Source organism: Eubalaena glacialis, chromosome 2, assembly GCF_028564815.1.
Source record: "Eubalaena glacialis isolate mEubGla1 chromosome 2, mEubGla1.1.hap2.+ XY, whole genome shotgun sequence".
Lineage (NCBI taxonomy): Eukaryota > Metazoa > Chordata > Mammalia > Artiodactyla > Balaenidae > Eubalaena > Eubalaena glacialis.
Window position 1 is genome coordinate 185,555,629 of NC_083717.1, and position 71,500 is coordinate 185,627,128.

Consider the following 71,500-nt stretch of genomic DNA (forward strand, 5'->3'; position numbering starts at 1 on the left):
GTGAGAATGAAAGCCTGAACTGTCTAGGTCTAAATATGGATCAAAATTAAGTTCCCCCCAGAGCCACAGCGCCAGGCTTCTCTTTGTCCAGTCTGCCACTTTGGGAGCAGCTGCGAGGTTTTCTAGAGTCCTGTGGGGCATCCTCTGGTCCTAGGGGCATTCACTCAGCTGCTTGATGGCCCAGTGGGGCCGCCCCCCTTCCCACTGCTCCAGCAACTCCCAGACCCTGTTGGCATCGCGTTGCCTTGGAGACGGGATTGAACGCACAGATGCCCAGGTCCACCCGGCCTGCTGAGTTGGCACCTTCAGTGCAGGGTCTGGAATCCGCGGGTGATCCTGTAGCGTCAGAATGAGTCTGTCTGGGTGACTCTGGCACGGTGGGGCCGGGCTAGCACGGACTGGAAGGAGCCCTGGCAGCTTATTTGAGGGGAGGCCTGCCGAGAATAAAAGAATTGGGTTCTAAGGTAAAGCAGGCGAGTTAAGAATCACCAGACTCAAGCCCAGTGAGTTGTACTGGGTTCCTCCACCCTCTCAGTTTTCAATTTCAGGGAATATCGACCCAGAGAGGGCTGCCATTGCCCGCCACTTTCCCCACCTCAATGCTGAGCCCGGGCTCTTGTCACTTGTTTCCTGAGGCCAAGACCTCCGGCCACCCCATCTGTTTCCCAGGCACCTGGCCGCCTGCTACTGGGCTGCCTTCTCGGGCTGCACTTACAGCCGGGGCCTCCGGGTCTCCACACACCAGGCTGTGAGGCCCCACGTGCTCCCTGGGGGGCCCTGAAGTTGCACGAGCTGCCTTGGATGAAGAATAACAGGCAGACACCCTCACTGGGCCCCAGCTGGCAAAGCACAGCCTCAGAGCCCCCGATCTCCTCTGACCCACTGAAAACCAGGGACTATTATCCCTGGGTACTGGAGGGGAAACAAGGCTCAGAGAAGCAAAAGGTTTCCCCAAGGCCATTGCAAAAATGTGACAGAAAGGGGCATCCTGGTATGTGTCACTGGTGTGGGAAGTGGGGGAGCTTCTCCATGGAGGGCAATTGGTCAAGGGTATCTGGAGTGGGGTGAATTGTATGTCCTTGTCCTAAGCCCTGGCCCCTGTGAAGCCGACTTTATTTGGAAAAAGAGGCTTTGTAGATATAATTAAGGATCTCAAGATGAAATCATCCTGGATTATCTAGGTGGCCCCAAATCCTGTGACAGGTGTCCTTATAAGAGGAAGGCAGGGTGACATGTGAGACGCAAAGAGACATATGGGAGAAACCACATGAAGACAGAGGCAGAGATTGCAGTGATGCAGCCACAGCCAAAGAACGCATGGCGCCTCCAGAGGCTGGAAGAGTCAAGGAAGGATCCTTCCCTAGAGCCTTTAGAGGGAACTTGGCCCTGTCCACACCTTTTCGGCTTTTTTTTTTTTTAAGGTTTTTATAACACTTTTATTTATTTATTTATTTGTTCATTTACTTATTTGTCTGAGTTTGACTATTTTATTTTATTTTAATTTTTACTGGAATATAGTTGACTTAAGATGTTGTGTTAGTTTCAGGTGTACAGCAAATGAATCAGTTCTACATATACCATGTATCCACTCTTTTTTAGATTCGAATGTGGAGTTATGTTTAACATTAGTTGCTGGTACCTGCAGGGACCACATGAAGGTTACCACCATGTTTCTCCACAGCTGGCTGAAAGCCAATGCCTAAAGAAGGAAAAAACTAAATTGATTACCTTCCTTACCTCGGGGCTGTCTTTTCTGTCTGAGTATCTGACTTCCTGCTTGAACTCACTTCTCCTTTCTTGCCCTTATATGTAGTGCTGTTTTTTGACAAAGGAAAGCTGGCTCTAAAATATCTGGATGTCTATGTTCTTATTCCACATTTTTATTTATTTATTATTATTTTTTTTTATTGAAGTATAATTGCCTTACAGTGTTGTGTTAGTTTCTGCTAATTGTATTTTTTGACAGTTTCAATGTGTATTTCACAAAATATTGGCTACATTCCCTGTGTTGTACAATATATTCTTGTAGCTTATTTTATACATGATAGTTTGTACTTCTTAATCCTCTACCCTTATTTTTCCCTTCCCTACTGGTAACCACTAGTTTGTTGTCTATATCTGTGAGTCTGCTGCTTTTTTGTTGGCCCCGTCCACACCTTGAATCTGGATTTTCTTGCCTTCAAAGCTGTGAGAGAATAATATTTCTGTTGGTTAAGCCACCTAGCTTATGGTGCTTTGTTAAGCAGCCCTTGGAGACCAATGTAGGATCACAGCCCAGATCCTGCTTCAAGGACTCGGTCCTAAGGAAGAGATAGGGAACGGACGTGCATTTAGGTCTAAGGATGTACACCCCCCATAATCTCCTAAGGCTCAAAAGGAATTCAGAAGTAACTGAAATGTCCAGCGGCAGGGGATTGCCTAAATAAATGATGGCAGATCCTGAAGAGGCGATATTTTGGATGTTTGGAAGAATGTTGTAATGTGGGGGATGACAGTCTAAGGCTGGGTGGGAAGTGCAGGACACTAAGCTCTGTGTGTCAGATTGAAGTATATGAATTGCTGGTGCTCGGCCATTTTTGACCTAAACATCCACAGTGATATGAAGGAGCATCTAGAAGGAACATCTCTGACTTGGCATTGGGGGCTGAGTGGGAGGATCAGGGAAAGGAGGGGCTCCTGATCAGCAGGAGCAGGAGACAGCATCCCAGGTGGGACAACAGCATGAGCTAAGGAAGCGAGCAAACCAACAGTGCATCTGCGGCTGTGCATCTGCGGCTGTGCATCTCAGGCTGATCCTTATCTGGACACACTGGGCTGGACCTGGAGCAATCTGAAGGCTCCCCTTTTATCATCCTCCCCCAGCCTGGACCTGAGACAGGCCTGAGCCCACACCTCCTCCTTCTCTCCCAGTGGACCCAAGGGAGGCAGCTCCTGAGCTCCTTGCTCTGGCCATCCTGACAGCCCTTCTCCTCCACATCCTAGGAAGAGGAAGGGGAGGGTGTGTAGCCAGAGAGAGCTGGAGACGTTCCCAAGGGAGAAGTTAGGGGTTGCTTTATGAAGAACCAGCTTCCTTGCCCACATAAGCAGTGAAAACCATGTAAGAGAACGTGACCCTTGTGACTTTGGTCTCTAGGAAGCTTAGCGGCAAATAGCCCTGTGAAAACTTCTAGCTCATAAATAGGCACTTTCTTTGACTTTCCAGCTGTGGCATTCTGTTTCTGTTAATTTACTGTGTCTTTGATAATATCTCAAAATCCGGTAGGGTAACCCCTCCAGGTTTGTTCTTTTTTATCACTGCTTTGATCAGCATTCCAACTTCATTTATATTTTTCCTGACGGTGTGTCTGATTTTTCAATTTTTAACTTTTAAGTTTAAATCTGGGGAGGTCCCCTAAGCCAGCCTCAAACCCTTTAACGAATCAAGTGTGACATAAACATTATTTTTTCCTCCCAAGAATGCAGAGCTGGAAAAGGCCTTGAAAATCTGCTAGCACCAAGGTTATTGCAAACTGGCAGCAAACAGTTTGAACCGGTAGAAGCCGTACTGTTTGAAATGGATGGATTTTAAAAAACTCCTTTAAATTAGGGGCCCACGTTTTAAAATTGGGATAGTTCACATTAAAAAAGAAATCCAGATTTCCAACTCCCTTGGGACAATCAGAAGGTCTCTTGGCGCCATCATTAGATCAGGCAGCAGGTCTATCTAGACCTTCAACGAATTTACTGAGCATCTACTACATGGCAGACGTGGCCCTGGCCACTGATGCCTTCCTGCGGTGCTCCTGTGACTTACCTCATTATCCTGTTAACAGCCTGGTCCCTGAGAAGGTCCAGTGTGCAGCCCTTACCGGTCCAGCCACTTCTATTTACAAATGGGGAAACTGAGGCCAGAGAGGGAAAGGGACCTGCTAAAGGCCACCCAGAGACCATTGACCATCAAGGAACTGGAATCAGGGCCTCCTGACTCCCATTCCCAGCTACCCGGCTGCCCTCGCTGCCTTCAGCTGGGGGAGCCTGTTACTTTCACACCTCCCTGCTCAAGTTCATGTTATCAGCACATTCTCGGCAGCACTGGGGGCTCGCAGGCATCTGACTAATCAGAACCCAGGAAGCCTGCCAATTGAGTGACTCTGCAGCCTCTTTCTAGGGTTGTATTTTTTTTTAACTTACTGTGATCCAACCATCACCAGGCACATGCAATCCAGCCATCCCTGAACTGAAAGCAGTCATTGCAACTGACACAGAGTTAATTGTCAGCTAACTGTCTCTGATGCATTTGACTTCTGCCCGTACACCTGTGGGACGTTGGTAGGTTGGTCCCCCTCACCGGTTTCTCCTCTCCCTGCTCCGGTTCCCTCTGGCGGGGTTTCTATGGTGATTGAGGAATGAGGAAGAGGGACTCCACTTTCTTTTTGAGAAGGTGTCTGTGGCACCGGGAGCTGTGGATTCAGAGCCCCCCTGGGGTCACTCAGATGCCCCGCCGACACCTGCCTCATCGGTGACAACCTGTTTGATTTGGGCATCGCACTTTCCCCTCGGCCTGGACTCCGGCTACACTTGTCTGCATGCTTGTCCTTGTCCCTTCTCTTCATGCAGGTCTTGGCTCAAGTGCCACCTCCTCAGGGTGGACTGCCCAGCCCCAGTTGTTACCGAGTCCAAGCTCGCTCTGCTCACCGCACAAAAGGCCGATGAATCGGAGATGAGATGTTGAGGCAAGGAATAAGACTTTATTCGGAAAGCCCGCAGACCAAGAAAATGGCAGACTAATATCTCTAAATAACCATCTTATCGGGGTTTGGATGCCAGTTTCTTTTATAGCACAGAGATGGGGAGGAGATGAGAAAGTAAAGTAAAAAGCCCATAAGTTTTGCAAATATCCCCTGGAATGGCCAGTCTCGGGGAGGGGATGTGTTAATTTCTTCTTTCTTGCAGCCATCCACAGGTGGACAGGGTCTGGGTGTTTCCCTGAACAAAGGCACTTTGGTTTAACATTCAGGCAGAGGGGCAGGGTTCCCCAAGGCAGGCCATTATGTATAGACAGTATCCTTTTAGTGAACAAAATCAATGGGAAGCAAAGGTTAAAGTAAAAGAAACAGATCCAACGTGTAGTCAGATTTGGCTCTTCCCTGTTGCACAATCAGTCTGTATCTCCTCTTCTCCCCATGTTCCTTTTGGCACTGATCTGAAATTCTATTATGTGTTTGTTTCCTGTCCATCACTTGGACTAGGATGTAAGTTCCATGAGGGCGGGGACTTTGTCCTCCCCAAGGCTCAACTCCCAGAACCTTGCACAGTGCCAGGCACATAGTAGGTTCTCAGTAAATGACTGATGACTCAGTGAATGGACTCGTGCCTCCTCTCAAGCCCCGGCCTTCCTCACCCTTGAGAACATCACCTGTCCCGTGTGGGGTCCTGCTACTTAGTGTCTGTCAGATGACCTGTGCTTCAGAATTATCGAAAAGAAAAAGGAAAAAGAACTGCTCTAGGAAAACCCTAAGTCTGGGACTGTCTGGAAGATTCATTGTTATGTAACAAACCACCCCAAACCTCAGTGGTTGAAAACAACAATCACTTTCTCACTTTTATCAGGGTTAGATGGGTGGGAAATTCAGGCAGGGTTTGGCCAAGTGGCTCTTCTGCTCTACAGGGTGCTGGCTGGGGTCATTTGCTTGGCTGTGTTCAGACTGTGGTTGGGCTGGGTAAAGAGGTCCCTGGGGGCTTCATCCACGTGTCTGCTGCCTCAATGCTCCTTCACGTGACACCTCCCCCCCTTTCTCTCTCTCTCTCCCAACACCACCCCCCCCCGCCCCTTTGGTTAGCTTGGGCTTCCTTACAGCATGGCAGCTCCAGGTCAGCCTCCTTACATGGCAGCTGGCTTCTAAGAAGGAACGTACCACCATGTGAAAGCAGAAGTTGCTGATCTCAAGGCTCAGCCTCAGGAGTTTATACAGCATCACTTCTGCCCCAAAGGATTAAGACAAGTCACAGGGGAAACCCTGACTCAAAGGGAAGGAGGGGAAATAGACTCCATCTCCTGATGGAAGGAGCAGCACAGACTGTGCAGCCATATTTAATCCATCACAGGGACTGATCCCTTCCCAGACCCTGTTTAAAGGACCTGGATAAAGGCATACTCCAGGGCACATGAGCTAGGGCCTCACCCAGTGCCACTAACTTGAGGATTGCAATTATTTACACCATGTCTAAGCCAAATGATGGGCTAATACAAAGGAAGGATATACTGCTCAGTAAACCCTGTGTAAACTCTTACTAAGGACAAAATTGAGGGAGAATATCAGCCCGACTTAAGACATCAGCATTTGTTATTCATTAAAATATGTTAACAATTGTACCAGTTATACTCCTTTTGCTTGCAAAGAGTCTTAGGACACTTTGGATTGCTTAGACAAATCAAAAATGAGAATTTAGTGGAAAGATGGTACGGCTATTGGAGAACTTCATGGAATCCAGCGGAATGTAGAGCAAGTGTACTACGGGAAGGACAACTCCAGGGCTCAGCCACATGGGTTTAGGCCTTTCTAGGCTCGGCCAAAACTGCAGCTCACAGTTATGCCACCAGCTCCAGATCGGGGGACAGAGGCAGAGGTCTGGCCATGGCCCTGGGGGCTGTCTACTGTTCTGGGGGCAAATCCTAGAGAGAGGAGTTTGTTGAGAACCAGAGGCAGGATGAAGCCTGTCTTAGTCGGCTCAGCTGCCATAACAAAGTGCCCAGACTAGATAGGTGGCTTAAACAACAGACATTTTTTTGTCTTGTGGTTCTGGAGGCTAAGAGTCTCAGATCAAGGTGTCAACAGGGTTGGTTCCTTCTGACGGCCATGAAGGATGATTGTGCTCAAGGCCTCCCTCCTGGGCTTATAGCCTGTGTCTTCACATGGTTTTCTGCCTCTGTACGTGTGTGTCCTAGCCTCATTTTCTTTCATTTATTTATTTATTTATTTATTTATTTATTTATTTATTTATTTATTTGGAGTATAGTTGCTTTACAGTGTTGTGTTAGTTTCTGACGTACAGTAAAGTGAATCAGTTATACGTATACATATATCCCCTTTTTTTAGATTTCCTTCCCATTTAGGTCACCACAGATCACTGAGTAGAGTTCCCTGTGCTATAGAGTAGGTTCTCTAATCCCTCTTCTTATAAGGACACCAGTCATATTGGATTAGGGCCCCACTCTCATGACCTCATATTAACTTAATTACCTCTTTAAGACCTCTATCTCCAAATATGGTCACATTCTGGGGCACTGGGGGTAGAACCTCAACATATGATTGGGGGGCACATAATTCAGCCCATAATAAACCGCCACCTAAAATTTGCTTTGAATGTCAAGACTGATGACACCACACGAGCACCCAGAGGGCATGGGGAGGTTTATTGTTCACATAATGAGACTATCTGGGGAGGACAAGGCAGGCTCCCAAGCTGGTCCAAAAATGGCCCGAGAAAGCAGGGATGGGAGGCAGGCTTGGGGTTTTTACAGTGGCTGGTGCGAGGGGCTGGGGTGAGGATTCCCGTGCAGTGCGTGGATTGAACTACCAGTGGGCTTTCTCATCAGCTCGCCCAGACATGGGGCAGAAGGGGCAGAAGGAGGTATGCAGCTTAGAAGCGGTCAGCCACCAGGTATCACAAAGTGGAGTGAGTCTCCATCACGAGAGCCTGCTGCAAATCCCTGTATCTGCACAATCTTTCATAAAGCCCCATCCTCCTTTACCTCACTATCCTTAACAGCCCTAAATGCTGAGACCCAGGTGGCTCTGAGCTGAGGGGTGCAGAGGGGCTCAAAGTCTAGATTGTGTGTTCTACCTGCCTTTGGTTAGACCTGCACAGAACCAGCAGTGCTCACAGAAGGGCCTGGTGGGGGCTGGAGCCATGGGAGGGAGGGAGACAGAGTTTGAAAGACTCAGCTGGCCCTTGAAGAGAAGAGATCCTCATCCCCTCCCTTCCCTCTTAGTTCAGAATGACTTTCACCTTCTGGAATCATCTGCTCAGGATCAGGTAGGAAATCCTCATGGCTAAGATGATACCTGCTCTGCACAGTCAGAGAGAGGGGTCTAATGCCCTTGAATCAGACCAAACCAGGATCAACCTAAATGCCCCCTCCTCCATGAAGCCTGCCCTGTCTCTCCCTTCCAATCCCTTGCTCTAAGGTGTATGGCCGTGCCTAGGGCTGCCTCATGCTGTTGCTGTTCTTGGTCACACCTTGTCTCCTGCCCCCTAAGGTCAAGGTGGTGTCTTGTGCACCTGTGTGTCCCGGATGCTGCCTCTCCCATCCTCTCCCACCCCCTGTCTTTCATGCCCTGACCCCCAGGCACACTGGGGTCTTTGCACCCATCATTATTCCATGATCATTCTTCTGCAGAACATTTTTTCATGTTGTTCTCCTATCGGGAACACTGTTTCCTGCTCCAACCCCTCTCCTTTAACTTGGGAACTCCTCATCCGTCTCAGCTCTGATGTCCTTTCCCCAGGACACCCTTCCTAACCCCCGTCCCCACCTGCAGCCAGAGTAATTCCCTGTACAGTCAATCCTAACACCTGAACTTACCCTTCACAACTATATCATACAGTGTGTGTATCCAGCCAATGAGAATGTAACAATGCTGTTCACCATAGCAGGAGCTCAGCAAGGAGCTGGATAATTGATTGAATGAATGAATGAAGGAAAGAAGGAATTCAGAGATCAGCTGACGTCTTCTCCTCCCTGAGCCATAGGGCCTGAGAATCAGCCAGACATCACCCCTACCTGCAGCCGTCACAGAATGATCCGAGGGTGCTGAGGCTCCCTGATGACTGGCGGGAGAGCAGCTTCAGCTCCATGATTAGAGAGGAAATGAGCAATTGGATTCCTGGACCAAGGAGGCATCTGTCCCCACCTTTGCTCCTGGGGTGCACCGTCCTTGCAGTCTATGCTGTGACGCCTTAGGGGGTTCCATCCCAGAGCCACGCAGCTGTAACGCTGGCAGGCTGCTCAGAAATCACGTAGTCCAGGACTGCACACTGGAAGCCCCGGGCAGGATCCAGCCCCTAGATGGGTCTTGTCTGGCCACAGAGAGCTGATCCCAGTTCCGCGTGCCCACTGTTTCCCACCACGTCACCCCGGAAGCTGCCTTCCCGAGTTCGTGAAGGCGCTGGAGTTCGCTGCCCCTGGTCTGGCCCAACTCTTTATTTGCAGGGGCAGGGATATGGTTGAAATGGTGGTGCGGGGCAACAGAAACCCAGAGAGGGGGATGGTTGTACTTAAGTTCACATGACAATTGAGGGTCAGAGTGGAGACCAGGCCCACTAAGGGGTTCCCTTGAGCCGCAGGAAAAGCAAGTATCAGGTGAACCTCAACACATAACACAAACAGGAAGGGGTGAACTCTCTTGGGCCCCCCGGGAGGGAAAGGGGGTTCTCCTGGGAGGAGTGAGCCAACTTGCAGTGAGGTTTCTCTCTATATTGAGACTCCACACTGTACCCATGGGTCGGTTCATTAATAATTACCTAATCAGGGAGGCGGTAGGTGGTGCAGAGAGGTTTCTCCAATCTTCCTGGGCTTGATAAATCCAAGCCACATCTAGAGCTCAGACAGGCACCCAGGGGCCACTCCAGGATTGACTGTGTCGTGAGTAACCCTATGAGGGTCACAGTAGAGACTAAAAGGAGGATGACCAACCATCCCGGTTTGCCTAGGACTTGGAGTTCTGGGACAAGACTTTCAGTGTTAAAAGTAGGAAAGTCCTGGGCAAACTGGAACAATTGGTCACCCTGATTAGAGGTGACAAAGGCTAGAAAGACCCCTACATATGATTGCACCAACCTCCTTGCTGCACTGTGCAGGGAACTGGTACTCAGACCCAGAACAGCCTCCCGCAAGGCCACGTACAGCTGGGGACCCAGGTTTTCTGGCTCCAGCTGCTTTTGGAGAGCTCCTGTCAGAGCTTCTGGGTAATCTCACTGCAAAGCCGGAGAGAAGTGTGTGAGGGGGGTGAGGGGCGGTTGTTATAGGTTGGTAGGAAGCCATGTTAGGGGGAGGGGTGTTCTTTGTTATGGTCACTCTCCAGCGAGCACAGCAAAGTTGAGTAGATGTAACAGTGACTGTATGGTCCCCACAGCCAAAGATATTTCCTAACTGGCTCTTCATAGGAAAAGTTTTCTGACCTCTGGTCTGGGTGAAAAATGATGGAGAGTTGAATGAGGGTCAAGAGGGACTGAGAGATTGAATGGGGTGGGATGGATGGAAGGCCAGATGGATGTTAGGGATGACAGCTGGGTTTGGGGGCTGAGAACTAGGTAATGGTAGGGCCATTTGATGGGGCAGAGAAATTTGGTGGAGAAAATCGAGCATCCTGTTTGGGGCAGGTTAAGTTCATTAGGAAAAGGGACCAATTCTATCCCTGAGACTTTGGACAAACCATGTGTTGAGCATCAGTGGTCTCGTCTGTACAGAGTGGTGAGAAGAATACCAGCTCTACTGACCTCTACCTGGATAAGAGGGTCAAACAAAATGGCATAAAAGAGATTTTGCAAAGTGTAAAGCACACCACGGATGTTTGTGGGGTAGTCGCTAACATAGCCTTTGGCGATGAGCACCTTTGACACGATGGATCACTGGGCTAAGGAAATAAACTCAGGTGGTGCAAGGCACCCCAGGCTGAGAGTCCGGAGACCTGTGTTCTAGCTCAGGTATTTACTAGTTCGGTGACTTGGTTAAGTCACTTTTGGAGTCTCTGTTTCCCCTTCTCTGTAATGAGAATGGAGTCCAGTGCCGTGCAGAGCTCACAGAGATGGGAAAGGAAATGAGATGGTGGACGAGGAGCTGCTTTGTAAATCTGAAGCCCCGCTGCAGAGTGTCATGGCACCACACACGTGGAGGTACCGGGTGTTTGCTACTTCCCTGCAAGCTCATCTGCAGGAGTTGAGAGTATCACTTAGATCCCCGGGCCCCTGCCTTCTGCCTGGCATCTCAGTGGGGTTGGGCATTCTGCTGGGGAGTTTCCTGGGCACATTCTTTCCTCCTGTAGACCTGAGAGCACAGAAGATGCATCTTGCCGACTGCCTGCTCCTCCTTCTGGCTGGACTACTGTTCCTTTCTCAAGGTCAGCGGCATCCCGAGCATCACGGCCAGGGTCACATCCACTGTCCCCATCAGGAGGCTCTGGGCACAGGTGAGGGTTCCCCCAGCCTCAAGGCCACTGCAGGCAATACTGCCTTTGCTCTCCGCTTCTACCACCTGATGGCTTCCCAACCCTATGAGAGCAACGTCTTCTCCCCGCTGAGCATCTCCACCGCCTACGCCATGCTGTCCCTGGGGGTCCGCTCGCACAGCCGGACCCAGATCCTCGAGGGTCTCGGCTTCAACCTCACAGAGGTGTCAGTATCTGACATCCACAGGGGTTTCCAGAACCTTCTGCACACTCTCCACCTCCCTGCCGACAGGCTGGAGATACGTGTGGGCAGCGCCCTGTTGTTGAACCTGGAGCTGCCACCCCTTCTGAGATTCCTTAACGACTCCGTGACCTTCTATGAGTCCAAACTCTTCCACACCAACCTCGACGACTCTGAGGGCACAACCCAGCTTATCAACAACAATGTCAGGGAGGAATCTCGAGGGAAGATTGTGGATTTGGTCAGCGAGCTCAGCGCGGATACTATGATGGTGCTGGTGAATTACATTTACTTCAAAGGTAAGAGTCAATTCGTTGGTGGATCCTACATCTTCCCTTTCCCCCTAATTCGTTGAAGGATTACATATCAAAAAGAAACTCACGCAAAACAGAAAGTGGATGGATTGGGTCTGATAGGGTTGAGCAGCCTTCTGAAAATTTAATGTTAGAGCATCAGATATTTAAGTTTATGTAGTATTGATTTCCACCCCTTCATATCTTTAGACATATTTTCTTATTTTTTAAAAAAATAACAGCAATGTATGAAATGCATTCTACCCATGGTGACAAGTTGAACTGCTGGATTCATATCCAGCTCTGTCACTTACCAGCAGTACAAACAGGGCAGGTTGTTTGCTTGAAGGACTCTTATAAGGATCTAAGAGTCCCTGCTTCAAAGTTTTGTTTCTGAGAATCAAATGATGTCACATATTTGAATACTCCTTAGAAGAGGGCCTGAAGGGATCAGCAAACTACAGCTCCTGGCCAAACCTGAAGGCCACCTGTTTTTATAAATAAAGTTTTATTGGCACACAGCCACACTCATTCATTTATGTATTATCTCTGGCTGCTTTCACAGGACAGAGATTAGCAGTTGCTACTGAGACAGAATGACCTGCAAAGCGTAAAACATTTACTTTCTTGCCCTTTGCAGAAGAAGTTTGCCAACCCCTGACCATTATATATGCTTAATAAATAGAGTATTTGTAATTATTTTAATGATAACAATTTTGAAGACCTTTAAAAATACATATAAGTATAAAAGAAAAAATAGAAATTGCCCAGAATCCTACCTTCCTGAGGGAACCAACATTAACATTTTAGCCTAATTCCTTCCAGTCTTCCATTCACACACATATGTTAGTAGAGTTGAAATCACAGGTGGGGACAGTTTTGTACAGTGTGTATCACTTAGGGTGCCATCCAGGAAGCATAGTCACCGTGAGTGGGAAGGGAAAGGGGGTTGTGAGGGGAATTAGTCCTGGCGTGTTTGTGGGAAGGACTGGGGAAGTGAAGGTCTGGAGGAAGAGGGAGTTGGAGGGACAGAGAAAACGTCACTGGAGCTGGTGGACAAGTTGGAACTTATCAGGAAATCTATATGCCAGGCACATCCAGCCGCCAGAGTGGTTCCATGTAGGGGGAGCCTGGGGAGAGGCCCAGGCTGAGCACCTGGCAGTGGTCTGGAGACACTGTTGGTCAGCACGGTAGAGCTGGACAATGAACTTGGTGGAGAGCATAGGCGAGCTGGAGCACACAGCCCCTCTGGTCTGTTCATCATTTCATCTGCCTTCAGTGGGCAATGGCTGCTTCACATCTGCCTCTCAAACCCCTGCTGTAACCACCTTGAATCTACAGGAAACAGATTCTGGGGAACAGTCTCAGACTAATAATCCAGCCAAACTGGTCACTGCTTGCATTTTACGTGTGGAATTTTCATGCACAACTGAAAACTTAAAAAAAATTAAAAAAAAAATTCTGCAATAACTATAAATTCATAGGGAGTTGCAAAGTTGTACAGAGTGGTCCCATGTACCTTTCACTCAGGTTCCTCTAGATAACATCTTATGTAACTGTAGTACAATAGCAAACCAGGAAGCTGACATTGGTGATAATCTATAGACTTTATTCGGATGTTATCAATTTTCACATGCACTTGTGTGTGTGTGTGTGTGGGTAGTTTTACGCTATTGAAAACTTTATTTAGATCTCATTTTAGTGGCTGCACAATATTCTATTGACTCCATTCCATTTAAAATATAATATAATTTACACGTGTAGTATACACCATCACCACACCCAAAGCTCTGGCCAGAAATAATGAAGATTTTGGTGCTCTCTTCCTGAAAGAGACCTCGCTGCAGTTGTGTTAGTGCTCGTGGCACAAAGAAGGAGGTGCTCCAGAAATATACAGGAAATAGACATCCTGCCCTCTGACACATCTGCCCATCACTCTGAGGACATAAATGTAGCCCCAAGACCTCAGTCTAGGTCACACGGTGACAGCAGTAGAACAACTGTGGCTTATCTTAAAAAATGAAAAGTACCTAGAAGAAAACAAACCAAAGATGTGCAGAACCTCTGTAGATAAAATTATATTGAGAGATATTAAAGTCGACAAATAAAAAATAGATATACCGTATCTATGAATAGGAAGACTTAACATGGTAAAGATGTCAGTTCCCGCCCAAATTGATCTAAATATTTTAAAGTAATCCCAACAGGTTTTTAAAAGATTCTTTTTGGTACCAGATAACAAGCTGATTCTAAAGTGTATATGAGAGAGCAAAGGACGAAGAATAGTTAAAAAGAGAGAACCTGTCTGCTGGGGAGCAATACTGGTTATAAATCTGTACTAATTTAGACTGTGTGGTATGCATAGACCAATGGGACAGAACAGAGAGGCCGGAATGGAACCCAGAAATGGCTCCATGGATATATGGACATTTGATATTTGACAAAGCCTGCATGATAGAGCATTGAGAAAAAGGATAGATTTTTAAAAAGCAGTCCTGGGACAGTATCCTCATGGAAAAATATGATTTTGTACCCCTCCATCCTACAGATCATAAGCATTCACTGCAGGTGAAGTAAAGTCCTAACTGCAAAAGGTAAGAGTAAACCTTGTAGATGAAATAGGGGAGTATCTTCATGACCTGGAGGTAGGAAAATTTTTCCTAAGCAGGACACAGAGATCTAACCATAAAGGAAAAAACTGATATGCTCACTGCATAAAGTGAAGAATTTCAATCATCAAAACACACAATTATGGGGCTTCCCTGGTGGCGCAGTGGTTGAGAATCTGCCTGCCAATGCAGGGGACACGGGTTCGAGCCCTGGTCTGGGAAGATCCCACATGCCGCAGAGCAACTAGGCCCGTGAGCCACAACTGCTGAGCCTGCGCGTCTGGAGCCCATGCTCCGCAACGAGAGAGGCCGCGATAGTGAGAGGCCCGCGCATCGCGATGAAGAGTGGCCCCCGCTTGCCGCAACTAGAGAAAGCCCTCACACAGAAACGAAGACCCAACACAGCCCCCAAAAATAAATAATAAATAAATTTAAAAAACAAAACAAAAACACACAATTATGAAATTGAAAAGACAAGTCAGAGAGGAAGAGAACACGTTGGCAACACACAGAACTGATAGACAACTAGTGTTCAGAGAACTCCTGCGAATCACTAAGAAACAGCCCTATAGAAATATGGGTAAAAAAGTGAACTGGCACTGAACTAAAAAATAATAATAATAAAATAAAAAAAAACCAAAAACCCCCAAACCAAAAAAAAATCCCCCAAAACTTCTAGTTGATCCATAAACATACTAAAGACTACTCAACCTTATTTTAAACCAAGAAAGTGCATGTCAAAACCACAGTGAGCTACCACTATATGAACATCAGTTTGGCAAAATTATTTAAGTCCAATGATTTCAAGTAATCGGTGAAGACAGGAAACAACCTTGCTGATATCCTCTGGGGTCTCTTATTTTAGAACCTATCTGAACCCCCAGATCCATTCCCCAAGCAGGTCAGGTGCTGAACTGATGAGATGGTGGAGGGTAAGTCTTGAGTGACGGTGAGGGATGCATTCCCTGGCTGGAGGATCGGCTTGTTGGTCCACGGATGCCCTGTAGCTTCTTCCCTTCTTTCCTCCAGCTCTGTGGGAGAAACCATCCATCCCCTTGATGACTTCTACGTTGACGAGGATACAATAGTCAAGGTGGCTGTGATGCTGCAGGATACCCAGCACCACTGGTATCTTCACGACACATACTTGCCCTGCTCGGTGCTACGGATGGATTACAAAGGAAATGCAACAGCCCTTTTCATCCTTCCTAATTGAGGGAAAATGGAGCAGGTGGAAGAGGTTTTGACTCCAGAGATGCTGACAAGGTGCAGCAACTTGCTTCGGAAGAGGTAATCCATCAGGGCACCATGCGGCGCAGGGTCTGCAGCACTGCCCTTCACGTGGACCCTTCCAATGAAAACCAGTGCCCCCAATGGGGGTGGGGAGGATCGCCAAGTTATGGAAGAATTCTTATTTTCTCCAAGACTTTCCTTGGGTTTCCTTAAATAAGGAACACTCCTATCGTACCCAAAATGTGATTTCGCTCTCATCAGTGAAAAGAGAACCAGACTAGGAGTTAGGAGTCCGGGTTCTAGATGTAGCCCTTGTACTGCACAAGTCTGGGGTGAAGTGACACTGGCTCTCTGAGGGTCGACCCTGTGCAATGAATGGGTAGACTTCCCATCAAGATGGCTGACTGAGCTGGCGAAGAGAGGTTTCCACCCACCCCAGGAAATAGCAGGGAAGCTTTCACTTCACCATGGGGCTATGAGCAGGAAAAGTCTCCAACCACATATAAGAAAAATACCTCAGGCCAAGGCCACATGTGGATGGAAGATTCACACAGCCCATGTAGTGGAGGAATTCCACCCAAAGAAATCAATGGGTCCAAAACAAGTGAAAAGCACAGGGCCTCATCAGAGACAAAGGCAAAACTGCCACACCGGGAGACTTGCATGTCCCTGGGCACCTGGGGCGTCTGCAGAAAACAACCTCTGCTGAAGACGAACTCCCAAAGGAAGGAGGTCCTGCAGACGGCAGGCCCTGAGGGCAAAGAAGGAGCTTGGCTTTAAGCCACTGGCAGCACTCATCTGAGGGAGCGGCACAGGCAAAGGGTGTTTGTGACCACAGAACTCAGATGGAGTGTGGGCAGTGAGCAAGTGCAGTCAAGGAAAGCACAGCCGGCTGGGACCCTTGGCTAGTTCATGAGTCCAGTGTTTTAACCCAGTGCCTCTTTCAGGTATTTTTAAAGGAAGCTCAAGTTGTATATCCCCAAATTCTCCACTTCTGGCTCCTATAAATTTGATCAGATTTTGCCCAAGCTGGGCATCACGGACTTGTTCTCATAGCTGGCTGACTTGTCTGGCATCACTGAATAGCTAAACCTGCAGGTGTCCAAGGTAAGTCATCAGTGGATATCAACTCCTAGAGACCTCAGAGGGGAACCTCCACCTCTTGGAAGGTGCTGGGTGATGGGTGCTCTCCCTGCCACCGCGTGAAGTCTCAGAGTCCAAATTTTATTCAATCATCCACGGGCATAGGGAGCCAAGAACCAACCCACCATGTGCTGGGCGTGGTGCTTGGTGCTGCGGATCTAGGGTCCATCAGGTCCCTGCCCTCAGAGAGCTCTTCCAGTCAAGTCCAGGAGATAGCGCCCCCCCTCATAGATCATGGCAACTGAGAGTCACAAATGCAATGACAGAAACAGAGGAAGGATACAGATGAGGCTGAGTTGTGTGTGTGTGTGTATCATAAATTTCTTAGACCAGAGAAAGGGACCTATGACCTCAGCTACATACAACAAAGGTGCACTAGAGAGTAGAGTCTTGGGTTTGAGAGTTCAAATTCCAGTTCTGCCTCTTATGACCTTAAAGGGTTACCCAGTCTCTGGATTTATTTTCCTCATCTATAAAACAGACATAATACATTGACCTCATAGGATAGTTATGAAGATTAAAAAGAGCATAGGCACATAGTATGTGCTCAATTAATGATCGCAATGGTTATTTATAAATAAGAGGTCATCCAGCTCAATAACGCCCCCAGTACAGAAATTCTTGCTGTGATATCCCAACAAGCGGCTTTGATCTTCAGTGGTCTCTGGTTCCCCTAGTCTTCCCTAAGCCCCAGCTCATGCTCTCTCAGAGGTAACGCTTTTGATTTCCTTCCCAGAGTTTCCACAAGGCCATCTTGGAGGTGGATGAGGTTGGCACCCAGGCTGCAGCAGCCACCAGCGGCTTTGTCACCTTCTGGTCCCAGGACAATCACCAAGCCCTTTGGTTTAACCGGCCCTTCCTTGTGGTGATCTTTTCCACCAATACCCAGAGCATCCACTTTCTGGGAAATGTTGTCCACCCCACGAAACCATAGCCCTCCAGGGCTGGCTTGTCTGTTACAAGCAGGAGGACATGGCCTGGAGGGCTGAGTGTGAGCAGCTCTGGATTTGGAGTGGGGGATGCAGAAGATGCTGAGGATGCGGTGCTGAAGCTGTTGGTGAAGGTGAGGGATGTGGGTGGTACCAGACCGGTGTGGACTGAACACCTACCTCCTCAGGGCTGTGCCACCTCAGACAGATCATCTAACCTCTTTGAACAGGTTTCCACCCTGGAAAGTGGCAGAAACCACCCCCCCCCCCAGGGTAGTTGTACGGATTAAGCGAAATGATGGCTACGAGGAGCCTGCCTCTGCAACACGGCTCTGAGCTGGATGGGGCGGCCTCAGGAGTCACCGACAGACGAAAGGTCCCACAGGAGGAGATCGCTCAGCAAGACCAGCCCAGAATTAAGCACACCAATTCCAGGCTACAGGGTCAAGGACCTGCAAGTGCTCAGCACCTAGAGCCCTCCAAGGCTCAGAGGAATGCACACCCTCCTTGCCGCCCCCTGGTTTAATTGGTCCATTTCGCCCTGCACCTGCTGGGATGTTGGATTCTGTTTTTTAACAGCCAGGCAAGAAATAAAGTCAAGCCCAGGCTGACACACTCCCCAGTCTGTCCCTACAAGGGCAGGGGGTGGGTGGATTTAAGAGTCCCAGAAAAGCCTGCAAGAAGATGCAGGACTAGGGTTACTATGGTAATGACACCGCTGGGGTGCTGTGTGAAAATGAAGCCCTGGTGTGAAAAAGGGGAGAAAAGGGGGGCAGTAACTTCCCAGTTTAGCCTTGAGAGTGATGCCTCCTTATTTTGCTTAAGCTCATCCCTCCCCTGCTCAAAAGGACTCAATGGCTCCCTATTGCCTACAGGATAAAGTTCAAACTCCTCTAACTGCAGTCAAGCTCCTCTCTGATCTGGTCCCTGCCTTCCTCTCCTGCCCCAGCCCCTCCTCTTGCTCTCATGTACCCAATGACTGCAGTCACGGAAACTCTTGTTGTCTTTCCAGGTTGCCCATAGCTTCCCACCTTAGGGCCTCTGGTCCCCGCAGATCCCTATCACCCAGAATGCTCCCTTCCCCATCCCTGAGAGTCTACCAGGATTTCCAACAAATGCCTCCTCCCCTCCCTAAGGCAGACTGTCATCCTACCATCAAACATGATTGGCTGACATCAATCTCTGCCCCGCATCCCGGCCAACCCTCATCCCTCTTAGAAGGAACATCTCAGAGGCAGGACCCTGTTCACCCTCATTCTCTTCACTCACCCCAGTAACTGGCCTCAGCACTGATCGTATGGTCTGGCATGTGGCTGAGGCCCAACCAATAGTTGGTGATTGAATGAATGAATGAATAAATGAATGGGAAAGGCTGTGCCCTGAGCAAGGTCCTTGAGCTATTTGTTCTGCATCACCACCCCCTGACACATCCCCGGAATTGATTGGGTAAATATTTAGTCCAGCTTCTCAGATTTCAAAATGCCCTTTTGGAGCATTAAAAAAAGAGATCTACGGGGCTGTGTGTGACCTATGTTTTACCTCTTGGGAGGCACACTTCTTTGGGACCGGAGTTCAGCATCAGAGGGGCGGGCGGGCGGGTATGCTAGCGATTTCTATCATTCTCCTCTGGCAGGAAAGGCGAAATCTTTTTTGTACCTTGTGATGGGAGGGCAGAGGAAGGCAAGTGAGTGTCATGAGTGTCATCGCGAAGCCTGGGGGACCCAGGTGCCAGTGGAGGGACGAATTTCATGGCCCTCGTAAGCAGGTGTGGAGAGAAGCATCATGGGTTCATTTGGTTATTAATTCTCTCATTCAACAAAGAGTTACTGAGTGGAGATTGGCCACTAGCCAGGAAACCAGAGGGATTTCCTCAGTGGAGGAAGAGGCACTTGATATTTGGGGTGAGACAGAAAGCCTGCAGTCCCAACTTCTCCGTTACCTGTGCTGAGGGGCTAGCTCTTACCTCTCCGGATCTCAGTTTCTGCACCTGTAAGTGGGCATGTAATCCCACAGCTGCTGTAGCAGTGGGGGGCAGGGTGGTGGATGGACGTGGGATCCACGGAAGATACAGGCCTGGGAGCCCCTAGCTCTGACTGAGCATGTGAACGTGTGAACATGTGAAGGGCAGGAGGGTGTCTGCTCCACCCCTGGCTGCCTGGGAAGGTGAGGAGTCCTTTTCTGAGGCAGAGCAGGTCTAAGACTAATGGTTTCCAAGCTCTGTGCACCTGCAATGAGCAAGGCACAGTGACAAGCGCTTTCCAGGAGTTACCAAGAGGCCACAGAGCATCTGAGCGTAGAACCTGGACTTTGGAGCCAGCATGCCTGTGTTTGAACCTGGAATCTACCAATTACTGAGTATACTGGTTGGTTAGTGTATTAGTTTCGCTCTAACAAAGGACCACATCTGAGTGCTTTAACAACAGAAATGTACTGTTCCACTCTTCTGGAGGCCAGAAGGCCAAGATCAAGGTGATGACAGAGTTGACTCCTTCTGAGGCTGTGAGGGAGCATCTGTCCCAGGCCTCTCCCCTGGATTCTGGGGGTTTGCTGGCCATCTTTGGTGTTCCTTGGCTTCTAGATCTCTCCCTTCATATTCACATGGCATTCTCCCTGTGTGTGTGTCTCTGTCCAGATTTCCCCCTTTTACAAGGACGTCAGTCTTATTGGATTAAGCGCCCACCTTAGTTCAGTAGGACCTCATCTGAACTAATTACATCAGCAATGACCCTATTTCCAAATAAAGTCACATTCTGAGATACTGGTGGTTAAGTCTTCAATTCTGGGGGGACACAGTTGAACCCATGACACGGTGTGGGACTTGGGCCACCCCTCTGTGCCTCAGTTCCCTCACCTGTAAAATGGAGATGATGCTACCTAACACATAAGCCTACTGTAGATTCTGGATGAGGTTCTGTATGTAAAGCTCACATCTTTGCTGTTCCACAAATGTTCACTATTGTTATTTCATTTTATCTTTTATCACAACTCTCCTTTAAAGCAGGGTCACAACCTCACATGCCTGCCAGAGCTGGCAGGTCACCTGAACAGGTAAAGTGGGCTGACGGTGGTGGGGACCAGGCAGGTCGAATAGTAAGAGCCCCCATTGAAAGGCATTTCTGTTCCACATTGTCACACACACACTCAGGGGGGTGACAGAACCCAACTCTGCCCAGGGTGAAACTCGCCTATCGGGAATGGTGCTCTTTGTTGCTCTTGATGTCAATGGAAAAATAAATCTGGCATGACTTACCTGGTCCTGTAAATTCCCATATTCTGGTCACTGGCCCATCCTACTCTCTCACCCCAGTTGTCATGGACTGAATTGTGTCCTCTAAAACTTCATATATTGAAGCCTGAACCCCCAACGTGATTGTATTTGGAGAAAGGGCCTTTAGGGAAGTAATCGAAGTTCAATGAGGTCATAAGGATGGGGCCCTAATCCCACTGAACTAGTATCCTTATAAGAGGAAGAGACACCAGAGCTTGCTTCTCCTCCCTCTCTTTCTCTCTCCCCCTCTTTCTCTGTCCCCCCCATATGTACACAGAAGAGGCTGTGTGAGGATTCAGCAAGAAGGCATCATCTACAAGCCAGGAAGACAGATCTCACCAGAAATTAACCCTGACATCACCTTGATCTTGGACTTCCAGCCTCCAGAACTGTGAGAAACACATTTCTGCTGTTTAAGCCTCTCAGTTTGTAGTATTTTGTTCTGGCAGCCAGAGCAGACTAATCCATGCCCCGAGACACCCTCAAAGCTTTTCCAAGTGTACCCATTCCCAGCCCCCATTCCTTCAGAACCCTTCCGAGTGACAATAGGCAGTCAGGGTTTGCCCCATTCCCCAAATTCTCAAGATAGTCCTTACAATGTAAGGACTGGGACTTGGTACGTGGGGTGTCTCCACGGACAGGCACATGGGCTGGAGAAGTCCTTCAGCATCTGCTTAGTCCCATCTTTCCCACATAGTTTCATCGGGAACCCGTTTTGGAGTATTATACTAGTTTCCTGTTGCTGCTGTAACCAGTTATGACACACTTAGTGGCTTAAAGCAACACAAATTTATTCTCTTACAGTTCTGGAGGTCAGAAGTCCAAACGGGTCTTCCTGGGCCAACATCAAGATGTTGGCAGGGTTTGCTTCTGGAGTGCTTTGGCCCACGGCCTCACATCACATTGTTTTTCTCCTCCTGCTTTCCTGATCACATCGCCTCCTCTGACTCTGATCTCCCACCTCTCTCTCTCTCTCTCTCTCTCTCATAAGGAAGGACCCTTGTGGTTACATTTAGGACCCACCTGGGAAATCCATAATAGTCCCCCGCCCCCCGATTTCAAGATCCTTAACTCAATCACATCTGCAAATCCCTTTTGTTATATAAGGTCACATTCACAGGTTCTGGGTATTAGGATGTGGATATCTTTGGGGGACTGCTATCCATCCTACTATAGGTAGGTAACACTGATTTCCTACCTATAGAACATAGTTTGGGAATCTCTAGACTATGAGATGAAGGACTCTTGCTTATGTCACATGGCACAATGGACAGAAAGCAAAACCTGGACAGAAGGGACCTAGTTCCTCCTTGTTAATGCCTCTCCCTATTAGCTGTGTACCTTTGGGCTGATCACCTAACCTCTCTCAGCTTCCGCCTTCTCACGGATTCCATGGGGATGCTGGTGCCCATCATCTAGTGCGTTGCGAGGGCAGGGAGCACAAAGCAAGCACCTGATGCCTGATAGTGACTGTGCTTATCTCTAGGTTGAGATAAAGTTCAGTATTATGCCCTTTGCAGGGTGGTTGTAAGGACTAAAAGAGGTAATGGGCCATAACTGGGCTCAGAATCAGGGAGTGAGAAGGGGGACATCTCAGAGGTTGTAGAGGGACCCTGGATGCTGAGCGTCAGGATCGCTTCCTCTGGGTCACGCCTGGCCCTCTGTTTCCTCCACCAACTCCACACCCTACAGTCACCCACACAACCTCTGGGTCATGGCCACGCACTGGATACCCCGGTATTAGGAAGCCCCAGGCATGGGGACCTTGGAAATGAAACAAGGGTTGAGCCAACACCCTAGCACTTGGAAATGTTCTTGAAAGTGTGGGGCTGAGTTTTGAAGCCCCAATTTCAAGGTAGAAAAGGACAGTCCAAATGAGCCCACAGAAATCCTGGAGACAGACCTTTGCTTAGCAAAAAGCACTGGCCTTGGAGCCAGCGACCTGGGCACTCAGCCCCACTCTGTCCCTAACTGATGCACATCTCTGAAAAGTTCCGTCATCTCTCTGAGCCTCGGTTCAGCTATGAGTGCAATAAGAGGGGTGGATACAGTGATCCCTCATCTCAGCCATTGTGAGACCCTCTCAATCCATCTAATTTCCACCGGGATCTGGCTACGGGGGTCCATGAGTCTAGTAAGCGCACAAGCCTTTGAAGAGCTTGGGTCCTCACTCCTCCAGATCCGCAGCAAATTGGCTGCAGGAAACAAAGGAATCAGCCTGGAGGAAGGGAGGTTTGAGAGGATGCCCCTTTCCCTGTGTCTGGACCAGCCGGCAGCTGGTCACCTGTCCATCCTGGTCTGCCTGGGATGCTCGTGCCATTGCTGGCAGTTGGTGGCGGTGTAGGGCTTTCGGGGCAATGACGAGATGGCCCTGGTCAGAGCTCAGGTGGCTTTGGCTTGGTAGGCCTAGAAGTCCTGCCAGGACAGAACAGGGCGAGGCTGGCTGGGGCGGGGCCAGGGGAGGGGCGGAGTCAGGGCCCCGCTGTTGTCAGTGACAGATGCTGGCTCCAGTCCAGCCAGCCCTCTGCTCTTTACCAAGCCCAACCGACCGTCGCCTCTGCTGTGTGCACGCTCGGCCACTGGACAGAGTAAGTACAGGCACAATGGATGGAGGGCCATGGGCTCGGGGGCGAGGAATGGACTCTGGAGTTATGGGATTTGGAGGGCTTAGAAACTTTGGAGGTGCCCCAGGGTGAGCAGGACACAGTGGTGGGGAGGGAGCCAGGGCCTCTGGAGTAGAGAAGTGGGGGACCCCCCCACCCCTTGCTGTGTGGTCTTGGGGATGACACTAAATCCGGCCGAGCCTCAGCTTCCTTGTGGATAAGATGCAAATTACTGCACCCCTTGCACGGTGTGACTGTGAAGATTAGATAAGTGGTGGTTCTCACCCAAGTATGATTTTCCCTGCCGGGCACATCTGGTATGTGTGGAGGCATTTTTAGTTGTCATAACTGGGGCGTGGGGGTTGCTATCGGCTTCCAGTGAGTAGAGGCCAGGGATGCTGCTAAACACCCTGCAATGCACAGGACAGCACCCACCGCAAAGAATGATCTGGCTCCAAATGCCAACGGCGCTGAGAAACCCTGAACGGGGACAAAATGTCTGGTACCCAGGACGTGCTCGATAAACCGTAGCTTCTATTGTTTTCTGTGCCTGGAATCTTGGACCTTTAGAAACCAGGAAAAATGTTCAAATATAATCTGTTTCCCTGAGATAAGGCTGCCCTGCCCAGAGGCTGCTACCCAGAGTGGTTGTTAGAGCTCCAGATGCCATTTGGCCATTTGTTAAATAAACAAAATGTGGATGTAAAGTGAGTGAAATTTTCAGTTTCTCTAAGCATGGGGCTTTTGGCATGAAATGCAACAATAAAAGGGAGACTGCTCCCCTGGGCCAACATCCTTATTGACAGATCCAGAAACTGCAGCTTGAAGAATAAAGGGGGCGGGAGGGAACTTTGGGAGGTGATAGATGTGTTTAGGCGTTGATGGTGGTGATGGTTTCACGGGTGTGTACTTCTCTCCAAACTCATCGAGTTGTCTACATTAAATATGTACAGGTTTTGGGGTGTCAGTCCGGCCTCAATAAAGTGGTTTTAAAAAAGAAAGAGAAAGGAAACTGAAGCTGAGCTATTCAAGGTCAGCTGAGTTATTCAAGGTCAGCTGGCATGTTAGCCCCAGGGCCACGAGGGCTCAGCCCTGGATGCCCAGCCTGGCTCATTCCCATGACTCGGTGGCCAGCGTGTGGTCTAAGACCTCTGAACTACAGAGAAGGAGACAGGGTCCATTCATCCATCCACCCATCCATTCATTCACAGGGGTGCCTGAGCATCACCTCTTGACTGAAAGTGTCACGGCGGGACCAGCACAGATGAGGGTCTTCTCTTACAAGCACATGTTCTAGTGGGGGAGAGGCCAGGACAAGAGGAGTCAACAGCACACGCATACGTAATTGCACATCTGTAACTGATGGAGCCATGAGAGAAACAATCAAAGGGGCTGTTATAGAGAATAATGGCGGAGAGGGCGTGGTCACGTGTGGACAAGGTACCGCCAAGAAGTGACAGTTAAGTGGAGTCCTGGACTCAGGGAGAAACTGGTCCTTGTGAGAAAGGTGGAGAAAGGGTTCCAGGAGGGAGAGCAGAGTGTGCAAGGGCCCAGGGCTGGGACGGGGCTTCTGTGTTAGGAATTGAAAAAGAAGAAGTGTGCCCTGGGAGGCAGAGCTGGTCACGTGAGGCTGGGGACAGCAAGACAGAGCCAGACTGCATGCAACCTCATGGGTTATCGCGCAAATCAGAGTTCGGTTTTACCAAGCCAGTGGGCAGCAAGAACGTTCTTAGGCAGGGGAGCGCCTTGACCGTGTCTGTGATTGAAGGGGATTCTTTCAGAGTGTACTTATGTATGTAGAATGGCTCTCAGGGGCAGGAGAAGTGGGGTCCAGGTGAAAGAAAAAAAAAAGGCTTCCATTAGGATGGTGGCAGGGAAAATGGGGAGAGGCAGGCAGATTTCGGAGCTAGAAACTGACAAGCCTTGCTGATAGTCTGGAGATGGGGAGGGAGGTTAGGAAAGTCCCCCAGGTCACTGATTCCAGGAGGCTCTGCCCCCTGGTCTTTAGGATCCGGGGGAAGTTGTGATTTTGTCTTTCGCTCTCTGCCTGGGCTCCACATCTTGTATCTATCTCCTTGCGTAATTAGCAGATAGTGGGCAGACCCTTCTGAGCTGCACGCCTCCCGTGGCTGAGTCCAAAGTCTACCTCAGTGGGACTTTGTTGCCTAACATTTGGAATACACGCCAGCAGATTTTGGGTCTGGATGGTGGGGGACCAGGGGAAGGACTGCCCAGGGCCTGCCTACCCCATGCCCACCCTCTGTCGCCGCAAGTCCCTTTGGCCTGGGATGCCAGATGAAGTTGATCGATCTGCTTTCTTCCCTCTGACACGTGGGAGCATCTCTGCAGACACACTGGCGTCAGGGGCCCAGGAGAGGGTCAGCCAGGCCAGGCTCTGCCGGCACGCCGCGGGGGCTGGTGTCCTGAGAGCCAGGCTCACAGAGCCTGGAGCAGACTCTCCACTGGCTCAAAGTTGGCACAAAACTCTGTAAGCTGTATATTTGTACCAGAGGCCCAGGAGTGTAATGGCAAAGACTGGGCTTAGAAACTAGGAAACCTGAAATGAGCACCCCCGGGCCTCCACTTTCTCAGAAGTAATCTCTCTGACCGTCTGTTTCCTCTTCCGTACAATTGTGACAAGGATACCAACTCCATGTTGCTGTGGAGGAGTGTAAATGAGCTAATTCAGGTGAACAGGTTGGGAGAGACCCAGGGATACTCACCAGCAGCCACAGAGGAGGGGGAACAATGTGTCATTCCTCAGAGCCATAAAAGGGAGCCAAGAGGCAGCACGTACACCAGTCAGAGGAATCTGGATTTTAAACTGGTTCCATCATTCACTGGCTGGGACAAGCTTTTCCATTTTGCTAAGCCTCAGTTTATTTGGCTATAAAATGGGGCTAATAACACTTTTGGTAAAGATGAAATGCAGTAATATTTATAGAGTGTCTAACAGGTCCTTAATAAACAGTGGCTTCAATAAGAGCGAGAGAGAGAGAGCTAAATGGAGCAAGGTTTTCTGGGTCCCAAACCTGCAGCCCAGGGGAGCCTGAGGGAAGCTGAGCCCTTGTTCTCTACGGGGACTCATGGGGCGTTCAGAGAAGTGGCTCTGGCCCATCAGATCGCTGGTGTTTCAGGGGGGTCAGGCAGTGGTGGAGCCACAGCACCAGACCTCTAGGTTTTTATGAAGAAACTGAAGCCTGAGAGGGGAAGGGCCTGTCTCAAGGTCACCAGGCTGCAGGGATGGGAGGATGGGAGACTGGAACTCTCACTCCTACTCCCCTGCCAGCTGCCCCTGGGCTCCGTCCAAGCAGAAAACTCCTCTGCGGTCTGTAGCTATTCTTTGAAAGTATTTCTTTTAGGGTAATTATCAGCTAGGTGTTAATCTGTGTCTGGGAGCTGGGGGGTTGGTGAGCTGAACTGCTTCTTCAGCAGCATCCTGCTACATTGATGGTTCTAACGCTCCGCACACTAAAGGACACAGAGATCACACCACCCACCCATGTCCTTTAAAGACTTCCATGAAGGCAAGTCTCAAAGTGGGAACGAAAAGGGAGTGTCAGCATGGGAAGCCTGTTTCTTAATTCTCTGCAGAGTAGGGGCTATCGGTGGTGACCGTGGAGGCCAAGAATACAAGATCCGGAGGCTGTGATACGGAGGAGGAGGACCAGGGATCTGGGGGAGCTAAATGGGGTGGCGGTTCAGAGCGTGAGTTGTGAGGGTCAGAACTAGGTCTGAACTCTAGTAGCTTTGCCACTACTAGCAAGCAAGTCATCCTCTCTGAGCCTCAGATGACCCGTCTGTAAAATGGAGCCAGTAATAGAACCTGCCTCCGTGGGCGGGTGTGAGGCTGAAGCGGTTGATATATGTCCAGACAGCGCAGCACCCAGCAGGGGCGGGTGCTGGCGATGCACCTGGGCCTCCCACGGGCACGGGCACTGCTGAGGCCACTATATTTGGTTCAGGGTTGTTGGAGGTTCTGCAGACAGAATATTCTAAGTGGACTTCCTTTGTGGGCTCGGGTGCAGTTTGGAGGCCAGGGGTGGTGAGCGTGACTTGCTTGAGTCCGTCAATTTCATTCAGACAAAGACGGCCAGGACTGCTGATCCCCAAGCTCCCTGCTGTCCCCCCGCCAGCCACGTCCAATGCAGCTCTTTGGGGCTCTTTGGAGTTTGGTTTTGCGTGGGTCTGTGACTCTGTGTCTGTGCTCACCCTGGGCCTGGGGCACCTGATGACATGGTGTCCACCGGGGGATGCACGCCAAGCGAGAGGTCTCATCAGGGGTCAGTCAGGCCACCTGTGGGAGTCAGTTGTCCAGCCGCCACCAGGCTGCCATGAGAGTGTGTGTGTGAAAGCATGTACCCCACGGTACAGCTGGGGAAACGGGGGTCTCGGGTGGGGCTCTGGCCAGTTGCTGCCACACCAAAAACTCACACCTGGACAGCATGTCTGCACCAGGCACTGCTCCAAGCACGTTACATATGTTGATCATTAAAGCCCCAGCACCTGGAGGAGGTTCTGTCATGACCTCCATTGCACAGGTGGGGCAGGGGCATGGGTGTAACTGACTTGCACCACATCGCACTTTGGAGGAAGCAGTGGGACTGAGACTTGAAGCCGAGCTGCTGCGCTGCAGAGTCTACACTGTTCACAGGGGGTGGTAGGAGGGCTTTAGGAGGCCCGAGCACAGGAAGGGTTTCTGGATGGAGAGGAGGGGTCTAGGAAGGTGGTCATGAGAGAGACTGTGGGCGGAGGACAAGGCCAGAATGATGAAAGAGCCCCAGGGCCCACCTGAGAGGCTGTAGACAGAGAAGAGGAAGCTGAGGGCCTCCTCACCTGGGGGAGACACAGAAGAAGAGATGTCTGGGGGCTCAAGCAACACACATTTATGGTCTCACAGTCCTGGAGGCTGGAAGTCCAAGATCAGCAGGGCTGCTTCCTCCTGGGGCTTCTCTCCTTGGCTTGTATGGGAATGTCTCCTCCTCCCTGTGTCCTCACATTCCACACGTGGTTGCCCCTCAGTCTGTGTGTGTCTGTGTCCTAGTGTCCTCTTCTTAGAAGGACACCAGCCACATTGGATCAGGGCCCGCTCGACCTCACTTTAACTTAATTACTTCTTGAAAGGCCCTGTCTCCAAATACAGTCACATTCTGAGGTACAGGGGGTTAGGACTTCAATGAATGGATTTGGGGGACACAATTCAGCCCATCACAGAAGAGAAGGGAAGTTGGGGGGGCTCACGTTAAGAGGGCAGAATTTCCTCAAGGGGGGAAGGTGCCTCTGATGAGGGACAAGGATGGCTTTGAGGGGTCCTGGAGCAGCCCCTGGGGAAGGAGAGGGGGACTGATGGCATCGTGTGTTCACTAATGAACCACAGGAGGCTGGCACCCTACCCACCACGCCATGGAGTAGACTCTCCAAATGAACAGGGACGAATCCAGCAGCGTGGCAGGGGCCACGGCAGGGAGTTGCCCTGAGCTCATAGAAGGACACGAGGTCTTGCAAATGCTACACCCAGGGAAGGAAGTGAGGGTTAGGGGCCAGGTATGGAAACAGGCTGCCAGTTCCCGGTAACCTCAGAGACGCTAACCCGGCAGAACACGGGAGAACCCTCCGCCCCACGTCCCATCCCCCTGTGACGTGTACCTCGATGTGGGTGAGAGGAGGCTTCTTGCCTTGGTGGCCAGTCCCCGCCTGGAATCTCACTCCTCCGCCTCGTCCTTGCTCTCCCCACCAACAGATGTCCATGTCCCCAGGTCTCTGTGCTCCAGCCCCTCCCGCGCTACCTAAACCCTCACTCGCAGCCTCTCCGATTCATCACCGCCCTTTGAGGCTGCTGGTTGATGGCGCCGCCTCCCGGAACGTCGGCCTTGCTTGTGATCTTCCCATCCTCTCTCTGAGGGCATCTTCCCACTCTCCCTTTCAGAACCGGGCAGCCACGATGCGGCTCCGCCTACTCCTGTGCCTGGCGCTCCTCAGCCCGCGGATGGCCACCCTGCGCCATCCCCAAAAGAAGAGAGTTCCGGAGCTGCCGCCCGCAGTTGCCACAGTGTCCCCTGGCAGCCGGGACTTTGTCTTCGACCTCTACAGGGCCTTGGCCGCGGCTGCCCCCGACCAGAACATCTTCTTCTCCCCTCTGAGCATCTCCGTGAGCCTGGCCATGCTCTCCCTGGGGGCGCGGGCCAACACGAAGGCGCAGGTCCTGGCGGGCCTGGGCCTCAACACCCAGGAGGGCCAGGAGGAGGAGCTCCACAGCGCCTCCCAGCGGCTGCTGCGGGAGCTCGAGCAGCCCGGAGACAGCCTCCAGCTGAGCCTCGGCAACGCGCTGTTCACCAAGCCCACGGTGCCCATCGAGGAGGCCTTCCTGGGCGCCATGAGGACGCTGTACCTGGCAGACACTTTCCCCACCGACTTTGAGGACCCTGAAGGGGCCCAGAAGCAGATCAATGATTACGTGGCAAAGCAAACGAAAGGCAAGATTGTGGACTTGGTTAAGGGCCTGGATGGCACCGAGGTCATGGTCATAGTGAATTACATTTTCTTTAAAGGTAAGGCCCTTGGGCTTGAACCTGAACTTTCTCTTTTAAGATGCTTTTGTCAAAAAACAAAAAAACAAAAAACAAAACAAAACCAATTCCCGCACACATGAAAGAGTGGGAGTGGATTTATTCTTTTCTGATCCCTGTTGATAGAGTGAAGCCAATGGCAGCTGGGTGAGACAGTGCCTTCTTACTGCAGAAGGCGGTGTGAAAGACCCCGGATGCTGTTTCCTCCACTGGGGAACAGCTGGTTCCTGTTTGTGCCCCTGGGGACACTTAAAGCAACCGCTTCTACACAGGCTCTGAAGCATGAGTTTGTCAAGGCCACGATGCCAAAGAAACTGACAGCATGGCTACTCAGGGCAGGATTGTGGGCCTTAGAAGGGCCTTAGAGGGCGTTTCCCAGATGCTCCCTGGTACCCATATCCTCCTAGGGGCTGTTTCCTCAGCCGAGAAATCCTGGAACAAGAACCTGTTCCCTGAACAGTCCTCTCTCCCCTCCCCAAGAGCTGACCTCCCCATCTGTATCTCCCTGGCATTTCTTGTCAATATCCCTACTCATCCCAGCTTGTACGCCTGCTTCTCCTTCTAGATACTGAGCCCCTGAGCGCCCTGTGCGGGGCCTGCTGAGGATGGGGAGGGGCAGGGAGGGAAAAGGAAAGAGGAAAATAGTTAAGCTGTTAACCAAGCCCCCCTCTTCCCGTGGTCACAGATGGTGAGTATCGTGCTTGGGCTCTAAGATTCCTTGTCCCTTGGTCCAGGGCGAGGCTGCAGAGGACAGCTGTGAAATAATCTAAGTGGGGCATGGGGGCGGGATCTATATTTGATAACTAGTAAGAAAATGGAAACAATTACTTGTACCACTTTGAACAAAACGTCCCGTACGAAGCACACAAAGCAAGAAGCATAATCACAGACTTCCCAGCAAGAAAAATCATGTTTTTGCAGGAACCTTACCAACCTTTCTCCCAAACCCAGATTGAGATCCAATATTGGGAAAAGAGTGAAAAAGAGAATAACTCACCCAGATATAGTGTAGTTTTGTCAGCCATACATATTAGTTACCCTCTTCACTGGGATGTTTGACCTTGAGTACCAACATCAGATTCAGACAAACAACATTAGGGGTGAAGGGTCTCTGAAGACACGAAAACCAACCTCCTTGTTTTGCAAATGTGGAAATAAAGCCCCACAAAAAGTTCAAGCCTGTCCCCCGAATTAGGAAGGGGCTTGTCTTTATATTCAAGAGGTTTGGCAGTCACTTCTGCCAATAAGACTGCTCCGAAGAGGATGCTGTCTGTTTGGTAGGTTTACTGTCTGCACACGTTTCATTGGCAGCTGAGAATGTTTAATTCCTTTTCCATTTTAATCTTCAGCTAAGTGGGAGACAAGCTTCAACCGCAAAAGCACCCACGAGCAGGACTTCCACGTGACCTCGGAGACAGTGGTGCGGGTACCCATGATGAAACGAGAGGATCAGTTTTACTACCTCCTGGACCGAAACCTCTCCTGCAGGGTGGTAGGGGTCCCCTACCAAGGGAACGCCACCGCCTTCTTCATTCTCCCTCGCGAGGGCGGGATGGGGCAGGTGGAAAATGGCCTGAAAGAAAAAACACTGAGGAAGTGGCTCAAGATACCCATGAAGAGGTATTCTTCACACTACTCCAGGGCCAGCCTGCTGCTGCACACCTGCAGGGCCACACGGCCGTGGTGGGAGAACTCACCTGGCCTGGGAGCCGCCTCCCAGCCCAGAGCCATCATGTGAAGTCCCAGCCCCCTGGCCTGACCCAGCTAGAGGGAGCAGGGCTGGAAGCTGGGTTTTCTGGTGGGGCCATCAGAGTGGGCAGTGACCTCTGGGGACAGCCCAGGTCCAAGTCCAGAGTAGGATGGGTTCCGTTGTAGGCAACGGGCGGGAGGAGCATTATGAAACCAAGAGGAGATGGCAGGAATATGAGCTCAGTGAGCCAGTGCTCTGGGAGAGTCCAAGAAAGGTCTTCTTCTCTTTCCAGGCAGCTTGAGCTTTACCTACCCAAGTTCTCCATTGAGGGCTCCTATCAGCTGGAGAAAGTCCTCCCCAAGCTGGGGATCAGAGATGTCTTCACCTCCCATGCTGACCTGACCGGCATCTCCAACCATTCCAACATCCAGGTGTCTGAGGTGAGCCCAGAAGCTCCTGAGCACCTGCTTTCAGAAATTCCTATCCTATCCTATCTTATCCTATCCTATCCTATCCTGTTCCATCCTATTCTATCCCATTCCTCATTCCAAATCCTTTCTCTCTCTCTCTCCTCTTTTCCCTCAAGAAGCAAAGGTTTCACTTTGCATCTGAACAATGGGAAACCCTATCCAGCACCATGCCTTGGGGGAAGGTGTCTTGTCTGAAGCAGTCAAAACTAAGAATTGGATGCTAGCTCCTTCACTCACCAGCTGTGTGACCTCCAGCAATTACTTGACCTCTCTGAGCCTCCTTTCTCTCTATAAACTTGGAGAGTCACACCCTTGCTGCTAGATGCAGTGAGAATTCAGTGAAAGACACGCATGCACTCACCTGTAAGCCATGGTGCGCAGTAGTTGTTCAATCACATCATCCCCTATATGCTTCATGGCTCAGGAGCACAGAAACTTCGACAGTGATGCTGCGGGCAGAAGCTTGTCCGTTTCCCCCTGATGGCATCTCCCAGCCACCCTGGTGGCTCGGTGACGCCTGATGTCTCCCCTGCAGATGGTGCACAAAGCCATGGTGGAGGTGGACGAGTCGGGAACCCAAGCGGCTGCAGCCACGGGGACGATCTTCATGTTCAGATCTGCCCGGATGAGCTCTCAAAGGATAGTATTCAACAGGCCCTTTCTGATGCTCATTGTGGAGAACAGCAAACACATCCTTTTCCTCGGCAAAGTGACTCGCCCTTGAGATGGGGATTTCTCCTGAAAGGCACGGGCTTCCATAGTGGAAGATGAGGGTGCACTATGGCCATGTATCTGCTGGGAGCTGGTGATAGACGCAGGTTTAATTGACTAATGAGGCTTCCACAAATAATAGTAATAACAATAACATTGAAATACTGATGATTGCTTCTTTTCACATGATTGCAAGATGGGTGCTTTGGAGAACATTTGGTTTTGCTCTCACCTTTCATCAATGGAGATTAGCACTGAGATCCAGAGAGGCCACACAGCATGCTAGTGGCAGAGAGAAGCTCAGAATCCAATCCAGGAGGATTGTTCCAGTAGATATTTCCACCAGGAAGCATATTCCCAAGCCTAGTTCCCCACCTGTCTGCAATACCAGCTACCAGTTTGCCATGGTTTGGAAAGGACACTGGAATGGGGGTATGAAGTGGGGCTTCTGTCCCAGCTGTGTGACATTGGGTAATACTGTCGCTCTCTGGACTTCGGTTTCCCCACGTATACGATGAAGGGTCAGGTCAAGGATTGGAGGATCCTTGAAATCATATAAAAAGGGTAGAATGTTCCCCACAAATCAGTTGATTTCAATGCATCCAAGTGCCACCCATCTTTTAAGGAAAGCAGGTGGACGGCAGGGTGGACACGGCCATCCCAGGTTTGTACCGTCCTGTGGGTACATTTACAACCTTGTGGGCTTGGCTGGGGGTGGGAGAATGGAGGCCTGTTGCAAATACTAGAGTATCAGTTGAAGACCCTGATGACTAACTGTGGATTTTAGTGTCAGCAATAACAGTAAAGCATTTTGCAAACACTGGGTGTCATTGTCCTTCTGGAAGTAGCTCTGGGAACAACAACATTAATAGCTTATGTTCCAGGACTGATGCTAGGCGCTTAATCTGGATGGTTGCACTTACCCCTCACAATATCCTGTACCAGGCAGGCACTCCTATTATCCCCACTTTACAGATAGGGAAGGTGAGGCTTGTAGAGAACAGGTAATCTACCCAGTCACACAGCTCCTTGGTGGTGGAGGCAGGATTTGACCCCAGGAGTGTGGCCCTCGGACCACCCTCTCAGCCCTGGGCTCTGCTGCAGAGGAGACATGACCCAGAAACAGAAGCCCAGGTCAAGTGCATCAGGGCACCAGCTCCCTTGTCACCCAGGTAGGCTCACTCTCCTCTTTCACGAAACCCACCATGCTTCCTTGTCTATCAAATAAAGGGGATTGGACACTTTCAAGAATCAATGAATGAATGAGTGAATGAGTCCTTCACTCAGTCTCAGACTGTCCCCTAATTAGCTGCCCACAAGTCTGACCCCTGAGTGCCTGTCGCCCCACCTTACATGCCCAAAGCTTGCTTTCCACGAGCCTGTGCCCAGCGCTCTGACCCCAGAGACTGGACTGTGTGGGTGCCCCTTAGAACTAACGGGGTCAGAACCCCAAGCTTTGACCATCCCTCAAAATACTGAGCACCTACTATGTGCCAGCTGTGGGGACACTTTGCATCTGTGATGTCATTAATCCTCCAACAACCCTGTAAGGTCTGTCTCAGCGTCCTCATTTCACAGAGGGCAACATAAGTGCTTGCCCAGAGCCCCCCAGGCTCGGGGACCCAGATGGCACAGGTGTCGGCTGGCGGCAGGGTAGATGGCTGCACCCAGAGCCAGACGGCTTGTCTGCGTTTTTGCTTTGGGCTTGGGAAGCTCTGGAGGATGGGGCCTCCTCGTGGAGCCAGACCTGCTCCTGTGTGTCTTTTCCTTTCGCAACACCTGGTCTTTTTTGGCAAATATTTTTCTCAGCGTTTACTCAGCCAGTCCAAGGTCAGGGGGAGGTCCTGGCTGTGCCACGTGTGTAAGGCCAAGGTCCAGCGCTGTCTAAAGTCCACTCAGCAAACAGTCACAAAACAGCTCCCGTGTGGGGATCGGGCCGGGCTCGGGGCGGCCGATTTGGGGTGTCATGGAAAGAAGCGCCGAGCTGGGAGTCACGGCAGGTCCTGTAAGTCAATTGTCACACGATCCTGGGCTGAACAAACTGATAGAGCAACTCAGAGAGAGAGAAAGAGAGTTAACTTCTGAAGGCTCAGGGAAGGTTTTGCTGAAGAAGTGAGACTGAGCTGGTCTTGAAGAGCATGTAGGGCTTCACAGACAGCAGATTTGGGAACAGAGCTGGGACTTCCAGACCAAGGGAACAGCTGGAGAGAGCATGAGGCTGAGTGAGCTGCAGTGTGGATGGGAAATTGTGGAGACTTCAGCCTGGACCAGGGCAGGGAGTGGGAAGGAGAGCAAGGAGGAAAGAGGGGACAGCGCTTGCAGTCCAGTGGCAGGGACTCTGAGCACGAGGCCCAGGTTTTGTCTCTTCTCTCTCCTCCTGATTTCAGGGCAGTTTGGCCATCCACGCCACACCTAAATCATTCCCTGGACCTCTTCCTGCCCCTCACTCTCCCATCTGTGCATACCATAGATGCTTCACTCATCCCCCTAGGGGGCGCTCACACCCATCCACACCTGCTTCTCCATCAGCCCCACCTGCCCCTCCCTGGGATAGACCTCATTCATCAGGTGAAATAAAGTACCAGCTCTGTCAGTGCCCGCGTTCTAGGCATGGCTGTCCCCCTCAGGACCCCCTTTCTTAGCCGCCATATTCATTTACTAGGGCTGTCATAACAAAGTCCCACAGACAGAGTGGCTTAACAACAGAAATGTATTATCTTACAGTCCTGGAGGCTGGAAGTCTGAGATTAAGGTGTCATCAGGGCTGGTTCCTTCTGAGGGCACTCTTTTGTGTTTGTAGACGACCGTCTTCTCTCTGTGTCCTCACATGGGCTTCCCTGTGTGTGTGTATGTCTGTGTCCTAATCTTCTCATCTCCCAATCTCCACCAGTCATATTGGATTGGGGCCCACCTTAATTTTAACTTAATCATCTCTTTAAAGATGCCATCTCCAAATCCAGTCACGTTCTGAGGTACTGGGTGTTAGGACTTCAACATATGAATTTGGGGGGACACAATTCAACCCATAGCAGTGACTCCACCTTTGAGTTTCTTGGCAGCTGTTGCCAAGTTCATTAGTGTTCTTAGGAACCCACTTCCACTTCCCTCTCTGACCGTGTGCACTCTGAGGCCCTCCCCTTGTGGACTCCACTGCTGCCAGAAAGTGGAGGAACAATGCTAGGGCCCAGGACTCCTTCCCCCACCTCTCCCTGCAGAAACCCAGACCAAAAAGAATGAACTTGGTCTCCAGCGGAAGCACATCATGCCCCATTAAACAGCCTTGCCCAGACTACACTTGTTTATTTAGCTCTTTCATCCAAAGGCCATTGCTCATGGGGTGCCTACAGGGAATCAGGCAAGGAGCTAGTAAAAGGCTGTAATGGTGAGCCCAGCAGATGCGGGCTTAGGCAATAACCAGGTACACAAACAAACAAGCAGAATTACAAACTGTGATGAGGGTAATTCTTTTGTCCACAGATGTTTATTGAATATCCCCTGGCACTGCTCCAGGTGCTGGAGATAAATGAGGAAAACAACAAAGATCTCTGCTCTGGAGGAACTATATTCTAGTATGGAGTGACAATAACAAAAAAAATAACAAAGAATAAAAAAGAAAAGTAAAATACATCGCATGTCAGTTGATGGCAAATGCTATGGAGTGTGAGTTTGACAATTGGAGCAGGAAGTAAAGAATAGTAGTGCTAGGTGGAGAGACCTGACATCCACGACCTTGGGTGAAGTACCTTGACTGTGTGGTCAAGGTCAACTTCACCAGTGGTATGTTGTGTTATCATCTTGTTTCTTCTGATATGGGGTGATGAGAAGGGAGCATTGCCTCAGTGGGATCTTCCCCCAAACACATAACCTCACTCTGATCATGAGAAAACAGCATACAGACCCCAACTGAGGGACATTCAACAAAATACCTGACCAGCAGTATTCTTCAAAAGTGCCAAGGTTATGCAAAACAAGGAAAGCCTGATGCTATGAACTGCAGGTTTGTGTTCCCTCAAAATTCACATGTTGAAATCCTCACCCCCAGTGTGATGGTATTAGAAGGTGGTGTCATGGGGAGGTGACTAGGTCATGAGGGTAGAGCCTTCATGAACGGGATTAGTGCCCTTAAAAGAGACCCCAGAGGTGAGGGTTGTGGTGTGATGAATTGGGAGATTGGGATTGACATGTATACACTGATGTGTATAAAATGGATTACTAATAAGAAAAACAAACAAACAAACAAACAAACAAAAGAGACCCCAAAGCTCTCTCTCGCCCCTTCCCATGTGTGGACACAAGCAGAAGAGAGCCCTCACCTGGCCATGCTGGTTCCCGGATCTCCAGCCTGGATGTCCAGCCTTCAAAACTGTAAAGAGTAGATTTCCACCATGTACAAGCCACTCAGCCTGTGGTATTTTGTTTTGGCAGCCGGGACAAATTAAGACTCCTGAGAAACTGTCACAAGCCAGGTAAAACTAAGGAGACCTGGAAACTAAGTGTAATGTGGTTTCTTGGATGGGATCCTGGAGAAGAAAAGGGATATTAGTGGAAAAAGTGAAATCCAAATGAGTCTATACAGTAAAAAGTTTCACTCCTTAGTTTTCAGAAATATACCATGGCTCTGTAAGATGTTTATGTTGCAGGAGCTCTCTGCACTGTCATTACAACTTTTCTGTATATCTAAAATTGTTTCAAACTAGAAAGTTGACTTTTTTAGTGAAACGTTAAAAAAAAAGCAGGTAAGAGAATAGGTGTGGGGTTAGGGTTGTGAAGGCAGAAGCAGGAGACCAGTTAAGGAGGAGAACAGGGCGCTAAGAGAGATAGTCAAGGACTTTCTACAGCTGGGGCTCCAGAGGGAGCTCTGGGGTGGTGGCATTGAAGCCAAGAGCTGAGGGACAAGCAGGAGTGAACGGAGCGAACGTTACTTGTGCACAACGTGAGGGAAGAAGACCCAGAGGTGGGAGAGTGTGTCCTGTTCACGGAACTGACAGGACACGGGTGGCTGGATCTTGGGAGGCTCGCTCTTCACTAGCACCTGTTAGGCTGTGCAGGGTGCTGGGGGCGAGGGCGGCACTCCTAACACTGGGTAGCACTTGGATGCCACCTATTGCGTGCCTGGCACTCTTCTAAGCCCTCTGCATATATTGTCTCAGTTAATGAAGAGGCAGAGAGGCACCTGTGCAAGGGGCTGGGATGGCAAGTGGGTGACGTCAGTGACCTTCTCCTGTTTCCTAGAGAGCTGCACCCCAAAGTGGACTATCTGCCACCTATCCCCAAGGAATGAGGTGGGAATGAGGTTGCCCTGAGGTGGCAACACCTACAGACACAAAAATGCTTTGGCCACTTGGGAGAATCCAGTACGAGAGACCACATGCCATTCCTGATGGTGATTTTCTGTGAAGACGCAGAGTACAGATAACGAAATGCTCCTACACACGCCCGCATTGCTAACTCGCCCATATGTACACACGTGGGCGCACACAGCCTTCTGGCGATGGGTGGCTTCTCAGCAGCTACTACAGCCGCAGCCTCTGGTTGTACCAGGAGCTGAGCATTTGTTGTGTACCTGGGCAGGGTGGGGTGGGAGAGGTGGTGCTCAAAGTCTTCCCCTCTCTGGGCCCCTGCTTCTCCATCAGTCTCCCAGAGAGGCTGCTATGAACCATTCGTGGCTTTGATCAGCAGGTACATTTCCTTCACAGATGTTAAGGGACCCGGGCGGGGTGGGGGTGGGGTGGGCTGGGGGTTGGGAAGATAGGTCTTGCGGGCGTGGGGTAAAGGACTATGGGACAAGGGCCCGGTCTCTGCTCCCAGGTGTGCTGAGCAAACACACGTGTCCATTTCCCCCACTGCTCGATGGGGTGATGGTAACGGGGCTGTTTGAAGGCTTGGAGGAAACCAGACAGGGGAAGGGGCCCTGACCCTACAGCAGCATTTCTCAGACTGTGACCAACATCACCCAGGGAGCTTGTTAAAAATGCCTATTCCTGGCCCTTACCCGAAGAACCAGCGTGTTTTAACAAATCCCCCTCAGGATTCGGGCGCACAGGCAGACAGAAGACCATGGGGTTTCCGATTTGGCTCAGGCCCCAGGGAATCTGCTCCCCCTCCTCCCTGCAGCTGCCACCACCCAGCTTCAGGGCCTGAAGACTCTTATACTCTACACCCCTAGGGCCCAGACACTCTTTAGTATTAGGCTTTTCTCCAGCTAGTCCTTGTCGAGCCACAGCTGGTAATAAACACAAACCCAGGCACATCCTCAGGACTCTGCCCAGAGGTCCATCCTTGGTGGAGCTTTCCTGACTCCCCCAGACCATTTCTGGTCCCCCACACCCACCCCTCCCTCCACCACTTCCCACACTGTATAGTTATCATCTCTCTATGTTTCTGTGTCTCTCACACACCAGGAAATCCCTGAGGGTTCGCCCCAGTGCCTGGCACGGGCCTTGGCCCAAAGTGCCCTCAACAAATATTGGGTGAATGAATGAAAGGGCTAAGTGAGGGAGGCTGCAGAAGATTCCATGCCTCTGCAAGTCCTCAGGCCACTGCCTAAGACCCCCTATTCCTTGAGCCCTGGACCCCTACCTGAGTGCATCATGCAGGTGGGGCTGCTAATAACATATAGGACACCCAGATAAATATGAATTCCAGATAATCAATCATTTTTTAGCATAAGTATGTCCCAGGAATTGTGGGGTAGGTCCCAGGAATTCGTTTGCCAAATCTGGCAGCTCTGTCTATAGGGAACAAGGGTGAGCGAGAAGCAGCCATCCCCACAGCCAAAAGCCATCAGTGCTCCCTGAAGAGCTAAGGGGAAGTCACATCATGGGGACAGCAGGCAAAGGCTCTTGCTGTAAGGGGAGTGGGAACGGGTTTGGAGGAGTCAGAGGAGGGGCTATTCCACCAAGAAGGACCAGGGAGGGCTTCCTGCCACATGCTGTGCAGCCCTAGGTATAACAAAGTGGTTGACTCATGGGTGATTGCATCAAACTGAAGCCTGAGACAGAATGTTCTCAGAGGTCCCCTTGTTTATAAAGGGAGTTGAAACCCTCCCTTCTCCTGGCATGAGTTGAGGGACCTGTGGGCTCTGCAGGGACAGCTCTACACTCAGGAATGTGCTTGGGGACCTGGTGCTGGTGTCCCAGCTGCAGAGGTGGGCAGGTCCAGACCACGTGGGTGCTGCTGGACCAGAGGATGGAAGGGACACCTGGGATTGGAGGTGGGGACTTCAAACACAAGAGTGCCCTGAACAGCCTGTATCCCTAAAGATGTTCTGGAGACCTTGCAGAAAACAGACTGGGAAGGAGCAGGTGGGGAGGAGTGCAGACAACCCAGTGGTCACTGACACAGGGAGCAGTGCCAGGAGCTGGGACCAGAGTGAGGGCAGCAGAGATGGAGAATAAGAAGTGGTTTCCAGGGATGTGGAAGAGGGAGATCTTGCCCCTCACTAAAGGGGAGGCTGGAGGAGGGAGGATGACTCCAGGTTCCTGGCTGAGCTGGGAAGATAGAGGCACTGTTTACTGAGATGGGGAGCAGAGAACAGTGGGGTGGGGGGTTATTTAGGGCATAGTCAGTGGGATAGATCACCAAAGAGAGAAGCCAAGGAGGAGCTATGTCAAAATTATGGTTACCAGAAATCTCTGAAACATGGAGAGAGCTACAGCACCCCAGGTAAGAGGCAGGAGGTGATCGATGTGACAGGAGACCACCTGCGAAGGAGAGTGGAGAGCGCTGTGATATAGAAGAGGGTCTCAGGCCAGACCAGGCTGCCGAGGGGTTACAGGAGGAAGTGGAGTGCATGTGAAGGCTTCTGGTCAACAGCACCCACATTAACCAAGAGTCCTGCAGCCTGCAGGTGACTTCATGCTCCAGGATCCCTAAAATCAGAAACTATTACTGTCCACGTGTTACTGAACCAAACTTGGGTCTGCTCGCCCATGGGCAATGAAACCAGTCTGACCCCAGGTTGTGGTAAAGGAAAGTGCAGCGTTTATTGCAGGGCATCAAGCAAGGAGTACAGGCAGCTAGTGCTCAAAAGACCGGAAACTCCCTGATGGCTTGCAGGGAAATGTTTTTTTTTTTTTTTTTTAAATAGGCTTTTTCTGGGAAGATGGAGTGGGTGAATTTTTTTAAAATTTTATTTATTTATTTATTTATTTATGGCTGTGTTGGATCTTTGTTTCTGTGCGAGGGCTTTCTCTAGTTGCGGCAAGTGGGGGCCACTCTTCATTGCAGTGCGCAGGCCTCTCACTGTCGCGGCCTCTCTTGTTGCGGGGCACAGGCTCCAGACGCGCAGGCTCAGTAGTTGTGGCTCACGGGCCCAGTTGCTCCGCAGCATGTGGGATCTTCCCAGACCAGTGCTCGAACCCGTGTCCCCTGCATTAGCAGGCCTCAACCACTGTGCCACCAAGGAAGCCCCCAGGGAAATGTTTTTAAAAACAAGGTGAGGGGAGGGGGTTGTGGGGTACATGATCAGCTCATGGACATTCTTCTGATTGGTTGGTGGTGAGGTAATTTGGAGTCAACATCATCAACCTTCTGGTTCAACTGGTCTGGGGTCTATGTGCTAGTGGACAGCTTCCACCTGCTGGGGTTTCAGTTTCTCCAAAATAACTCAAAGGATATGGCTCAGAATATTATCTATAGCCCTTGAGGAGGAACTAAAGATCCTTGATTTTGTTTAACGGCTAAACTATGATTATTTTGTCTTGCTTGACTGTTTTCCTTTGCTTCTGCATTTTCTCATTTCTCTGATTAAATTTATTCTTTGGAACTCGGGGAAGGCCTAGGAGGCTAAAGTTTTTCTACAAACCAGAGGCAGGTGGAGGACATGGTGCAGTCTGTCCCAGGAAGACCCCTTAGGATCCTGCTCCATTACACACGTTTTCTGGACCAGGTGCCAGATCTTTCCACGGACTGGCCCAGAGCAGAGTCAGGATGCCTCCACCTTCCCATGGGCTGCATGTGGTGTCTCTGCAGCCAGGCTGGGAACAGGGCAGTCAGGAGTAGGCCTGTGTTTCCTGGAGAGGACAACACTACGGGCTCCAAAGCCAGCTGGCCTGGTGTGGAATCCCCACTGGGCACTTACTGCTTTGCAACCTTGGGAATTCACTTCATCTCTCTGTACCTCAATTTCCTCATATGTAAAACAGAATAACTGTACCTCCCTCAGAAGGTATTTGTGAAAATTTGAGTTCTTAACATAAAGATTAGATCACCTGTGATTACATCCTCATTATGACCAGGTCTCTGTGTGGTGAAGGAAGAACGGGTAAACTTGTTTAAAAAGAGGAAAGGCCGAGGGAATACCCATTTACTGAGGCAGCAACTGTATGGCACACACCATGCTGTGTCTGCTTTCTTCCATAATACTCAAATGTCCCGGTTTACTGTCTTTTCCTATCCTGAGAGCCAAGTGGGCAGGTGATGTGGATTTGGGTTAATCTCCTGCTGTATAATAAATCATTCTAAAAGTTTACAGCTTGGGACAACAAAACATTTATTATCTCACAGTTTCTGAGGGTCTGGAATCTGGGAGGGGCTGAGATGGGTGGTTCTGGTTCAGGGTCTCTTGTGAGACCGTGCACACCTGCCTGGGGCTGGAATTCCACATCCAGACTCACTCACATGGCTGTTGGCAAGAGGCCTCAGCTCTTTGTCTTTGGGTCTATTCATAGGGCTGCTTCAGACATGGCTTCCGCTAGAGTCTCTGTGTGTGTTGTGTGTGAGAGAGAGAGATAGAGAGAACCCAAGATAGAAGTAGCATCTTTTTATAACCCAATCTCAGAAATGATACCACATCCCTTCATTCACATTCCCTTCATTAGCAACAAGCCGCTAAGTCCACTCCAGCTCGAGGAGAGGGTAATTAAACTCATCTCTTGAAGGCAGGATTATCAAAGAATTTGTGGATGTACCTCTAAAATGACCAGCTTACTGTATCCCCAGAATCCATCAAAATCACTATCCTCACAGTAGAGTCAATTAATGCATGAGGTCAAGATGGTGGTGTGGGAAGATGCAGAGTTTGCGTCTCCCCACAACTAGAGTGCCTGCCAGATGCTGGTGGGTGACCTCGATGCCCAAGGAGATGGGAAGAACCCCTAAGCAAACCAGTAGGACATGGGGGACTGAAAGGGGAAGAGAAGTGGAGGCTGGACAGGACAGGCACCACTGAGGGGTGGCTGAGATGGGGGGAGGGGTTCCTAAGCCTGGAGGGACCCTCGGGGGCTCGGAGCAGGAGGAGTGTGCTGAGCGTTTCCCATGCCCAATCGGCCCTGGAAGTCTGCCTGGCTCTCAGCTGGGTCCTACACCCTCAGAGGCCCCCTCTAGGCTGTGTTGGTACTGGGGACATAGGAGGGAGGCTGAGGGAGAATAGGAGAGGCAGGCAGGAGGGGCCCTCCAGGACCAGAGGAGTGGGAGAGGAGCAGAGGACATTTGTCCCACCCACTCGGGCCCAGAAAGCCTGCTGGGCTCTCAGGCAGGGTCCCCCACCCTCTGAGACGAGAGGCATGCCTGGGCCCCTTCTGTTGCTTTGAGCCTAAGCCCCACTCCCACCCCACCCCAGGATCTTTCCCAGCCATGTGGGTCCTAAGCATAGGCCCCACCCATCACCCAAACCCTGCCCCTGCCTAGGCCCCACTGTCCACAGCCAAGGCCTTTTCCACCCTTTTTTTTTCTTCTCCTCTGTTTTTACTATTGTGGTTCTGTTTTAAATTCTGGTTGTTGTTTCATCTATATTTTTATTTTTATATTCTTTCTAACATATCTGTTAGTTACCTAGTCTAATTTTATTTTTATTCTTTGTAATTGTTCTCCTTTTTTTTTTTTTTTTTGCCACCCCCACGTGGCTTGCAGGATCTTGGTTCACGAGCCAGGAGTCAGGGCAAAGCCCCTTCAGTGGGAGCTCTGGGTCCAAACACTAGATTAGCAGTGAACCTCAGACCCCAGGGAATATTCACTGGAGGTCTTCTGGAGGTCCTCATCTCAGCACCAAGACCTAGCTCTACCCAACAGCTTACAAACTCCAGTGTTGGAAGCCTGAGGCCAAACAACCAGTAAGACAAGAACACAATCCCACTCATAAAAAAAAGGAAAAAAAAAATGAGACAGCAAAAAAATATGTCACAGATGAAGGAGCAAGGTAAAAACCTACAAGACCAAATAAATGAAGAGGAAATAGGCAATCTACCTGAAAAAGAATTCAGAGTAATGATAATAAAGATGATCCAAGATCTCAGAAAAAGAATGGAGGCACGGGTTGAGAAGATACAAGAAATGTTTAACAAAGATGTAAAAGAACTAAAGAACAAGCAAACAGAGATGAACAGTACAATAACTGAAATGAAAAATACAGTAGAAGGAATCAATAGTAGAATAACTGAGGCAGAAGAATGGATAAGTGACCTTGAAGACAGAATGGTGGAAATCTCTGCTGTGGAACAGAATAAAGAAAAAAGAATGAGAAGAGCCAGCAAGATGGCGGAGTAGAAGGACGTGCTCTCACTCCCTCTTGCGAGAGCACCAGAATCACAACTGGCTGCTGGACAATCATCGACAGGAAGACACTGGACTTCACCAAGGAGGATACCCCACGTCCAAGGACAGAGGAGAAGCCACAGTGAGACGGTAGGAGGGGCGCAATCAGAGTAAAATCAAATCCCATAACTGCTGGGTGGGTGACTCACAGACTGGCGAGCACTTATACCACAGAAGTCCACCCACTGGAGTGAACGTTCTGAGCCCCACGTCAGGCTTCCCAACCTGGGGGTCCGGCAATGGGAGGAGGAATTCATAGAGAATCAGACTTTGAAGCCTAGTGGGAATTGATTGCAGGACTTCGACAGGACTGGGGGAAACTGAGACCCCACTCTTGGAGGGCATACACAAAATAGTGTGTGCATTGGGACCCAGGGGGAGGAGCAGTGACCCTGGGGGAGACTGAACCAGACATAATTGCTGGTGTTGGGGGGTCTCCTGCAGAGGCGGGGGCTGGCTCTGTTTCACCGTGGGGACAAGGACACTGGCAGCAGAGGTTCTGGGAAGTACTCCTTGGCGTGAGCCCTCCCAGAGTCTGCCATTAGCCCCACCAAAGAGCCCGGGTAGGCTCCAGTGTTGGGTTGCCTCAGACAAAACAACCAACAGGGAGGGAACTCAGCCCCACCCATCAACAGTCAAGTGGATTAAAGTTTTACAGAGCTCTGACCGCCACAGCAACAGTCAGCTCTACCCACCTCCAGAGCCTCCCATCAAGCCTCTTAGATAGCCTCAACCACCAGAGGGCAGACAGCAGAAGCAAGAAAAACTAAAGTCCTACAGCCTGTGGAACAGAAACCACATTTACAGAAAGATAGACAAGATGAAAAGGCAGAGGGCTATATACCAGATGAAGGAACAAGAAAAAACCCCAGAAAAACAACTAAATGAAGTGGAGATAGGCAACCTTCCAGAAAAAGAATTCAGAATAATGATAGTGAAGATGATCCAGGACCTTGGAATAAGAATGGAGGCAAAGATTGAGAAAATGCAAGAAATGATTAACAAAGACCTAGAAGAATTAAAGAACAAACAAACAGAGATGACCAATACAATAACTGAAATGAAAACTACACTAGAAGGAATCAATAGTAGAATAACTGAGGCAGAAGAACGGATAAGTGACCTGGAAGACAGAATGGTGGGATTCACTGCTGCGGAACAGACTAAAGAAAAAAGAATGAAAAGAAATGAAGACAGCCTAAGAGACCTCTGGGACAACATTAAATGCAACAACATTCGCATTATAGGGGTCGCAGAAGGAGAAGAGAGAGAGAAAGGACCAGAGAAAATATTTGAAGAGATTATAGTCGAAAACTTCCCTAACATGGGAAAGGAAATAGCCACCCAAGTCCAGGAAGTGCAGAGAGTCCCATACAGGATAAACCCAAGGAGAAGCACGCCGAGACACATAGTAATCAAAGTGGCAAAAATTAAAGACAAAGAAAAATTATTGAAAGCAGCAAGGGAAAAACGACAAATAAATACAAGGGAACTCCCATAAGGTTAACAGCTGATTTCTCAGCAGAAACTCTACAAGCCAGAAGGGAGTGGCATGATATACTTAAAGTGATGAAAGGGAAGAACCTACAACCAAGATTACTCTACCCGGCAAGGATCTCATTTAGATTTGATGGAGAAATCAAAAGCTTTACAGACAAGCAAAAGCCTTACCTTAAACGTGAATGGATTAAATGCTCCAGCCAAAAGACACAGGCTTGCTGAATGGATACAAAAACAAGACCCATATATATGCTGTCTACAAGAGACCCACTTTAGACCTAGGGACACATACAGACTGAAAGTGAGGGGATGGAAAAAGATATTCCATGCAAATGGAAATCAAAAGAAAGCTGGAGTAGCTATACTCATATCAGATAAAATAGGCTTTAAAATAAAGAATGTTACAAGAGACAAGGAAGGACACTACATAATGATCAAGGGATCAATCCAAGAAGAAGATATAACAATTATAAATATATATGCACCCAACATAGGAGCACCTCATTACATAAGGCAACTGCTAACAGCTATAAAAGAGGAAATCGATAGTAACACAATAATAAAGGGGGAATTTAACACCTCACTTACACCAATGGACAGATCATCCAAAATGAAAATAAATAAGGAAACAGAAGCTTTAAATGACACAATAGACCAGATAGATTTAATTGGTATTTATAGGACATTCCATCCAAAAACAGCAGATTACACGTTCTTCTCAAGTGCGCACGGAACATTCTCCAGGATAGATCACATCTTGGGTCACAAATCAAGCCTCAGTAAATTTAAGAAAATTGAAATCATATCAAGCATCTTTTCTGACCACAATGCTATGAGATTAGAAATGAATTACAGGGGAAAAAACATAAAAAACACAAACACATGGAGGCTAAACAATACGTTACTAACTAACCAAGAGATCACTGAAGAAATCAAAGAGGAAATCAAAAAATACCTAGAGACAAATGACAATGAAAACACGACAACCCAAAACCTAAGGGATGCAGCAAAAGCAGTTCTAAGAGGGAAGTTTATAGCTATACAAGCCTACCTAAAGAAACAAGAAAAATCTCAAGTAAACAATCTAACCTTACACCTAAAGAAACTAGAGAAAGAAGAACAAACAAAACCCAAAGTTAGCAGAAGGAAAGAAATCATAAAGATCAGAGCGGAAATAAATGAAATAGAAACAAAGAAAACAATAGCAAAGATCAATAAAACTAAAAGCTGGTTCTTTGAGAAGATAAACAAAATTGATAAGCCATTAGCCAGACTCATCAAGAAAAAGAGGGAGAGGACTCAAATCAATAAAATCAGAAATGAAAAAGGAGAAGTTACAACAGACACCGCAGAAATACAAAGCATCCTAAGAGACTACTACAAGCAACTTTATGCCAATAAAATGGACAACCTGGAAGAAATGGACAAATTCTTAGAAAGGTATAACCTTCCAAGACTGAACCAGGAAGAAGCAGAAAATATGAACAGACCAATCACAAGTAATGAAATTGAAACTGTGATTAAAAATCTTCCAACAAACAAAAGTCCAGGACCAGATGGCTTCACAAGTGAATTCTATCAAACATTTAGAGAAGAGCTAACACCCATCCTTCTCAAACTCTTCCAAAAATTGCAGAGGAAGGAACACTCCCAAGCTCATTCTATGAGGCCACCATCACCCTGATACCAAAACCAGACAAAGACACTACAAAAAAAAAAATTACAGACCAATATCACTGATGAATATAGATGCAAAAATCCTCAACAAAATACTAGCAAACAGAATCCAACAACACATTAAAAGCATCATACACCACGATCAAGTGGGATTTATCCCAGGGATGCAAGGATTCTTCAATATACGCAAATCAATCAATGTGATACACCATATTAACAAATTGAAGAATAAAAACTATATGATCATCTCAATAGATGCAGAAAAAGCTTTTGACAAAATTCAACACCCATTTATGATAAAAACTCTCCAGAAAGTGGGCATAGAGGGAACCTACCTCAACGTAATAAAGGCCATATATGACAAACCCACAGCAAACATCATTCTCAATGGTGAAAAACTGAAAGCATTTCCTCTAAGATCAGGAACGAGACAAGGATGTCCACTCTCACCACTATTATTCAACATAGTTCTGGAAGTCCTAGCCACGGCAATCAGAGAAGAAAAAGAAATAAAAGGAACACAAATTGGAAAAGAAGAAGTAAAACTGTCACTGTTTGCAGATGACATGATACTATACATAGAGAATCCTAAAACTGCCACCAGAAAACTGCTAGAGCTAATTAATGAATATGGTAAAGTTGCAGGATACAAAATTAATGCACAGAAATCTCTTGCATTCCTATACACTAATGATGAAAAATCTGAAAGAGAAATTATTGAAACACTCCCATTTACCATTGCAACAAAAAGAATAAAATACCTAGGAATAAACCTACCTAGGGAGACAAAAGACCTGTATGCAGAAAACTATAAGACACTGATGAAAGAAATTAAAGATGATACCAACAGATGGAGAGATATACCATGTTCTTGGATTGGAAGAATCAACATTGTGAAAATGACTATACTACCCAAAGCAATCTACAGATTCAATGCAATCCCTATCAAATTACCAATGGCATTTTTTATGGAGCTAGAAAAAATCATCTTAAAATTTGTATGGAGACACAAAAGACCCCGAATAGCCAAAGCAGTCTTGAGGGAAAAAAACGGAGCTGGAGGAATCAGACTCCCTGACTTCAGACTATACTACAAAGCTACAGTAATCAAGACAATATGGCACTGGCACAAAAACAGAAACATAGATCAATGGAACAAGATAGAAAGCCCAGAGATAAACCCATGCACCTATGGTCAACTAATCTATGACAAAGGAGGCAAAGATATACGATGGAGAAAAGACAGTCTCTTCAATAAGTGGTGCTGGGAAAACTGGACAGCTACATGTAAAAGAATGAAATTAGAATACTCCCTAACACCATACACAAAAATAAACTCAAAATGGATTAGAGACCTAAATGTCAGACTGGACACTATAAAACTCTTAGAGGAAAACATAGGAAGAACACTCTTTGACATAAATCACAGCAAGATCTTTTTTGATCCACCTCCTAGAGTAATGGAAATAAAAACAAAAATAAACAAATAGGACCTAATGAAACTTCAAAGCTTTTGCACAGCAAAGGAAACCATAAACAAGACGAAAAGACAACCCTCAGAATGGGAGAAAATATTTGCAAACGAATCAATGGACAAAGGATTAATCTCCAAAATATATAAACAGCTCATTCAGCTCAATATTAAAGAAACAAACAACTCAATCCAAAAATGGGCAGAAGACCTAAATAGACATTTCTCCAAAGAAGACATACAGACGGCCACGAAGCACATGAAAAGATGCTCAACATCACTAATTATTAGAGAAATGCAAATCAAAACTACAATGAGGTATCACCTCACACCAGTTAGAATGGGCATCATCAGAAAATCTACAAACAACAAATGCTGGAGAGGGTGTGGAGAAAAGGGAACCCTCTTGCACTGTTGGTGGGAATGTAAATTGATACAGCCACTATGGAGAACAATATGGAGGTTCCTTAAAAAACTAAAAATAGAATTACCATATGACCCAGCAATCCCACTACTGGGCATATACCCAGAGAAAACCGTAATTCAAAAAGACACATGCACCCGAATGTTCATTGCAGCACTATTTACAATAGCCAGGTCATGGAAGCAACCTAAATGCCCATCAACAGACGAATGGATAAAGAAGTTGTGGTACATATATACAATGGAATATTACTCAGCCATAAAAAGGAACGAAATTGAGTCATTTGTTGAGACGTGGATGGATCTAGAGACTGTCATACAGAGTGAAGTAAGTCAGAAAGAGAAAAACAAATATCGTATATTAACGCATGTATGTGGAACCTAGAAAAATGGTACAGATGAGCCGGTTTGCAGGGCAGAAGTTGAGACACAGATGTAGAGAACAGACATATGGACACCAAGGGGGGAAAACAGCGGTGGGGTGGGGATGGTGGTGTGCTGAATTGGGTGATTGGGATTGACATGTATACACTGATGTGTATAAAATTGATGACTAATAAGAACCTGCAGTATAAACAAACAAACAAACAAACAAAACAACTAATACTAAACTTTCTTTGGGTTATTTGTATGGAAATATGTTAATATAAATGTTTCAGACATTACATGAAATTTCTAAAAATCTTATATGTTCTGGTATAATGTTATAAGTCATAATCCTAGTTATTACTTTAAAATGTATATCTCAGAAATAACTAATTTTCTTGTCAACTACATTATTATGAACTTTCATCAAATCTTTAACCGTGGTCATTTTTAAGTCTTTTGTCATTTACAGACAGTTCTGGGTGTACTCTGATGCTTTTGTAAATATGTTCCTATAAAAGTGTTTCATCTTCAGGAAATTCATGGAAAAGACTCTGACAAGTACAGGTTTCTGGTACCTGACTGTACTGCTGAACTGAATGAATAAGCATTTTCAGAACTCTAATGAAAAACTGATGAGCTCATAAAAGTGCTAACAAAAGATCAAGATGAAAAAAAAAATTAATTACATGGGACTGAGTGAACTGATGAGGATGAGTATAATTTTTGTGACTTTCTGTTTGAATTTAAAAAAAGAAAAAATCCCACAAGGACTCAGAGGCAAAAAATATACAAACCAATTTTCACTGCAAAGTAAAGGAGCTGTTACAGTGGAGGATTACTGGACTGAATGTCAATATTATGATATAGTATGAGTGTGTTTCATGTTTGGTAATTGCAATCATTGTTCCTTTTGTTGTGGTCATCCATGTACAATGCTTGGTGTCAGTCTATTTATCTCTTGTAAAAATAAAATACAGTGTGTGTGAAAAAAAAAAAGAAAAAAGAATGAAAAGAAATTGGGACATTCTCAGAGATCTCTGGGACAACATTAAATGCACCAACATTCAAATTGTAAGGGTCCCAGAAGAAGAAGAAAAAGAGAAAGTGTCTGAGAAAATATTTGAAGAGATTATAGTCAAAAACTTCCCTAACATGGGAAAGGAAATAGTCACCCAAGTCCAGGAAACGCAGAGAGTCCCATACAGGATAAACCCAAGGAGGAACATGCTGAGAGACATATTGATCAAACTAACAAAAATTAAATACAAAGAGAAAATATTAAAAGCAACAAGGGAAAAGCGACATATAACATACAAGGGACTCCCTATAAGGTTATCAGCTGATTTTTCAGCAGAAACTCTGCAAGCCAGAAGGGAGTGGCATGATATATTTTAAAGTGATGAAAGGGAAGAACCTATAACCAAGAATACTGTACCCAGCAAGGCTCTCCTTCAGATTTGACAGAGAAATCATAAACCTTGCAGATAAGCAAAAACTAAGAGAATTCAGCACTACCAAACCAGCTTCACAACAAATGCTAAAGGAACTTCTCTAGGCAGGAAACACAAGAGAAGAGAACAAAAGAGGAAGGGAAGAAAAAAGACCTACAAAAACAAACCCAAAACAATTAAGAAAATGACAATAGGAACATACATATTGATAATTACCTTAAATGTAAATGGATTAAATGCACCAACCAAAAGACATAGAATGGCTGAGTGGAAACAAAAATAAGACCTGTATATATGCTTTATGAAAGAGACCCACTTCAGACCTAGGGACACATACAGACGGAAAGTGAGGGGATGAAAAAAGATATTGCATGCAAATAGAAATCAAAAGAAAGTTGGAGTAGCAATACTCCTTTCAGACAAAATAGACTTTAAAATAAAGACTGTTACAAGAGACAAGGATGGACACTACATAACGATCAAGGGTTCAATCCAAAAAAAAGACATAACAATTGTAAATATTTATGCACCCAACATAGGAGCACCTCAATATATAAGGCAAATGCTAACAGCCATAACAGGGAAATCGACAGTAACACAATAATAGTGTGGGACTTTAACACCCCACTTACACCAATGGACAGATCATCCAGACAGAAAATTAATAAGGAAACACAAGTCTTAAATGACACATTAGACCTGATAGACTTAATTGATAATTATAGGACATTCCATCGGAAAGCAGCAGAATACACTTTCTTCTCAAGTGCACATGGAACATTCTCCAGGATAGATCACATCTTGGGTCACAAATCAAGCCTTGGTAAATTTAAGAAAATTGAAATCTATCAATCATCTTTTCTGACCACAACACTATGAGATTAGAAATCAATTACGGGGAAAAAAATGGTAGAAAACACAAACACATGGAGGCTAAAAAATATATTACTAAACAATCAATGGATCACTGAAGAAATCAAAGAGGAAATAAAAAAATACCTAGAGACAAATGACAATGAAAACACGATGATTCAAAACCTATGGGATGTAGCAAAAGCAGTTATAAGAGGGAAGTTAATAGCAATACAGTCTTACCTCAAGAAACAAGAAAAATCTCAAATAAACAACCTACCTTACACCTAAAGCAACTAGAGAAAGAAGAACAAACAAAACCCAAAGTTAGTAGAAGGAAAGAAATCATAAAGATCTGAACAGAAACAAATGAAATAGAGACAAAGAAAACAATAGCAAAGATCAATGAAACTAAAAGCTGGTTCGTTGAGAAGATAAACAAAATTGATAAACCTTTAGCCAGACTCATCAAGAAAAAAAGGGAGAAGACTCAAATCAATAAAATTAGAAATAGAAAAGGAAAAGTTATGACAGACATCACAGAAATACAAAAGATCATAAAAGACTACTACAAGCAACTATAAACCAATAAAATGGACAACCTGGAAGAAATGGACAAATTCTTAGAAAAGTACAACCTTCTAAGACTGAACCAGGAAGAAATAGAAAATATGAATGGACCAATCACAAGTACTGATATTGAAAGTGTGATTAAAAATCTTCCAACAAAGAAAAGTCCAGGACCAGATGGCTTCACAGGGGAATTCTACCAAACATTTAGAGAAGAGTTAACATCTACCCTTCTCAAACTCTTCCAAAAAATTGCAGAGGAAGGAACACCCCAAGCTCATTCTATGAGGCCACCATCACCCTGATACCAAAACCAGACAATGATATCACAAAAAAAGAAAATTACCGGCAAATATCCCTGATGAACATAGACACGTAAAACCTCAACAAAATACTAGCAAACCAAATCCAACAACACATTAAAGGGATCATACACCATGATCAGTGGAATTTCTCCCAGGGATGCAAGGATTTTCAATATCTGCAAATCAATCAAGGTGATACACCACATCAACAAATTGAAGAATAAAACCCATATGATCATCGCAATAGATGAAGAAAAAGTGTTTTGACAAAATTCAAAACCCATTTATGATAAAAACTTTCCAGAAAATGGACATAGAGTGAACCTACCTCAACATATTAAAGGCCATATATGACAAACCCACAGCGAACATCATTCTCAATGGTGAAAAACTGAAAGCATTTCCTCTAAGATCAGGCACAAGACAAGGATGTCCACTCTCGCCAGTCTTATTCAACATAGTTTTGGAAGTCCTAGCCATGGCAATCAGAAAAGGAAAAGAAATAAAAGGAATACGAATTGGAAAAGAAGAAGTAAAACTGTCACTGTTTGCAGATGACATGATACTATACATAGAAAATCCTAAAGATGCCACCAGAAAACTGCTTGAGCTCATCAGTGAATTTGGTAAAGTTGCAGGATACAAAATTAATGCACAGAAATCTCTGGCATTCCTATACACTAACAATGAAAGATCAGAAAGAGAGATCAAGGAAACAATCCCATTTACCATTGAATCAAATAGAATAAAATACCTAGGGATAAACCTACCTAAGGTGGCAAAAGACCTGTACTCAGAAAACTATAACACACTGATGAAAGATATCAAAGATGACACAGATGGAGAGATATACCACGTTCTTGGATTGGAAGAATCAATATTGTGAAAATGACTATACTACCCAAAGCAATCTATAGATTCAATGCAATCCCTATCAAATTACCAATGGCATTTTTCACAGAACTAGAACAAAAAATTTTACAATATGTATGGAAACACAATAGACCCCGAATAGCCAAAGCAATCTTGAGAAAGAAAAACAGAGCTGGAGGACTCAAACTCCCTGACTTCAGACTATACTACAAAGCTACAGTCATCAAAACAGTATGGTACTGGCACAAAAAACAGAAATATAGATCAATGGAACAGGATAGAAAGCCCAGAGATAAACCCATGCAGCTATGGTCACCTAGTCTATGACAAAGGAGGCAAGAATATACAATGGAGAAAACAGTCTTTTCAATAAGTGGTGCTAGAAAAACCAGACAGCTAAATGTAAATGCATGAAATTAGAACACTTCCTAACACTATACACAAAAATAAGCTCAAAATGGATTAAAGACCTAAATGTAAGCCTGGATACTATAAAACTCGTAGAGGAAAACATAGGCAGAACATTTTTGACATAAATTGCAGCAAGATCTTTCTCAATTCACCTCCTAGATTAATGAAAATAAAAACAAAAATAAATAAATGAGACCTAATTAAGCTTAAAATCTTTTGCACAGCAAAGGAAACCATAAATAAAATGAAAAGACAACCCTCAGAATGAGAGAAAATATTTGCAAATGAACCAACTGACAGGGGATTAATCTCCAAAATATACAAACATACAGCTCAATATCAAAAAAACAAACAGCCCAATCAAAAAAATGGGCAGAAGATCTAAATAGACATTTCTCCAAAGAAGACATACAGATGGCTAAAAAGCACATGAAAAGGTGCTCAACATCACTAACTATTAGAGAAATGAAAATCAAAACTACAATGAGTCATCACCTCACACTGGTCAGTATGGCTATCATCAAAAAATCTACAAACAATAAATGCTGGAGAGGGTTTGGAGAAAAGGGAACCCTCATCACCATTGGTGGGAATGTAAATTGGTACAGCCACTATGGAGAACAGTATGAAGGTTCCTTAAAAAACTAAAAATAGAGCTACTACATGATCCAGCAATCCCACTCCTGGGCATATATCAGGAGAAAGCCATAATTCGAAAAGATATATGCACCCCAATGTTCATTGCAGCACTATTTACAATAGCCAAGACATGGAAGCAACCTAAATGTCCATCAACAGAGGAATGGATAAAGATGTGGTATATATATACAATGGAATATTACTCAGCCATTAAAAAAATGAAATAATGCCATTTGCAGCAACATGGATGGACCTAGAGATTGTCATAGTGAGTGAAGTAAGTCAGACAGAGAAAGACAAACATCATATATGATATTGCTTATATGTGGAATCTAAAAAAATGGGTACAAATGAACTGATCTACAAAACAGAAATAGAATTACAGATGTAGAAAACAAACTTATGGTTACCAGGGGGTAAGGGGGGAGGGATAAACTGGGAGGTTGGGATTGATATATACACACTACTATATATAAAATATATAACTAATAAGGATCTACGGTATAGCACAGGGAACTCTACTCAGTACTCTGTAATGGCCTATGTGGGAAAAGAATCTAGAAAAGAGTAGACATATGTATATGTATAACTGATTCTCTTTGCTGTAGACCTGAAACTAATGTAACATTGTAAATCAACTATACTCCAATAAAAAAATTTTAAAAAGCTAGTTTAAGTTTGTTAGTTTAATTAATATGGTTGCATCTTTAGAGTTATCAACATTAAGTATAATACTTTTAGTGAACCCAATTTTAATGTAAAATTTGTTAGCAAGAAATATAACTTGGTGTGATAAAATTTTCATATGTAAATTAATTGTAAATCGGATGAGAGTTTTAGGTGAACTCTAAGAATAATTGTGTTTTTTGGTATAACTACTTTAAAGTAGTTTCACCAAATCTTTTGATAACTTGAAAAAAACTTGCTTTGTTTCAGAAACTATGTAAAATTCTTGGAAAAGTAATACATCCCGGTATAATGCTATCAGTCATAAATCTAGTTACTTTCTTCAAATGTTGTGTCACAGAAATAACCAAATTTTCTTGTCAGTTTCATTATAACAAACTCTCATATCTTAAATATTGGGTATTTTTAAGTCTTTTTTCATTTACAGAGAGTTATTGTTTACACTGTTGCTTTTACAAATATGTTTCACCTTCAGAGAGATTCATAGGAAGGACTCTGATACTTCCTCTGGAGTACAGTTTTCTGATAAACTTTCAGATCATACCACTGAACTGGATAAGAATTTACAGAACTCGAATGGATAAACTGATGGCTTCATAAAACTGGGAAAAAAGATCAAAATCAAGAATTAAATTCATGGGAATGAGTGAACTGATGAAGATAATAATAATTTGTATGACTTTTTGGTTTAAATATTGCCTATTTTTTAATGTTTCATTCTATCAGATTTAAGGAACCATCTTCTCTCAAGACATCTAGGACTTGCAGCAATTTGATATTGTATAGCTTTGTAAACAAAGATGAAACATTTATCTTTTTCTCCCCATCTGAACTCTCCAGGACTCAGAAACTCTTAATGACTGTTCTTATTTTCATGGCAATTTTGTCATTTACATAAATTCAAAATAATCTGCTCTCTTTAGAACAGGACACAATTGGAAAAACATTGATTTATTACCAAGGCTTTGTTTGGAATGTCATATTTAAGAGTATGCATAAATTCAGATATTACCATCCAGCTTTAAGGAACTAAGATTGACTTTATGTAGCCAAAAATCCCCTTGGAAAAACAGTCTGGTACTTTGCTTACAGGGTTCCCAGCTGTCTAATCAGGTGAGTAAGGAAGGTCACTTCCTGGCAATTGCAGGAAGCTCAAGATATTTTGGGGCTCTCAAGAAGGGAGGGATTCACCTAAATCTATAGGTATTGCAGGCAAAGTCTGATGGCAAGTGTATGGCTTGGCTTTCCTGGGCTTGAGAGGCCTTTAAAGGTTCATTCTGAGATTCCTAATGAAAAGTTCCAGGAAAGCAGATTTAAAAGAGCTTATGTGATCAGTTGCTATTTTTGTTACACTTAGATAAATAATCAGGACAAGTTTATTGATACCAGACTTATGTTAACAAAAAATTAATCTTAACTTGGCAATATTTGGTAGAATGAGGGTGATTTTAGAAAGAAAAATTATGTTTCAGTAATGTACCTTTGTGGATAATAGATTCTGGTGCTGTTAACTGTCTTTAATGTTTTGGTATTTACCTGTAAACTGAACTAGATCCTGAATTCTTCTAGTTTCCTCCAATATCTGTCTCTGACTCGCCAAACTACTGTTTCCAGTTTTTCCTCTAATCTTTTTTGACTTGGAATCATTGAGAAATAAAACTGCCCTTTTTCTGAAGCCAGGTAAGCTAAAATTGTACAACTTGATATAAACCTCAGGGAAATCACCATAATAGCTCACGTATAGACAATCTTTGTGCCTGTTGCTGTATAAGTCACTCAGAAAGATTACCTAAACACACGATGTCATCATCAGAGACATTTCAAACTGCAAAAAGAGACTTAAACCTTGACATCTAGAAATCTTTTTCAGCTGGCTCCCCTCTGGACTTGGTGCCTTATTTTAATCAAGATTGCAACTAGTCATGCTAATCATTTTTCTAATTTGTTCTCTGTTGGTTTTAAACTTCTTATGTTTTATATCTCCCATTGTTGTACTATGACAGCCTCCAAGGGAATAATGATAGCTTGACATCTGGAGGTGATTGATTACTCCCATAAGATTCCTCCTAATGAAGATCCATGAATTTCTCCTATATTGAGTGCTGCCTAAGACTTACTTCCTAGATGGCTCCTTATTGCTCAAATGTGGCCATAAGCTCTCTAAAAGCGTATCTCCTGCACAACCACCTCTTTTCCTCCTCCATGGGACATGATTCTCTGCGAATAAGTCTTCCCAGCACCAAAGAAGTCCACGCTGATGCCAAGTAAACAAATGGTTGATCACCAGTGTTTTCCCCAAAAAGATCTCGAACATAAGGGGGAAATGTGAACGGAAAGTCAAGAATTAAGAATTGTGACTTATGCACATCTCAGCTCAAATGGGTTCTGAACTTTGACCAATTATTTTCTTAATATCGACATCCAGAACATCTGCCCAGTCTTCAGACTCAAGATACATATCAGACCCTTACCCTACAGTAATTTGTGACTACCTATCTACTTATTGGAACCTTACCCTTAAGAAGTCATGACAGCCTATCTCTTAAGGACAATTATTTCCTTTCTTGTGTCAAAGTCAATCATAATTCTTGCCAGATAACATTAACAGCCTCGTGGGTTTTGTCTTTATAAGCTCCTGACTCTTTCTCTTCCTTGGAACAGTCTTTTGGTTTTACCTGAATTGGTATCTTCCAAACTGCAATTCCTAAGACTAAAAAAACTCGTCTTGTTGCAGGCTTCCGTGTTTTCATAGTCAGCAGTCTTCTCCCCTTCACCTGCTTAGGCTATCAGCCTGTAAGGTGTATATGAATACTTGGGGAGATTATCAGGAGATGGATTCCATATTAGTAGGTCTGGAGTAGGTCCCAAGAGTTTGCCTTTCTACAAGCTCTCTGCTGTTGGTCTGCAGACCACATTTTGAATATAGCAAGGGTGTCAAAGCTCTATCCCTATGGGCAGGGGTATCTCTGAAGACACCAGTATGCCATTAATTTCTCTTCTTTTTTCCCTTTTGTGTGGTTCAGAAATGTTGCCAGGGTCCCCTGGGCTCAGAGGAGGGAATATTCAAAAAAGATTGCTGACTCAGGAGGTAAATATTCTTCAGTGATCCTGTAGCCTCAGTGGCCTGTACAGAGATGACCTGGAGGGGACCACTTCAAACATCCTCAGAGTTACTTGCAAAAAGTGGAAACATTTTCTGCCTTCACATTGACTGGAGGTTCCGACTAAGTCATTTCAGTTTTAAGGAAAATGAAGGCTCTCCTGGGGCCAGAGAATTTGGGAACACTCGGGGAAAATATTGGGACAATGTTAGTAGTGATGCCTAATGTCCGTTCTCATTTTCTCTCCCCTCCCAATTTTTAGCTAGGACATGGCACCCAATGTAGACTATTGACTGCACTGAGCAGCTTCCTTTGCAACTAGGTGTGACCATATGACCAAACTCTGGCTGGTGGAACAGAAGTGGAAATAACATAGACAACATTTAGAACATTCCATTCAAAGAAAAGGGTGTGCTTTTACCTTCCCCTCTTGCCCTTAACTGGAAGGTGGACACAGCAACGACCCACCTGGGACATGGCAAATAAACATGAGGAATGGCAGAGCGACAAGATAGAAGGAGCCTGAGTCCTGACAAAGTGGGACCACCATGTCAACCCACTGCCTGCATCTGGACCTACATGAGAGGGAAATAAACTGCAGTCTTTTTTCAGCCACTATTTTTTTGGATACTGTGTAGCTTAAAAATATGTAACTATTCTGGAACTATTTGGTGTTTGAAAGGACATAAGTTGTCATTTCAGAAAGGATGGGACCAAAATCTTCTTAGTCACATCAATGCTTTACATTGCATTACAATGCATTTACATTGATGTAAATATTCAACAAATATTTACTAAGTAGTAAAAGAGGGAAGCACTGTACAACCCTCCAACCAAATCCTGTCCTACTAGAGCTTACATTTAGTATTATTACACTCAATATTTATAGACACCTCGGTCAGGGAAATTTTGTATCTGCATTTCAGAGGCAGGGAGATTAATGTTGAGGGATTTACAGTAAATTGTTTGAGACCACACCTGGTGAGTAGTACTTTCTTGATTCAGGTATTCAGGCTAAAGCCATACCCTCACCACTAAGCCAGTGGTTTCCAAACTATGCTTCGTAGAACCCCCAGGGTTCACAGAGGTCTGTCAAGGGTTGTCATGGAGGGAGGGTTATGACTAGGAGATGTAAAAGGGAAGGATTTTCCCTTGAGCTCTAGAAAGGCCTGGGATTAGCTCAAAGAGAAATCTAAGGAGACCTCAAGGCCAGGGATGAAGGTCAACAAGCTCTTAGGGTGAACCAATAGTGAAGGGGTAAGGACAAAGGCCAAGACACAGCAGGCCTCCAAAGACAGATGGCGCCAGAGACCAGAGAACCCTGAGACTTGCTCTCTCAACACTCAGCACTGAGGCCTTCTGGCTCACACTCCCTCTCTGGGAACGTAAATCGAGCTGTAGACAAAGTGCACTACCTATTAAAAACATATCTGAGTTTGTGTTTGGACATTCCTATCACATACAGACAGGTGCACACACATACACAAATCAAAGAAAAGTGACTTATAAAAGAAACACAACATAATGTTTGGTGGGGCTGTCCCAGAGTGACACAATTCTAGGGAATATTTCCCAATGTCCTTCTCTACATTCTCTGGGGTTTTATGTGGTCCTCAGTGAAGTTATCATAAACATGGGGGAAACTAACAAGACCAATATATTTTTTTAAAGATCAATAGTCAGGGATATCGTTCAATGTCCGTTTTTTTAATATTCTGAGCTTTCACACATACTTAAATGAGTTTTCTTAGACAGAAGAAAACACTCTCAAGGGAAATTTTTTTACTTTGTTTATTTTCAGTTTTCTTTTAAGAGACAAAAAGTTAGTGATTTCTGTAACAAGTTTGTTCAAATAGATGTAATAAATCCTGTTACCAGGAATGGTCATCTGTCCATTTCCAGTCTGAGGACAGAACACTGTGTTGTCCCCGCAGACTTTTCGCAAGCAGGGGAGGAGATCTTTGCGGGATAAACAGACAGCAGCGCCCATGAAAATCCAGCATCCCAGGCAAGTGGTGGCTCTGAATCCACTCCCCACATCCCGCTCTCCCAGGCAGTTAATCCGTGATGCTCCCACACTGAGAGCAAAGGGACCCCCTTTCCAGGGTGGTTCTAGGACCCTGTACGGGGCCTGTGGAACGTGAGGCAGGAGGGAGTTGGGGGGACTTATGTCCGATGCTGGGAGGGTTCTGCACCCTCTGAAGACCAGTCCCCTCTCTGGGTCTCAGTTTTCATCCTGCAAAGGGAAGGACATGCTCCCAGGGCTTCTGGGGACATTTCGGCCTTTAACTCTGTGGGATTCTGATTCGAGCCAGCTGTGCACCCCATACAGCTATGCATCCACCGTCAGGGTCAGAACTCCCCTGAGGGCCGTGCAGTGCGTCTCCTTGCCTGGCACAGGTGATGCTCTCAGAGAGCCGGGTGGATGGAATTAGTGCACAGTGTCCCTCTGGGCAGAGGCTGCGGGGTCTCTAGGGGAGTTTCCTGCGCTCCACTGTCCCTATAGGGCCCCCGGCCAAGCAGACAGGAGGGTGCGTCTGTCCAGCAACTGAAAAGACACACTGCTCAGAAACAGAGCCAGCCCTCCAACCCAGCCAAATAAAAAAGGCACTATTTCTCCAGGAATAATTTTGGAGGAAAATGTTTAACTCTTTTTGAAAGAAACAACTGCATTGGCCCTGAGTAAACTAAAAGTTGGGGCAATTGATCGCCTCTGTCCCCAGGCTTGTCCTAAGGCCTTTCCACTGGCCTCTTGATGAGACTCAGCTCAGCTCCCTCCCCTTCACCCCCTCCTCCTCTCCTCTCCCCTCTCTTCCCCCTCCTCTGCCTCTTTTCTCTCTCTCTTCCTTTCTCTTCCCCTCCCCCACAGCAGCCCTTTCTCCTCTGAACTCTGAGATGGGGGCCAGAGGCTGAAGGTAAACAGTCCTGTTTGCTGAGGTCTCCAGCTTTGAACTCAGCCTCTCTCGGACTTTCATGCAGTAGCTCTGTCCTCTGTCCCCTGTCTTCAGGGATCACAGCTCTGGCTTGTAGGGTCCTACAGAGGGTGGCATGTGGAGGAGATGACACCTCTGGAACTCCTCTTATGAACCCAGCACCTTCATACTTTATGTCACCTGAGCCATTCAACATGGACAGAGATGGGAACTGAGGCTCAGAGAGGCTCAGTCACTTGCTTGTCACCACACAGCACTCACATGTGGCCAAAATGGAATCCTTGTCCAGGTCTCTGGCACTCTGAGACCATGCTGCTTCTCCCCACTAGGAGGCCTTTACAGGTTTATGGTGGAATCAACCACCATGTGTCCACCTGCCAGGGGCTGAAAAGATCACTCTACCCTCCTTTGATCTTTACATCAACACTTATCAGGGCCACATAGGCTCCAGCCTGCCCTCGCTGCTTGTGGTGACCTCTCTCACTGAACCCTCACTGCGACCCGGCACCACGATGTGAGTGCCCCCCTAATGTCACACACTCGTCATCAAGAGGCCGGGAGAGGTGCTGTGCCCTCTGACTCAGTCCAGGGCTCCGTCCTGGGGGGCAGACAGGGGACATAGTGGAAAAGGAGCCCCTGCTTCCTAGTCCCCTCTGACGGTGGCTGCTCTCTGAGCAGGAGGGGGGATGGGTTCTCACTGGACAGCACCTCACACCCATCACCAGCTTCCCCCCTTGGAGGCAGGCAACCCAGGTTTCTCACCCTCGCTCCTCCACTTGCTTGCTGGGTGACCTTGGAAAAGCCCCTTTCCCTCTCTGTGCCCAATTTCTCCATTGGGGAAATTGGTAACAATTACCGTACTTGCTTCAAAGGGTGAGAGGGAGCCCAGAGCCTCCTCATGTATGTTGGGAGCCCAGGAGGGTGTCTAGGACTGGGAGGTCACAAAGCAGCAGAGGCAGAGAGAAGAGAGACCACGTGGGGACAGTGGGTGGTGGTTGGGACATCATCTGACACACCGAGACTTAAAGGAGCTTTGCTTTTCAGAGATGAGGGCAGAGGGCACATCCCCCCTCCTGGCTCTGGGGCTCCTGGTGGCTGGGCTCTGCTCCAGTGTCCGCTGCCTCCCAGGGGGCGGGCTTGACCCGGAGGATGTGACCCCAGAGGACCAACACAAAGGGGTGCCTGTGGACGACCACACATTCGTCTCCAGCAACACTGACTTTGCTTTCAGTCTCTACAAGCAGTTGGCTTTGAAGACCCCCAATGAGAATGTCATCTTCTCCCCCCCTGAGCATCTCCATGGCCTTGGCCTTCCTGTCCTAGGGCGCCCGCGGACCAACCCTGATGGAAATCCTGGAAGGCCTCAAGTTCAACCTCACAAAGACCCCTGAGACAGAAATCCACCAGAGCTTCCAGCACCTCCTGCAGATGCTCGGCCGACCCAGCAACCAGCTGCAGCTGAGCGTGGGCAACGCCATGTTCGTCCAGGAGCAGCTGAAGCTTCTGGACAAGTTCAGGGAAGATGCCCGGGCGCTGTGTGCCTCCGAGGCCTTCTCCACCGACTTCCAGGATTCCGACACTGCCAAGAAGCTCATCAACGACTATGTGAGGAATAAAACCCAGGGGAAAATTGTGGAGTTCTTCAAGGACCTTGACAAGCTCACAAATATAGTCCTGGTGAATTATATATTCTTTAAAGGTGAGTGCCTGGATGGGGGTTCAGAAAGAAACCCCCATTTTTTTCTGAGGCTTCAGGGCTATTTCTGTCCTGGCTCAGACAACTGTGTCATTAGGCAATATATTAAAGAGGTGGCTGACCCCAGCTTAGGGAGCTTGGGCACTAAGGCCCTGCCCCAGCCATAGGCTTTGTCTGTCTTCGGATTTTCCAAATTCCAATCGTCATTAGGACTTAAGGGCAGGGGAGCCACTAACCCTTTGTTTGAGGCAGAGGGAGATTTTTTATTCTGACTTAAACTTGCCCGGCTGCCAGAAGGAAGGAGCTTTCCATTCGTGTCACTCTTGAGTGACCAAGAACTGCAGCCTCATTCCTAATGAGCTGGATTTGGACCCACTCAGGACGGCCTGGGCTGTGCGCGCTCTAAGCCGTCTCTGACCTGGGCTTTTTCCTGTCCAGGGGACTTGGTCTCTGGAGGTTCCCAGTGAGGCTGGCGGCCGTCTTCACAGTGAGACAGCCTCTGAGGAGCCTGGGCATCCCAAGGTTCTTCATTTGTGTGCTTCTATCATCTTGAGGGTAGAATTGGCAAGGCCACCATCAGGAAAAGCCTCTGCAGAAGGAAACATCCTAGACAGGACCTTCTCCCAGCTTCTAGTTGTTTCGGCGCCCAGTCCCAGTGATAGAAACTCAACATTGCAAACTTCAGCCAGGAAATTCATAAGGGGCAGACTGAAGGCAGACTTTGCATGGGGAGCGGCTGTGCAAATAGGGACCCAAAGATGGATCACCAAGTCAGGAAGTGGTCAGGTGTGTAAGAGACACTGGCTGTGGGGACCAGTTAGCCCTGAGCTAGGAGCTCCTAGCAGAGCCCAGGGAAGCGCTTCTGGGCCACTGATTTCACCTGTAAATGAAGGCCTGAAACTGAATTTCTCTGAAAGCTGAATCCAGGCCTGTCCTGCTATGTTTGTTCTTTCAGTCTCCTGTACTTTCCTCTCCTACAACCCTGCCCTGGTCTAGGACTTTCTCCTCCCAAATCTCCCCCCCAGGGACACCCCATCCAGCCCGGAGTTCCCCCTGCTCCTGCCTCTAACCCTGGGGACACAGGCAGGGGTGGAAACAAAGCAGGAAGCAGGGGTGGATACACACTCCATGAAGCCCCAGGGCCCTGATCTCCCCAAGAAGCCCCCATCACTGAATGCTCCATCCTCTTGCGGGGAGACCCGAGCCCTCTCCTCTACTGACCCCGCCCTGCCCTCCTGCTCCCCATGTGGCTCCTGCTTCAGCCTGGCTCACAAGGCTGTGGGGACATGTGCCCTCCCTGCAAAGCCAGTGACTAACCACTGGTCACTAACACTGTTCCCTTTAAGGACCAGGAGCTCCCATTTCTCCGCAGGCCTAACCTCACCCCATCTCTCCCTTGCCCTCTCCTGTTCCTGTTGGTTTCTCATGTAGCACAATTAACCCGGTTTTTTTCGTGACCCCCTTTCCAATACAGACCTGTGGGGTCACCCTCATCCCCAAGGGCCTACCCACCTACCCAGGTATATTTGCAAGCCTAGCAGAGCCATCCCTAGAGGCACATGGGGGGCTGCAAGTGTGGGGAGGGTCTTCCCTGCTCAGGGACCAGGGCAGAGGAGGGAGACACCTGCAGCCCTTGCACCAGAGACCCCTCACCTGTCCCTCCACCTGTAGCCCAGTGGAAGAAGCCCTTTGATCCCAGCCGTACTTATAAGTCAGAGTTCCACGTGAGCGAGAAGAGGACGGTGGAGGCACCCATGAAGACCACTGGGGGCCTGGAAACGCCTTACTTCCGGGGCGAGTTGCGGGCCTGCACCGTGGTGGAGCTCAAGTACACCCGCAACGACACCAAGCCCCTCATCCTCCCTGACGAGGGCGAAATGCAGGACCTGGAGGCCGAGTTGCTCCCAGAGACGCTGAGGAGGTGGAGAGACTCACTGCAGCCCAGGTGACTGTCCCCAGGACCCGAAGCTGTGGGCCCACCTGCCTTCTCGGCCCTTCCCCCTCTTCCTGGACTCCGGACCCGCAGCCCCGGGGCCTCAGTAATGTCCAGGGGCAGGGGCAGAGGTGGGAGGGCCCGTCCAGGGGTGACCTTGTCCTTGGCTGCCTGCGTGGCTCTGGGCCTGAACTGTTCCTTCTCTAAGATGATGACATCAGAGGGGGCGGGGCTGAGGGTTCCTCTGACACTAACATGCGCTGAGTCATGGGGATCCTCACACAGCCCCCGACACTCATGCTGTTCTCTCCGTGGCTCCACCTCTTGCAGGTGGAGGGGGGCAGATGGAACTGGGATCAGTTGCGGGCTCAGGTGAGACAGACGCTGAGCATCAGCTTTGCACTGGCTAAACACTAATTTATTCATTCAACCATTCAGCACTGGTTGAATAGATGAATTGAGGACATGCTATGTCCCAGGGACTAATTTAGTCCCTGAGAGTAGGTCAGCAAATAAAACACTAAATTCCCCACCTTCATGGCACTTTGTAATTGCAGGAGACAGACAAGAAATAAATACAGTAACTAAATTATTTGGTGCTTTGAGAGTTGAGAAATGGAGAGGTGAGTGATAGTAAGGAAAAAAGATAAAGAAAATTGTACCCAGAGGTAGCTTGTGACTGTAAATAGAGTGGCCCTTAGGTGATGTTTGAGCTGCAGAACTGAGCCTTGCAGACGTTTTAGGGAAAAGCGTTCCTGGTCAAGGGAACAGCCAGTGCAAAGCCTCTAAGGCATGAGCAAGGCTGGTGTGACTGAGGATTAGTGAGGCCAGAGCAGCAGAGCAGAGGGAGTGAGAGGGAAAGTTGGGAGAGGTCAGGGCACCGGGGGTGAGGGGGATACTCAGGTCATGAGGGGTCTTGCAGACCCCTTACCTGGCCCCCCTATAAAGGAAGTGGAGAATTATCACAAGGTTTTGGGCCAATGAATGAATGATCTGAGTAATGGTTCAAAAGGATCACCCAGGTCGTCCAGTGGAGAACAGACAGCAGAGGACAAGCATGGAGGCAGGGAGGCCAGCCAGGAGTCCAGTGCACTCATCCAGGGGAGCCGCTGGGGGTGGACCAGGAAGAGCTGGGGAGGGTGGGAAGGGGTCGGGTTCTGGATAAACTGAGGGTAGACACACAGGTCAGGATGTGGAATTCAGGAGACTGGTATTAAGGAGGCCAGTGGAGGGAGAGGCAGTTCTGGGCCCAGTGTCTGCTGCAGGGGAGATAGGGAAGGTTGTGGGCAGCTATGCAGATCCTAGGGGTAATGGGTGTGGAAAGTATGTTATAAACCACAAAGAATGAGAGACCTGCCTAGACGTGCTATTGAGGCTGCAGTCCCTTCCCCAACCCCTGTCCAGGGGACCGGACGCCTTGGGGCTGCCTGACTCTCAGCCCCACCTCGCTGAAGATCCCCAGAGACCCCAGGACACAGGGACCCACCCTCGCCCTGCATGTACTCCCTTCCCAACCCTTTCCTTCCTCCAATACCAAGAGTTACCACAGGACAAGGGCTCAGTGAATAGTTGTAAATTGATAGACTATTCATCAAACATCTTTGATTTACAAGCACTGTGGGAACAAGTATCTACACATTCCTGGCCCATAGAGGGCGCTCACTAAGAATCTGTTGAATGAATGGATAAAGGAGGGGGGGAGGGAGGGAGGGAGGGCAGAAGAAAAGATGGATTATGAGGAGGGATAGCTATCTCCCTGCTCCCAAGGGACTCAGAATTTAATGGGAGCCACAGCCTCCTCGTATTTGGCATCTGTAAGAGCTGACACCGTGACGAGAGTCTTAAGGGAAATAGAGACAAAGAGAGAGGAGGCCTGGGGGTGGGAGACAGCATCTGTTGCTCCAAGAACCTGCAGCCACCTCTGCTCAGAAGCAGACACATCCCTGCCCTCAAGGAGCTCACTGGGAAGACAAGATAGAGATGTTGGATTGGTTGATTCAGGTCCCCAAGGCCCTTGAATGCAGCCCCCAGTCCTCCACGTCCCCCCCCAAGCCCCTTCCCGGCCCCTCCCCTCCCCACTGCCCACACTCAGGCTGCCTCTGTGCTGTGGGGCAGCCCTTCTTTCTTCCCTCTTTCCTGCAAGTGCATCCACCTGCCTCCTGGACTCCTCGTCACCCAGTCAGCTCGTCCCCTCCTCCGGGACTCAGGCTCTATGCCACCTCCTGCAGGAAGCCTTCCTGGTGCCCTTGGAGCAGCTGCCCCAGCACAGTCTCCCAGCAGCTGTGGAATCCTTGTTGGAAGAGGGTGTTTCCCGTGCCCTACGGGCTTACAGGGAGAAGCAGGGCCAGACGTGGGCACCTCCCCAGCCCCAGCCCTGGTGAGCTGCCTGGCACTTTAGATTCCTGCCGACATGATGGATAATTAATGAATTAAGGAGAGTTACCCTGAGGGGTCTAGAAACTGAGGAAAGGAGTCCTTATTCCAGGGAAAAGGGGGTAGCTGGAGCGGAAACCACAGAAGACCAAGCTGTGAGGTGGGAAAAGGCAGGCTCTGAGTCAAGCAGAAGTTCAAGTTTATTTTCCTCATTTCCTAGATGGATAGATGAACTCAACTTGCCAAGGTTTTCCATCTCCAGCGACTATGAGCTGAGAAACATACTTTCCCAGCTGGGTATTAAGAAAGTCTTCAACCACGAGTCTGACCTGACAGGGATCATAGAGGCCAACAAGCTGGGGGTTTCCGAGGTGAGTCTTTAAACTTAGGACAATTCATCCTTCTTATAGGAGCTTGAATGGTGACAGACAGGTAGATGTTTGGCTAATTTTGAATTTGCAAATTCATTGAATTTGCAAATTCATTGAATTTCCTATAACTCACTCACCCTCCCTGGGACTCCCTAAGCCCAGGAGAGCTGGGTTACAATCATGGTGGGGAGCTGTCCCCACTTTCCCTGAAATCTAATGTGACCCAGAAGTCTATCATTGGGAAAGATCTGAAATCAGCAGTGGACCCCATACCAAGCTCTACTTTTCACTGCCTATAGAGTCAAATACTTAAAATCTCGTACCCCTCAGTTTTCTCATCTGTAAATGAGGGTGATAGTTCTTAGCCAGCATGCAGAGTCTAGTAGAGCAGGTAAGAGGTTATAGGTACTAACAATGGCTACAGGGACATCGTGATGGAAATACACTAAGAGCACAAGACAAGAATACCAGAGGCCCTGGTACTGCAATCCTAGAAGCAGAGAAGTCAGAGTGAATGGGGGAGGCTGGGCAGCCCTGCAGTCTCCCCTGCACCCCACCTGCCAAAGGACCTGGTAAAGGAGGCCCACGTGCCAAGGGGCCTGCGGGGTCCAGGGATGGGAAGCCACGTCCTACGCAAAGTCGCCGAGGGCTCAGGGACATTTCCACTGGGGCAGGAGATGAGCAAAAGCAGTGCACACCCATCTGCTGCTTCAACATGGAGGGACTGTGGACAGTCGCCTGTGAGAAAAATGCCTTGCCTTGCCCCTCCCCCTACACTAGGGGGCGCTTTGGGGGCAGCACAGTCTCTGGACTCAGACAGAGAGGGATCCAGATCAGGGAGCCCCTGCGCTTTGCCTCTCTGACTCTGGGCCCAGCACTCACGGCCTCACTTTGCACATCTGTGCATCATGACTGCAAACCAGCCGAGAGTTTGTTGGGAGGACAAACAAATTGAATAGGTTGGCAGCACGGTGACAGACAGCATCAGGTGAATGAATGCCAGGACTGGGAGGGGCCCCTGCTGCCCGATGCCCACTTCTGGGGGCTCTGGTCCCAGGTCCAGGTTCACTCCTCCCTCCCCAGGGCCCACGATGTGCCCTCGTGCTGACCTTGCAGGGGCTCCAGAACCTGACCTCTTCTGGCACAGCCCCTGGACCCCTCACTCCAGCAGCTGAGCTGGGCTTCCCTGCTAGGAGTTCCCCTGCTGCTCCCCAGCACCCCAACTTGGGAGATTAGCTACTTCCACGTTCCCAGCTGAGCTCCTCCACCACCTGATGAGTTCTACATACTCCCCTGACAGAGGATCCCCCTCAGCAGCCAGAAGGGGGTCCTGGGAGTGAAAGAGCAGCAAACACACAGCCCTTCATCCCCCTGATGTGATAGGGGGCTGTGTCATCTCTAGGGAGAAGAGCTCCAGGCAATAATGATGACATCACCTACAACAGAAGGGTTGAGATCTCTCTGCCAGGCAGCCTGCTCAGACCTCTACCTGGAATAACCCATCTAGTCCTTGAGATGATCACATGAGATACTTGCTGTTACTCATCCCATTTTACCAATGAGGAAACAGCATCAGAGATGTTCAGTCATTTCCCCCAAGACCACACAAATTATTGCAGGCAGGTTGTTATCGCAACCTGATGAGTGTCAGAGAAACACTCCAAACCACAAAGCCATTCTGCCCATAAAGATTTTCACAGCCATGGCCCTCATGGGACTTAGGATATAATGGGCAAGATGGATGATGAACAAAGGACTGGAGGCTAAGAGGAGAGGACCAAACTCAGTGGGAAGTCAGGGAAGGCTTCCTGGAGGAAGGGATTTCAGTGCTGCCAGCAGAGGAAGTGTAGAAAGTTGTGGGTGAACAGAGGAGAATGTTCCCAGCAGAAGAAAAAGTGAGGGGAACATTTTCAAGAAAGGGAAAGAAATTGAGCAGGACTGGAACAGAAAGCTGAGGGGATGTAAACAGGATGGGACCATGATGGAGCCACTGGACCACTGGGCACCTGGCAGCACAGTAAGAAGTCTGGAAAGTTTCCATAGAGCCCTGGGCAGCTTTAAAGGAATTTAAACAGAGGGTCTCTCTGAGCAGATTTGCATAGTAGAAAAATGACTCCAGCTGCTGTGTAGAGAAGCGATTCAGGGCCAGGACAGAGATGCAGGCTGGACATTAAAGGGGATGTTGCAGGAAATGGGGCCAAAGCCCAGGATGGAGAGGGAGAGCAGGGGTGAGTGGAAGGCTGTGAAGAGAACCCATGTTTCTGTGAGTGGACGTGGGGAAGAAGGGAAAATAACCCGCATCTGGGTTTGGCTCCTGGATGATGACAAAGCATCCCCTGAGGAAGGAGCCCCAGCAGGAGGAGCAGGTTGGGGAAGGGAAGGGGACACCCTCACGTTCAGATCCCAGATGTGTGGTTCCCAGGAGGCAGCCAAGGGATCTGCTCAGGGGAGTTCAGGAGAGAATCAGGGCTGGAGGGAAGCATGAAGATTCGTCCCCCAGGATGGGCAGGTGAGCGCTGACGGGAGGAGGTCCCCTAAGCTGAGTGGCATGGGGTGAGAAGGGGAGGGCACCCGAAAGGGCGGGGCACCAAGGAGAGGGAGCAGAGTGGGGAGGAGGGAGGAGCACGGGAGGAAAGCTGTCACCCCAGGACCACAGGAGAGGTACCCAGGGGACAGCGGAGGGCACTTAGGGGTAAGGGAAGGATGAATGGTCCATGGGATGCAGTGATCTAAAGCCACAGGGGACAGGGCAAGGGCAGGATGAACAGAGTGAGGGGAGATCTGCCCTGGGCTGGAAGGGGAGAGAGGGGAGCGAGAGCGGGTGCAGAGTTTAGCCTTCAGGGTGGTGAGAGCTGGGCTGGAGTTGCCTTGTGTGCTTTAAAGTTGCTGGAGCCTTGGGCCCATTTGTGTGACCTTAGGAAAGATTCAGGAGGTGGGATGACAAGCACCAGGGCTGGCACCCTGCACCCCTGGAGAGAGTACAGTGCCTGGGATGGAGGAGTTGGGAGGGGATCCTGACCAGGTAGAGGGGGAGAGTCAAGGTTAAGACATCCACTGTGAGGGGCAGGTGGAGGTGTGTGTTTCCTGGCAGGATGCTCTGGGGCCTCCTTAGCTCCAGTGCCTCTGCTGATTTCCAGTGTAAGAGCCAAAGCCACTTGCTGAGTGGCATTTCCCTGGGGGAGTGGGTGAGGGAGAAGCACGAAATGGGACAGAGAGGGGACCAGGATATCCTGCAGGTCTGCTAGGCTCTGCAACAGGACTTGTGATATCTGATTCCAGGAATTCCTGGTGCTCCAGCCTTCGTAGTTGTAAGCTCTCTGTCTCCCTCCTTCCAGCCTCCTTGTGGAGTTTGAGGAGGCTGACTGCTGGGCTGAGGGTGGGGGTGGGGACAGCTGAAGACACGGAGTCATGGGTCTGGGAGCAGCAAGAC

The 71,500-nt window shown here is 48.0% G+C and overlaps 3 protein-coding genes across 3 annotated transcripts; all 3 read left to right on the forward strand.

The window, feature by feature from the left end:
• Positions 1 to 11,032: 11,032 nt before the first annotated feature.
• On the forward strand, positions 11,033 to 17,600 carry SERPINA4 (serpin family A member 4). Its single transcript, XM_061182850.1, is given in 5 exon segments — positions 11,033 to 11,687; positions 15,320 to 15,343; positions 15,346 to 15,580; positions 16,471 to 16,630; positions 17,403 to 17,600. Coding segments are annotated over 5 exon segments (1,263 nt in total). The 5' UTR covers positions 11,033 to 11,041.
• A 5,788-nt stretch (positions 17,601 to 23,388) lies between these two features.
• Positions 23,389 to 33,657, forward strand: SERPINA5 (serpin family A member 5). Its single transcript, XM_061182851.1, has 5 exons — positions 23,389 to 23,451; positions 29,393 to 30,014; positions 31,382 to 31,652; positions 32,015 to 32,162; positions 32,728 to 33,657. Exons 2-5 carry the CDS (start codon positions 29,408 to 29,410, stop codon positions 32,914 to 32,916), a joined length of 1,215 nt encoding a protein of 404 aa, XP_061038834.1. The 5' UTR covers positions 23,389 to 23,451; positions 29,393 to 29,407; the 3' UTR covers positions 32,917 to 33,657.
• Positions 33,658 to 62,743: 29,086 nt separating this feature from the next.
• On the forward strand, positions 62,744 to 68,082 carry LOC133085683 (serpin A3-8-like). Its single transcript, XM_061182852.1, is given in 4 exon segments — positions 62,744 to 62,980; positions 62,982 to 63,396; positions 65,065 to 65,338; positions 67,920 to 68,082. Coding segments are annotated over 4 exon segments (1,089 nt in total).
• The last annotated feature ends 3,418 nt before the right edge of the window (positions 68,083 to 71,500 follow it).

Bases quoted from the DNA above. Each gene is read 5' to 3' on its own strand.
- SERPINA5 (XM_061182851.1), top strand. From the start codon at position 29,408: ATGCGGCTCCGCCTACTCCTGTGCCTGGCGCTCCTCAGCCCGCGGATG. The intron at 31,653-32,014 runs GTATTCTTCACA...TTCTCTTTCCAG, and splicing joins CTCAAGATACCCATGAAGAG to GCAGCTTGAGCTTTACCTAC. The intron at 32,163-32,727 runs GTGAGCCCAGAA...TCTCCCCTGCAG, and splicing joins CCAACATCCAGGTGTCTGAG to ATGGTGCACAAAGCCATGGT.